The sequence below is a fragment of the Quercus suber genome, unplaced genomic scaffold, assembly GCF_002906115.3.
Source record: "Quercus suber isolate HL8 unplaced genomic scaffold, Cork oak 2.0 scaffold_594, whole genome shotgun sequence".
NCBI lineage: Eukaryota > Viridiplantae > Streptophyta > Magnoliopsida > Fagales > Fagaceae > Quercus > Quercus suber.
In genome coordinates, this window is record NW_027070039.1 from 234,191 (window position 1) to 304,855 (window position 70,665).

At 33.8% G+C, this 70,665-nt stretch overlaps 6 protein-coding genes across 8 annotated transcripts in view; 3 read left to right on the plus strand and 3 right to left on the minus strand.

The window, feature by feature from the left end:
• LOC112017935 (nudix hydrolase 26, chloroplastic) overlaps positions 1–11,786 on the plus strand; it is a 19,056-nt gene extending 7,270 nt beyond the window's left edge. Inside the window, exons 4-6 of the mRNA XM_065764943.1 lie at positions 9,937–10,004; positions 11,074–11,188; positions 11,302–11,786. Coding sequence (XP_065621015.1) covers positions 9,937–10,004; positions 11,074–11,188; positions 11,302–11,367 — 249 coding nt within the window. The 3' untranslated portion in view covers positions 11,368–11,786. The remainder of the gene's footprint in view (positions 1–9,936; positions 10,005–11,073; positions 11,189–11,301) is intronic.
• Positions 11,787–12,555: 769 nt separating this feature from the next.
• LOC112017932 (uncharacterized) lies at positions 12,556–14,933 on the minus strand. Its single transcript, XM_024050389.2, has one exon. The coding sequence runs from the start codon at positions 14,740–14,742 to the stop codon at positions 13,231–13,233; it is 1,512 nt and encodes a 503-aa protein (XP_023906157.1). The 5' UTR covers positions 14,743–14,933; the 3' UTR covers positions 12,556–13,230.
• Positions 14,934–29,255: 14,322 nt separating this feature from the next.
• Positions 29,256–34,513, plus strand: LOC112017942 (nudix hydrolase 26, chloroplastic). 3 transcript variants are annotated; one of them, XM_065764954.1, is made up of 7 exons: positions 29,256–29,304; positions 29,663–29,761; positions 29,890–29,940; positions 31,984–32,076; positions 32,634–32,701; positions 33,871–33,985; positions 34,145–34,513. In XM_065764954.1, the coding sequence occupies exons 2-7, from the start codon at positions 29,696–29,698 to the stop codon at positions 34,214–34,216; spliced, it is 465 nt and encodes a 154-aa protein (XP_065621026.1). In that variant the 5' UTR covers positions 29,256–29,304; positions 29,663–29,695; the 3' UTR covers positions 34,217–34,513. The 3 variants fall into 3 exon arrangements, with proteins under 3 accessions (XP_065621026.1, XP_065621025.1, XP_023906166.1); XM_065764953.1 differs by having other exon boundaries at positions 29,267–29,304; positions 29,653–29,761; XM_024050398.2 differs by lacking the exon at positions 29,256–29,304 and having other exon boundaries at positions 29,341–29,761.
• A 3,485-nt stretch (positions 34,514–37,998) lies between these two features.
• LOC136063911 (uncharacterized) lies at positions 37,999–39,421 on the plus strand. The gene is made up of 3 exons (XM_065764940.1): positions 37,999–38,216; positions 38,328–38,511; positions 38,804–39,421. Exons 1-3 carry the CDS (start codon positions 37,999–38,001, stop codon positions 39,419–39,421), a joined length of 1,020 nt encoding a protein of 339 aa, XP_065621012.1.
• Positions 39,422–46,127: 6,706 nt separating this feature from the next.
• LOC112039796 (protein NUCLEAR FUSION DEFECTIVE 4) lies at positions 46,128–51,159 on the minus strand. The gene is made up of 2 exons (XM_024072704.2): positions 50,210–51,159; positions 46,128–47,571 (listed from the first exon to the last, which is right to left on the minus strand). Exons 1-2 carry the CDS (start codon positions 50,696–50,698, stop codon positions 46,423–46,425), a joined length of 1,638 nt encoding a protein of 545 aa, XP_023928472.1. The 5' UTR covers positions 50,699–51,159; the 3' UTR covers positions 46,128–46,422.
• A 5,400-nt stretch (positions 51,160–56,559) lies between these two features.
• LOC112039737 (protein NUCLEAR FUSION DEFECTIVE 4) lies at positions 56,560–60,607 on the minus strand. The gene is made up of 2 exons (XM_024072642.2): positions 60,044–60,607; positions 56,560–57,830 (listed from the first exon to the last, which is right to left on the minus strand). Exons 1-2 carry the CDS (start codon positions 60,497–60,499, stop codon positions 56,646–56,648), a joined length of 1,641 nt encoding a protein of 546 aa, XP_023928410.1. The 5' UTR covers positions 60,500–60,607; the 3' UTR covers positions 56,560–56,645.
• Positions 60,608–70,665: the final 10,058 nt, after the last annotated feature.

The window sequence follows — 70,665 nt, forward strand, 5'->3', positions numbered from 1 at the left end:
TTAATATGGAAGATAAAAAGTTAGTGAAATGTTTAATTCCACATTGAAAATGAGAATAACTATTTTATTCTTTTTAATTGTTATAATTAATGAACTAATATATTTTGGAGTAGATATTAGACTAGATACATGCTCAAGGGAAAGGTGAAAGGAGGAGGTCTCCCCAAAGCCTTATTTAGCTAGTTATATTAGGGTTAAAAATTAATGAGCTCTTTGCTTTTAGATTTAGTAAGAAAAAAGTAATTAAGGCTAGTTGTTATACTCTTTTGTACTTTAGATTTAGATTGATTTTATAGGATTAATATCTTAGCTTCTACTATTCTCTTTTTATTATTAGGGTTAAAAATTAATGAGCTCTTTAGCCTTGCTTATGCGTACTCTCATGTACTTTAGATTTAGTAAAAAAAAGTAAGGCTAGTTGTTAATTATACTCTCATGTATTTTAGATTTAGATTGGTTTTATAGGATTAATATCTTAGCTTCTACTATTATATTTTACATGGCAGCACATGATTGATTTTAGGATTAATATCTTAGATTTTGCTGATCTCTTTCTACATATTTTTACGTGGCAGAACATGATTGATTTTAGGATTAATATTTGATTGATTTTAGGATTAATATCCAATTAAGCTTCTACTATTATATATAATAATGGACATTGATTACAAGTCTCTTTCTACGTATTAAAATCTCAAGCAGAGTACATTCTCAGCCACACAGAAACAAAATGAATAATAAAACCACGAAGGTTTTGCTGTAACAAATCCAACTCCAAGTATGGTCTTCACTCTTCATTATAGCAATTGTATCTTAGTAATGTTTCAGTAGATTATTGTGCTTGAGTATATCACTTTTTTTTTCTTTTTTTTCTTTTTTTGAGTATATCACTAAGTTAACGCTAATTACTTTGGCAACTTATAGAACTCGCTAAGTTCAATGTTAAAAACTAATTAATCAGTAATCTAAATTGACAATATATTGGAGTATTATAATTTTAGGTATATAACGGTCTTTAGGATTTTTCTAATTTCTCTAAATTTTGAGTGGCCAAATATTTACGGCTTCCAATTTTGATAGTCTAATGATATTTCCATTTAGTGATTTATTATGGAATTAATTTACAGTAATAGGCAATTAATTGTGATTAATTTTCTTTAGTGGTAATTTTTTTCCCATAGATTTACTATCCATTTTCTACAACAGAACTTTGCATCTATCTCTATCCTAAAAGGTTAAAAGTTTTTGTTACATGTTCGGGGGGTTTGCTTGAAATGACGAGAGTTTGACATGAAAATTCAATGACAAATTGACAATATGGAGAATACAAAGGAACCTGTACAAAACCAGCTGAGCATATAAATTTTAAATTGGCTATATTTGTTATTTAATGGAAAGCTATTTAATATAAAATAAATAAAATAAAAATTTGTGAAGATCATGCTATACGACTGTTTTTAGTATTTTATCTGGACAATGTTGTGCTTACTATATTGAGAGACAATGTGAATATTAAAGTTTGTGTACTCCCTACGTTTGCTTAATATGGAAACAATAAATATTTTAGCATAATAGCAAACCCTTGAATACGTAATTCTGATAATATGAATGTAAATATTTGAAAGTTGGTGAGTTATAAATATTCTCATTTTGCTAAAGCCTATATAAATCGACCTAAGCAACCCATTTCCTGCATGTTTAAAAAGTAGAGGAGGAAAAAAAAATGGTGTAGAACGTTTCATTCTTAGATCACGTAATCAAGATGGTGGGTGGTCGTCTATACTGGCAAATATTTGTGCACAAGGATTTTTGCACCGAAGGCTAGCAGTGGAGTGTTGTTGTTCTTGGTATATATCACCAGGTTTATGGTGATTACTACAATAAATTTTATCTTGCAATAATAAATTTCGATGAGCTCTAGCTCAAATGGTATCTACTCAAATCCTCCCCTTACATGAGTATGGTGGTGTAATGAGTTTATAATAAAGTAATAGTACGTGTTCAATACTCATTTCCCTTGTTTTAAATTTTTGGCACTGAATAGTCTAAACCTTTCCTAATGTTTGATTGCAGTTCTACTGTTTCTTCCTTGTTTTTGGTTTTACACCTCCAAAACAAATTGTCTTGTTGCGGGGAAAGCTTGCCAAAATATATACTTCATTTTCATTTGACTTTGTTTGATTGATCTCTTTGTTCTTTAGTCATCTTTTAACAGATTCTTTGGTAAAAACAACAATCAAGTTTTAGTCCCGAATTTTTAGGTTGGTTACTGATCATCATATAAATTTTTTTTCTTTTATAATGATCATCATATAATTCAATGATATAAATGATAAAAATAGATAAATCATCTAATTACTTCTCTGCATTACATGAAAATCATACAAAAGCAGTAGATTAATTTCTGGAATTATAGTTCAGCATGGATTAGGGTATTAAAAGCAGTCCTTGTTTAATATATACTACATAGTACCACGCACATATGCTAATTCGATTCTGTTCCACTTCCACACATTCCAGATAATTTTATACAGGAATCTTGAACCCAAAACCTCACTAATCACGCACAAGGCATGAAAAGTGAAAACCACAGGACCAATACTTGAATTAATTACAACGTAGAATCACCTGGCAAACAATTATCAATTTCTGAGTTTCAAGGAACAAACTGCCAAATTTGGCAAAACACGCGGGTCTTAGGCCGCCAAAGTGCGCCACTATTGTACATAGCACTAGCCAAAGGTTGAGATAACACGGTCTCATTCCCCAGTAGTGCCTAAATAGTTCAATTTCATTAGGCTGGTGATTGAGATTGAGCAATTCTTTTAGCATTTTAAGAGATGATTCGAATGATAAAATTAAATGAATAAATCATACAATTAAGTCTCCATATCTGAACCATGCAAAGGCTGTAAATTTGTGATATTTGCTCAACATGGAATAGGGTGACAGCAACAATGTCAATATCTCAGATCATTAGCCAGCATTAATCATATATGATATGACAATTTCCATGCCTGCAGAATTGTAAATTTTAGAAATAATAAATAATAAAATGGAAAAGAAAAATGGTTCGACAAATACTTCTTGAATTTTATGCGTAGTATAAACAAACATACCAAATCCCGTTTTAGAAAAGGTTTTTCTTTAAACCAATTTGAAAAAATCTCCCCCAATCCACTACATGGCGATTTATAAAATCATCCACATGCATTATTTAAACAAGTCATATAACTTATTAAAAAATTCATGTAACTAATATTACACATAAATGATCCTTTCAATCAACGTATAGTGAGTTAAAGGAAAATCCCCCCAAACCAGATTGGAGAATTCAGCCTCGTTAAGTAGATTTTGTTTGATTGTTATACATGAGGTATATATTGGCTTCAAACCCTCCAGTGTACATGGTTAAAGATTAGCAGCAAGCCAAATCTGAACCTCAAAAAAAAGAAAAGATATTTTAAATCTCTTGTTTACTGATACATATGAGAAACAATTTTATTTGATTTATATTTCCCTACTTCCAAAATTAAAGATCAGGTGACGTGGGCGTGAAAAGACTAAGTAAAGCCCGTTTTTGATGTAAGCACGACCTGGAGTACATGTGCAGAATAATGCTTTTTGTATTGGTTGACAGACCAAATACTACGAGTCCTTTTGTACACATTAAAATCTCAAACCAACATAAATTATCAGCAAACTAAAAACAACTACCATGGGTTAAAAAATAAATTAAATCAATAATACCATCAAGGTTTTGCTGCAATAAATTTGACTCCATATATGGTCCTCTGGAGCAATTGCATATTTTAGTAAAGTATTAGGGCCAATGTGAAGGCAAAGATTTCATGCTTGACCATCCAAATCTGGGAGTTCTGTCCTTGATTTTGTTGAATTTTGAAAAATTACTAATTTACGACACAACATAACACCCTCGATTTTGATGATGCTTTGAAAAATTATGAAATTCAGAGATCTACGCCACTTCAAGGCTCAAAACTATTGCCTTGATATCTTTGGGGCTTTGGAAAGTTGTAAAATTGAGAGATCTACGCCACTTCAATACTAAAAACCATTGCCTTGATAATATTTGGCTGCCCCAAAGTAAACCAGCACCTCTCCCAAACCAACATCTTGTAACAGAAGATTGTCAGTCTCATTATCAGATCAGCCCTTGTGGCTGCAATCTTTTATCCAGCTTCATCACAAGCATGATGTGGGCTTAAATCCATGTCAACTCCAAATTTTGTTTTGCTTCCAGTAACCAAACTAAGCTACCTCACGTAAGATGCATGAAAGCAGCTCCTGGACTTGTTGAGCAGTCAGGGATGGAACCATGATTCGTACCCGCGGGGAGGGGGGGGCGCCGCCGCCAAAGCTTAAAACCAAAAAAAAACAATTATGAAAATAAAAACTAACATCTATTTCATATTCAACAAAATACGACATACAAAATAAGTATTTCTTAAACATTTCATATTATAAAACACATCAACAAAGTAAAACATACAAAATAAGTGTTTCTTATTTTTTGAGCGATTTTTGTTTAGTCCATATTTATTTTTTTATTTTGTTTTTTTAGTTAAAGGGGCATGAATTTTATTTATTTATTTCTTTTCTTGTAGGTCAATATCTAAATATTTTAGAAGAGGAGAGACAAATATATATATATATATATATTTAAGTGCAAATCTTTATTTTTTTGTATACTGGGGGGAGGGGGGTGGGGCATGGCCCCCCTCTGCCCTAGCGTAGGTCCGTCCCTGTTGAACAGACCGACTTCTTTAAAAGGGGGGGGCATGGCTCCCCTCTGCGCTAGTGTAGGTCTGTCCCTGTGTGCGGAGGTGATTTGAGTTGAGAATTGTTTTAGATTGAAACAACTGGAGCTGATATTTAAAATTTTTCTTGTGTTTGGAGTTGGTGACTTGAGGGTTGAGTGAGACAATAATAATGACCCACAACAAAGGAGGGATGATAAAGACAATGTGTGTGTTGATATTGTGTTAATAAAAGGAATCCCAAGTTTTGGTTCCAACCATAATTTTTGGAACTCAATACAAAATTTATTTTAGTATGTGCTTGAAGTAGAGACTGTGATGGTTGTTGTATGTAGAAAGTTAATGTTTAATCTCATCATGTAACTTGTTGATGAAAAGAAAAGTGTAAATCCAGCATTTTCAATTTGAATGCTAATACAGCATATGGGGTCTACATCTGGATTCATATACACTAATATTTATGGAGTTAATGTAGAGCTTGTGAATGACAATTGAGGGAAGTCATATGACAGCTTTGTACACATGCTTAGTGATTTCTTTGTCTGGTACTATGTGGGTGCCTCCTACCATATTATCTGACATTAAAATAAGAAATTTGGGAAATTGAAATGAAGGGTTTTCTGATGACAGAAGCTTTGAAGTCATAAAAGGGGAATGTAAAACTTAGCAAAAGTTTACCATATTCAAAAATGTTTATGAATTCCCTGTCTTACATTAACTTATATATAAGGGCTGAGATATTTAATAGAAAATGTTAAGATTTGCAACTATCAGATCCAGAAAACAATTTTGCATGCTTTATAAAATATTGCCAAACTTGATGTATATTCTTTACCAAATTGCAATTTAATAAGACATCATCATCGTGTCATGGACAGGTCTAGCATATAATTATTACCGCAGTCTTTCCAAAGGGTTAATTGAATGTACAATGTTTTATCTGTATACTGATTGAGATAATAGAGAAAGTGAATGAGTTCGTCTTTTTTTAAAGGTACAATTACTGGTTTATTCAATTTTGTGGAGCTGCATTTATGTCAAGGCCATACCTGCTTTTACAATGTATTTTCTCCGTGACAAAAAAGTCTGAACATCGTCCACATGCATGATTCCTCACCTCTATGTTGCTTATTCAGAACTGTTCAAATGACTGCAATAATATATAACTTTATGCATAAGAAAGAAATTTTAGACACGATTCTTAGAATTCTACTTTACAAGTTTCTAATGCTTTCATATGCAATTTAGATTGTTATTTTACATTCTCTAATTGCAATTTTATAAAACCTTTTTATGTCTTATTATGTATTTGTTTATCTTTTTCTTTTCAGAATTCATTATGAACTTTTTTAGTGACTGTGTTGGGGGTAGCTGTTCTTTTGGTTTCATGAAATTTTAGTGCTAGGTTGGTATTAGAATTTTAGAACTGTGCAACTATTGGAAATTTGGGGCCATACAATTTACAAGTACTGTGATAATCTCTTGAGTCTATCTCCAATTCTTGTTTCTTGATGTAAGCAACCATTTTATGGCATCAGCCACTGGGTCTATTTACAATCTGGGTATATATTAAGTGTTTTCTGGATTGGTGTGAGCCTGTCTTCAGTTATTCATAGCTAAAATTTGGAGAATTGAAACCAAAACTGAGACTTCTTTTCTATTCTTTAATTTTTTTTCTGCTTCTCTTTCCATCTTCTGTTAAATATGTGATGTTAAAAAAACATCATAGTTTTTAAATGAATGTGTCAATGTTCTGTGGCCGTGGTTAATGAACTAGAACTTATAGTAATTAAAAGTTGAAGTTGAAGTAGTCTTTACTAAACTTGTTTTTCCTCTTTTCACGATTTGGTTCTTTTAAATGAGATTGTAATTGGTATTTGGTACATTTTATTTTAATAGGGCGGTATCGATGAGGGTGAAGATCCTAGAAGTGCGGCCATCAGGGAATTAAAAGAAGAGACAGGAATCAGTTCAGCTGAAGTTATTGCAGAGGTAAGAATTTTGGACTTCTCTTCCGTAATTACAAATTTTTGGTATGCTTGTGTAATTCTTTCAGATATTTAATATGCATCTCGCTTGAGGAATGTGTGAAATTGCAATAGAAATTGCTTTATAAACCTGATTATACTTTTCTTTGGACATCTGAATTGATGGTCCCTCATTCTTATTTTTCTTTTTTGATAGGTAATAAGAGTAATATTAATCATGATGAAAAAAAATACATGATGTTCATGATAGTGAACACAAGCAAAAACAACAAACAACATCGAAGAAAAATAACTCAAGGGAAAATTCTAAGAGAAGAAAGAAACTCTATGATAGAAGAACAATTTGAAGAACCCTAGTACCTAAACCAATCAAAAAGAGTTCTTTGGCATAAAGCTTGTAACTGAACCAGCGATTTCTCAGTAGCCTCAGTAGTTCTCTGGCATAAAGCTTGTAATTTACAGTCTCTTATACATAGGTTTTAAGAAATTGATCAGCTTTGATGGAGAAATTAAAATAGGAAGACTTAACAAATCCTGAACCAATCTTCATTGTCTGGTAAGGAATCCGATTTGTCAACCTCCCTTTTTTTTTCTTTTAAACACTCCTCCATCTGGTATTATGACAGCTTTGGCATGACTGTTCCTTCAATTTAGAACCTTCAATATTTTACTCACCTGTCTTCCAAACCCCACAGAAAGAGAGGGTGGGGGGTACGAAATCCTCTCCTTTTTTCCACAATTCCACTCAACCAAGCATGTGAAAGGAAATAGTTGTTGGAAACACATTGAACTTGATTTCTTTTTATTAAAAAGGAAAGTAAATAGTTCTGTTTAGCATCTCTACTACTTGGCACTATGGTGTTTGTGCACCTAGATAGAGTTGAATGGCAAAGAGGACTCATGTAGCCATCTCCAATTAGAAGGGCTTAAGGCTTTAGTTAGTTATGCATGTGGTGTTTGAGATTGAGAGCGAGTGATCCAGGATCTATGATGCAGACAGCAAGAAGCTCATGAAAGAGCAATATAAAAATATGAACCAAGGGGGCACACTCCTCTAGGCTGCCTTAGCTATTATTATTATTATTATTATTCGGGCTTGTTTCTTTACATTAGAAAGTTGCTGGTTTAGTATAATTTAGTTTTATTTAATTTTAAAAGTCTAGAGTATTTTGTAATTCTCAGGTTTTGGGTTGTGGGCTGAAGTTTTTGTCCCTTGCATCTTATTATGGGTTTTCATATGTTATTAGGTTTTATTTTTGGGTTTTAATTACCTAGAATTAGTAGTCAGTGCCAATGGAGCCGGATAGGGTTAGGTTTAGTTGGCTACATATATTGACATAAACAATATTTTATTCATTGGAGAGAACTAGTTTTATGAGAATATTGCAGCAATTATGCTATGAAGGTTGTGTGATGCAATCCTTCTCCAAGGAGTGATGCCAGTGAAACCTAAGTGTGATGCTGAGGAGAACTAGTTTTGATGCCTAGAAACTTTTCTCTTTAATTTCCAGAAACTTGAAAGTTGAAACCTCGCAACCAGACCTTGATTCCTCACTCATAGAACCCAAAACTATCTAGGGTAAAAACCTAGTACAACCCACCTTTTATTAGCCTTGAAGTTGGGATTGATTTTATTGTCTACCATTTGTAGTTTCCACTATTCTTATCGGCTGATTTTCTTAATTTAGAGAGAGAGAGAGAGAGAGAACAAGCTTAGCCCTTGTATAAAGTATTTTTACTCTTCGGCATGTGAGCCCTTATACTCCTTTTAGAACTGTTAGAATTTTGGTTAAGTGATTGAATTTATTATTTCCTAATAGCTTAAACTTTTGGGACAATCGATAATTTAATATGGTATCAGAGTAGGAGATCCTGAGTTTGATCCCTATCTTCACTCTACCTCCCATTTAAAATGTTAAATTCCCACTTGTTGGGCCCCTACTTATTAAGGGGAAGTTTAGGCCCACAAGTGAGGGGAAGTGTTAGAATTATGATTAAGTAATTAAATTCATCATCTCCTATTAGTTTAAGCTTTTGGGACAATTGATAATTTAACAAAAACAATATGTAGCCATTAGATAATTAAAACTTAATATCCCCTTGGTTCAGGTAGAACTTACCAAGCAAGTTTTAGCTTCTAGCACTTGTGGAGTTCAATGGGAGTAGATTTTGTTCCTGCCTTGCTGATGCCACTGATAATTAGCAATGATCACCTCTCTATATTTGCTTGCTTTAACAAATTTTATCATTCAAAAATGGCAATGCCTTGAAGAGCTGATATTTTCTAGGTATAATGTCTGATAGCAGGCATGATTCCAAATTCAAGTTATCTTTTTCTTGCATTTTTTCTCTTTGTTGGTAATTATCTTTCTATACATCCATAGCCACACACAAACTTTGCAAACTTGCATGCAGAAGCACCCATCCAGAGAACAAACCACCCCCCCACCCCCCCCCACCCCCCCCCCCCCCCCCCCCCCCCAAAAAAAAACAACCCAAACAAACACACACTGCCTGAGTAGAATGACTTTTATGTGGGGATTCTAGGATCAAATCCTAGGTCATATTATTTGGCCCTTTTTCTTTTACTTATTTTCATTTATCAGGAATGTAACTTAATACACACACACACACATATATATTTCTTCTTTTTCTTTTTGATAAGCTTAAAATATCTCTATCATTCCTATATCCTAGTTTTATAATACTCTCTCTAATGAGCTTGCATCGTGGTCCTTATTACTTTGGACTTAATCAACCACCCTACTCAACTGGTTGACCTACTCTCTTAGGACTACATCAATGTTCTAAGGCCTCTCTAAATTCAATTTTTCTTGGCTTTGCAGACTTCAAAATTTCCCAAATATGAAACAAAAATAGTGGATTTCTATGCTAAAGTTTAGTGTTGTAGTTTTGAATGAATGCCAATGTCTTATATCCAATCTTCTCTGTGTATGTGAGCAGACATGCCATAGTGTCTAGGTTTATTGGGGATTCTGACTTTTTTTCTTTACCTGGGCTACATTTTAACTGGCTAATTCTTCCTGTCAGTCTATCAGAATTTTTAATACTAATACTCTGCTGCTGTCCAACTCATGCATGATATTTTAATCTTACAGTTCCTTTGTTAGCAATAAGTTCAGGCCTGAGTTGGGTTTCAAATGCAGGTACCTTATTGGTTGACATATGACTGGCCTAAAGTCAAGGAAAATCTTAAGGGTCAAGCACAGAAGTGGTGAGCATATGAATACAGCAATACATTGTTAGATGCAGTGTATATAGTGAAGGGCTGCAACTGAGTCCAGATTAGGCAGAGTCAGTTGAGTTAAGGCCATTGGATGCATTCAACCTAACATATTCTTTTCTAGGGAAAAAGTTTCGTATTTTTTTTTGGCTGGGAGCATGTAGAATATAATTTAGATACACAAGTAATCTATATATATATATATATCTAAAAGTTAAAGCGTAGTATTTATTATTGCTACGCTCTTGTTGAGCTACATCAGTGGCAAGACAAGCACATCATTTTCTCTTTCTTATATTTTAACTCTTCTTCTCCCCATTTTCATTTCTCTCTCTCTCTACTTTCTTTTGGTGGATTTTTGTTCTTTTTTATAACTTTCATTAAGGTTGATGATTTTTTTTTAATATGTGTTTTGAATTTCCCACCACAAAGTCTTTTCTCTTCTTTCTATTGCTTTGGTTGAAATTTTGGTAATAGTTTTTTTGGAAATAGGAATTTAAGTTTATATCAAAACACAATATACATGACTATGAATTTGAATATGCCTACCAATTATTTGAGTAATAAATTATTATAAAGTCTATCTTTTATCCCTTTGATTTCATTTTAATTTTGGTTAAGATAACATTGTAATTTTGTGATGAGTTTCTATTATTATGATAATCTCCTTATTCCTGAAAATTTTGAATAATAAGTTTGAAACTTTTAAAGTTTAGTTGTGTGTTAGGAAAATATAACACACTACAATAGAAGTTAGAAGAATATGATTCATTTAAAAAAAATATTAATCAAACATACAAAAAATAATAATATGATATATTTGTAGAGATTAAAAAAAAATAAAAAATACTTATAAAAATATTTAAATATATATATATATATATAATACTTGAAGTAATTGTTACTTTTTATATACTACATCTCATTACATAATATTTATATATTCCCATGCATTGTGTGGGTTTGTGGCTAGTTTTAGATTTAAATTTATCTCCATAGATGTATATGCCTGTGTGTGTAAATTTCTGTTTAACTTCATCAAACTTGAAAACCATCTTAGGTTTCTTCTTAAATTTACTGGGAAGGAGGAAGAAATCAATCTTTTGGGTGATGGGACTGTGAAAGCTGAATTTGGTGAATGGTCATGGATGTCTCCAGAACAAGTAGTTGAGCTTGTGGGTAGACCTTACAATCTTAGTAGAATTCTTTACTGGTTCAGAAACGGTTGGAATTGGTATTTTGGGCTTGTTGGTTTACTTAAATGGTCTTTTTTTTCCATTCTGTGCAGGTAGTGGATTCTAAGAAGCCTGTTTACAAAGAAGTTATGACAGTTTTTGCTCCATATTTTCAGTAAACTTAGGTTGATGATTGATGTATTGACTATTTGGTTGCTTCCAGATAGGCAGTCCAATAATTAACCGAATGAGCTAGTTCAAAACAGGAAAGTCATTGAATGAGCCATGGTTGACTGAGATATATATACTGGATATCAGCTTGCAGGTCCAAGTCGTTGTAAATGAATGATGTTTTACTGGTTTCAAATACCGTTATTCAACGGCTTAGGCTATTCTGATGAGTGTTTTTTTTTTTTTTAATTTTATTTTAATTTCAACTTTCAATGCGAATACTCGCAAAGCTCATAAGCTCATTGAGATGACTCTATCTGTGGGTTTTATCTATGTTTTTATGGTCAGATTGAATCAAAGGTAATAAGAGAAACAGTACTGTAACTAGAACCTGCCTAGGTCAAATCAACATTCCGTTTTTCCTCAATTGATACATTTTGTTATGTCTTATGTACAATGAGTTCTCTTCAATAGACTCATGATAAAGTTGAAGGAGAATGTGATAACCTGCTGTGGAATTTAGATTTCGATGCATCTCACAAACAATTGTTATAAGAGCAACACTACTGCATTAGCATCCTGACACTACAAACCCCCAAAGAAGTAGAGATGGCAAAAATTATCCGTCCCTCTCAACCTGCCTATCCCGTCCCTTCCCGCGTGGGTTTTTCCCACCTCAAAGAAGGAACGAGATGGAGATGGGTTTTGTTTGCTTCGCCCTAGCTCACCTTATCCTGCTTTGAGTATATAAATGTATTTTTATATTTTATATAATATGTATTTATATTATTTGTATATATAATTTAATGTGTTTTTATACATATCTTATTTATAATTTAATTTTCTATAAATATTCTAGTACCATCACTATCAAATACAAACTCCATTTACCTATTTATCACCCAAATAATTCACAAAATACCTTGTACAAAGCTATATCAGAATTCAGAAGTGTCACACTCACTGAAAAAACAATGGACTTGAAATTGTTTCATATAAATTATACACACACACACACATACTTATCAGACACAAACACAGCAGTGGCAAATGAAAATCACCTTCCTCCATCTAAAAGCCAAATGAATTCAACAGAGAACGTTAACAGTACACACACGAGACAAAGACAGGGAGAGGTTCTTGAGCTAAGGATAATATTATGGGATTTGGGTATCAAAATATGTCCCATGAGAAACTTCCACGTATGGCAACTGCATTGATGACAAAACTACTTCGAAAATGCCATACCACTAAAAGAAAATTGTACAATCTACTTTTGAATGGCTTGGTATCTGCCTCAACTTCACTGTAATGGGTCCAAGTGAACATTGCAAGTGTAACTCTAAGTGAACAAGATTGCGAGAAGTTCACAAGGTTAGTTGCAAGATTGCAAGAAGTGGAGCTAAGTTAATTGGGCAAACCTTGGGTCCAGTGCTCAAGCAAGTACAAGTTAATTACAATAGAAAGAAGTGTTTAAGAAATTGAGCCAAATTGCTTGCAAGTTGTTCGTTGCTTATTTTAGCCAGTAAGACTCGCAAGTAGCTCTTGTATAAATACTTGTAATCCATAGCATTTCACCATTAAAGGAATAATTCATAACATTTCTCACTTTTCTCCCCCAAATTCTCTCTTTCTCAAGTCTCCATTTCTTCTTTTTCTTCTTCTTCTTCTTGAAGGGTGACTACCTCCAAGTCAAATTCCATCCATTCAGTTTTATTTTTTGAGAAACCAGATTAAACCATTCCATTACCAACTCCTTCAACAGTCCACACAAACCATTGTGATTACAAGCTCAGTTGCTAGACAGGCCAAGTTCAAGAAAGCAATTATAAAGAGCATACAACCTCCAACATAAAGAGCCAAAACTATTTTCAACTAACCTTCTGAAGTATGTCTTGTATATGATTAGAAACAATTTCTGCAACAATCTCGGGAGAGAACCTTCTTATCATGTCCTCCCTTGCTCGCTTACCTTTGGCCTTAGCTTCATCGACATTATTCATCACACGCCTCATTAGAACTTGAAGCTTATCAACTGAAGGTTCTGCCCAAAGATGCCCTATGAATGGCCCTTCCACAACCTCACTCATTCTATCCACTGGCAATGGATAGCTGTTCTCCTCTGTCAAATACTCTGTCGGACCAGACCAATTCGTGGCAATGACTGGCAATGACATTGCCATGGCTTCCACAAGAGGCCTCCCCCACCCTTCCCCTCTTGATGGAAGAACAAATGCATTAACTGCCTTGTATAGTCGCGGTAAATCAGTTTGAGCAATGTGAGCATCAATCACATAAACTGGAGCCCAACCAGCTACTGGTTTTTCCATACCAGATTCCTCCACAAACTCCACTATCTTGTTCCCAAAATCTCCATCAGAATGGTACGGATTTGTTAGTAAATACAAAGCAACCCCATCAACACTAGAGAATTCCTTCAAGTATGATCTTAACAATACATCCCAACCTTTCCTATACTCCCACTTGAAGATACTCAAAAACATAAACTCCTTTTTTGAATTCAAGTTCCGGGTTGCTGTACCTAACACCAATTTCCCTATAGAAGAAAGGTCTAAAGGCTTATACTTGAGGGGATCAAAGAACTTCACATCAATAGGCTGAATGATTTTGACCACCTTAGAAGGATCAACCCCACTCTGAATAAATGTAGATACATGAAAATCAGTAGGAACCCAAACATAATCCATTTGATTACATCGCTTAACGTGCTCTGAATTCACCCTATCGCTCTCAAACATGGTCCTGCCAATCACGGACTTGAAATTTTGGTAAGCACCTGGTGGGCATGGTAAGGTTTCAAACAAAGGTGGGTTCCAAGCACCAGGCTCACTATGACAAACCACAATGGTCTCATTCATTCTACATTCTGTTTGGTAAAGCTCAAATGCCAACTTCTGGATATATTTTGGCAAGCCTTCCCAGAATTCAAGTGATTCAAGATCACCATGTTGCTCAATGGCCAATTTGAAAATTGGGTTTTTCATGTGTTCATGGAGGGCCAAGATATATGACCAACTTTCTGAGCTGTACCCACCACCTGAAAGAAAAGGAGCCATCCATAGCACACAAAAGGGTGAAATGGAAATGGGTTTTGGTACTGGGGCTTGTTTGGGTTTTGGGGTTGGGTTAAGAAAGCCAAAAAGGGTTTGAAGAAAAGTGGGGAGTGCGTGAGAATGTGATGAAAGAGTGTATCTTAGGTGTTGGGTTTTGAAATAGTTTGTTTTGGTGAAAGTGAATGAGATTGCTAGAAAGAGAACAAGAACGGATGATAAATATAACAGAATTGGTTTCCGTTTTAATGTTGGGGGGAGAGTTTGATTTGGTTGTGGTTGATTAGTGGAACGGGTTTCATTGGATTCCATGGCAATGTATTGAGAGAAATGACACTTCTAAATGTGAGCCAAAAATAGAGTCAACGACTAAGTTTGGAATGATTGAGAATTTGAGAGAGAGAGTTAACTCTTGGCCGGAGGAAAGGGAAAACGATGAGAAACAGAGAGAGGCCTTAATATTTTACTCCATGTTTGTTGACTACTTGTTACTACTTCTTAGTTGTATGAGCTATTTTTAAATCCTTTTTTTTTTTTTTTTTGAGAAACGAGCTATTTTTAAATCAGTTTTGAAGTATTTCTCATGTGCAATTCCCTCTTCTTCTGGGCATTGGGCTGATGTCCTCTTTGCAGGCTTGGGACTCATCTACACTGGTGTTCGTGGACCATTTGTTTGGGCTGGTGTTAAGTTTCAGGTTAAAAACTGAGAAACACGCATATGCTTGTTCAAGAAACTACCCTCAACTAACCCACAATCTTCCACCGACAGAGGACATCGAAGTATTATGTGAAATTGATGAAAGCCCAAGTCCTATTTCTTCGCCATTACTGTAGCAAGAAGAATAACATAATGTCATCGACCAAATGGATGAATTAGATAAGCATGCGAAAAATATTGTGAACCTTTGTTAATAGTAAAAGGAAAACTATACACCAATGTACATAATTGTTGTATGTATCTATGAGAAAATTTAAGATCACAATCTTTTTGTTATAATTTTGCCACAACTATAATGTGACAGATTGTGAGTGATGGATCTATGTGAAAGTGATAGTATTGATAAGTAGTCAGTCCCAATCTGCCACATAAGATAGTTATGTGAAAGAGTGTGGTAAAGATTGTAGTCCTAGAATAATTCTATATCCAAAACATTTAGTTAGAAAGTTGTGGAACCATCCAGATTTGCTATGGAAGAAAATTAATAAATGATAATAATAATTTAAAAAAATTAAAAAAGAATAGGGGGTTCTAAGATCTTGAACTGCTGAATTTCATGCAATCTGACTCTAAACATCTAGATTCCACACATTTATAATTTGTCCCCTTTAAACTCATGACCAATTTGGATAGAGGGGGAGGGAGGGGTTGGAAAGGAGCTAATTTGTCGACTTTACTTTACTCTCCCTCCGCCCAAACTAGCCACAAAAGTTTAATTTATTTTGCTATCACCAATTATTTGCCGGTTGCCTCTAAAATCATTTTCTACTGGTTGTAATTTGAAGTATATAAAGCTGATGTAAAGCTGGGACTGTAGATAAGAAAAAATAATATCAGAAAATCCCCCCATACTACTTTCCTTTGTTTGTTTGTTTGTTTGTTTGTTTTTTTTTTAAAAACTGATTTTCCTTGTTTTGTACATTTTAAGCTGACTTAAGTGAGTTTTCTCACTAGGCAAAAGACTGAAATAACAGTCGGAACAGATTTGGTATCAGAATCACGTCCAGAGAAACAAGTGTTAAAAGGCAGAAAGCTAAAGAAAAGGATTTAAGGGAGCAACTCCACGTCTACCATAAGCAACTCGAACATTGGTGTCCAACAAGTCTATGAAATAGTAAACACTCCATGGTTGCTGCAGCCACTAATGTAACTTTCTCATTGGATATTTCCCCATGAATAACATCTTGGGACTGAGAGGATCTGTAAAAAATCTGATGAGTTCTAGAGAAGAAAGATCAGTCATAGCATCCACGTGGAAACCAATGCCAAAACCAAGCAATTTATTTTCAATAGAAGACATCTTTTGGAATTCTTCCTCTTGATCACAAAAGGAAGCACTCAGAATATTGGGCCTCTTGGACATGACCTTGCAAATCTGTCTTTGACAAGCAAGGCCTCCGACAGCTATTTCCCAAATGAACACTGTAAGGCTTCTGTGCAGCCCAGACTTCCACAACTTTCTCCAAGAATCTACCACATTAGCAATAAACCTTTGTCCTTGATGATCCAAAGTGGTGATTGAAATGAAAAAATAAAAGCCCTTCTTATCCCTAACCCAAACCAATCCATCAACCCTTGACAGCAGAGGTATAGGGATTTTCACTATAGATTCCAGTCACGGTGTAAATGTCAAATTACAGGATACACTAAGGTCATGCCAACCCTCTACACGCAATAATTATCTTCATACATCATATGTATGCTTCATTCCTCTCAGTGTGTAGATCCCTTAGCATGCACTAATTATCTGATGTATGGGATTCAATCAAGCTCCGCACTACTAGAGGTTGAGAGGGGATAAGTCCTATTGGATCCATTGGTGCTCCAATAAGTCTATATTTCTGCCATCTCCTACAAACTTGCCTTCCCGATGACCTCTAGGACTCTCAACACTCACTCCATTACCCAAGAAGCAGCCCCATTCTTCTTTCCCCTAGGCTGATGGCTGTTCATTGCATATTTGCCTCTTGAGTATGTGAACCCACAAATTTTCTTGATTGAACTTATTATACTGTACATTCGGAAAACTTATCCTACAATGAAATTGCACAATTGGAACTGCACCAAACCAAACTGTGCAGCATCACGTACATCTACAAATTTGTTATCATGTCAATAAGTTACTAACAATGAAAACTTCAAACCAAAAAGGAGAGATATAATCTAGCATTAGCTGAATCATGCATGACTGAAAGTACGACCATTTATTTATCAAACAAAAGTCAAGAACTGAATAATGTACACCTTTTTTTTTTACAAGCAAAGATAATATGCAACACTGGAAGTTCGCTGATTGTTTGACTCAAAACATCTGAGCCTGAAGTTATGTATCTAGTAGTTCAAAGAGGCATAACTTTTTATTATCATACAAACATCTCATGTCTCCAATGTTAGGAAAGAGGATTCCATTCATTCATTTGAAAATGAAAAGCTGAAAGGACCAGCAACTTCTTCATCTTTGACCAGAAGCGACTCAAGCTAGCTTGAATTGATCCATGTGGTTCGTCAGTTCGTAAATATACATCATCAGCAAATTGTTTAAAATCATAAGTCAGTTTCATTTTACAGCTAATACATTAACCTCAGCAGAAAAATCAACTTTGGAAGACGCTAAAAGGAGATTACTCTATTTTAAGGCTTTGAGGGCAGTGGCTCTGAATACACTAAGGCATGCAAACATTTTTGTTATAATGCCATTAAAATTTTGAATACTCACCCATGAGTGTCTCAAATTTTCATTCTCTAATTACAAAATGCCTCCACCCCTCCCCCTTGTCAAGGAATTTGGATTGATTGATTGATTGAATTGTTGTTATGGTTATCTTCCCTTCTTGCCAATGAGCTCTAACTCAAATGGCACTTCTTTCTCTCACATATGTGGGCATAGGAAAAAATAGCGCGTGTGAAGCTTACCCATACAAAAAAGGGGGCTAGTTCCATTCCTTTATTTGCGTGATTAGAACAAGAACAAAATAGAAAGAAAAACACATGATTTAACTCTCATATCCGTCCTTAATTTTTTTTTTTTTTTTTTTTTTATAAGTATCTCATATCCGTCCTTAATTATTTACCTTTCATTAGTGGAAGGGTAAAAAAAAAACATTGTACTTATTTAATGAGCTTGATTCCATCCAATTTGGATGCAATGCAAATAAGGGAATTCCACCCCCTTTTCTTATAAAAAAAAAAAAAAAAAAAAAATCATCATTCCCATCCTTTGCATTTCTCCCAAAATCATGCCACCGACCCAGACAAACTGATACACACGTACTTCCAAATATGTTATTTGTGATGTGCTACATCAATGCTTATATATACTTCAAAAATTTGACACAACTTCTGCCAGGCATCACTTGTAAAGAAAGGTCTTACCTCCACAATAGTTTGATTATCTTTGTTTTTTAGATTAACAGGAAGGAAATGGATATTTGGCATCTTGAATTTGATGGATGATATGTAGGGAAACCTGGAAGCGTGGAAAAATCAAGAATCAATCTCAAAACATTGCTTCATACAAAAATCAACATGTGGTTGATACATGAGTTAACAAGAGACAGTCTATTGGGATACATGAGTTAACAAGAGACAATCTATTGGGATACATGAGTTAACAAGAGACCCTCAAAGCCTAATCTACCCGATGTACCTAAGCCCTCCAAGCTTCTACTCCAACAAGGCTTTTTGAAACCGTGTCTTATCTCGTTTTCTGGATCCTGCAATACGTCCGATTGCATCCACCAAAGTTTGGCTTCTTCCAATGCTTCCCAGCAGCACCAAAACCTCACTTGACACTCTGAAAGGATGTGGTAAGTGTTTGGGTTATCAACTTCTCACTGATATGAAAATTGAGAGGTAGGAGTTGAGAAAAATCCACAAGCAATTGTGTGAGAAATGTGGGTATAACAATCTCTAACTCTTAAGATTTGTAGCTAGGGTTTTCTCTCAGAAGCACTCCTCAACATATGTGGGTAATGATGGTATATATAGTGCGGGTACAGAAAGTGTGTATTAGATAGGACAATTTGGCAAAACAGAATGTTTCGCGGGTGTCTTGCAGGAAGGCCTTACCCGCGAGGTACTTGCGAAACATAGCTGTCTCCATCCTGTCCTGACTCTTTGCATTCCAGTTATGTGTATCGCACATGTTTCACTTCGCGAGATGCTTAATTGCGAGCTACTCGTGAAAACAGCTTTAGGCTTCATGCCTTGAGTCTTCACACACACTCTCTCTCTTTCACACAACCCTTACAATGAAATCCCACAAAAAATACAGGGTATAATAATTGAACATAATTACAATCAAATTGGCACGGAATAAAAGCCAACAAAACATATAGTTGTAAATTACAACTTTACAATCTCCTCCTTTGGATATTCTGTGACAAAACCCCTAAAACAGACTCTAGACTTAAACGTGACTTTGGGAACAGTGGTAAAACTCACTCACACCTAATCTAGAAGCTATGAAGCACTTGCACGTATATACTTGTAACCTGAAACACTCGTACACAAACAAAACTTTCATTAAACTTATGACAAGTTGAATACATAGTACGTATATGAGCAAGTAAAATGTGATCAAGTTTGCAAATACTATAAAACATGTAAGCATATCTTGATCATACAAGAACAGTCATTAAAGAATGACTACAATGAACATTTATCTAGTAAATGCTCATCCGAACACGCAATACAATTAAGATCAATCACAAGGATCAATTGTATGTCCAACACTTAACCAATGCAAAATACATGAAGTATTTGCATCTAGGAAATAATATCCTACTAGGGTACAAGAATGAGGTACTTAAGATATATAATCAACATCTAAAAGTACTAAAAAAATGCTACAAAGCATTGAGATAAACATAAATACTGAATATTAAACTGAAAGATAAATTCAATGTACTTAAACTTTAAAAGAAAGCAATAAAAACTATAAACAGAAGGTATAATCTTATGTGTCTGCTTTATCTTTTTCTTTTGAGGTCACAAAAACTCCCCCTTTTAATATGCACACTTCCCTTCTTGTGATGCTCTCCCCCTTACTGTGTGATATCGTCCAATCTATACAAGGAGTTTGCTCTCCCCCTTTTTGGCATGAACAGCTAAAGGCTCTCCTCTAACTTACGTTGAATCTCATCTAGCTGTGTCTCAATGGCAGTAAGCTGCATTTAAACTTGATTGTTGGTAGAGTGGATGACATTTGCAAGTCCTGAAGCACGCTTATGCAAACCTTTAACCAAAATAGTGAACTAGTTGGTGTGAGAGCTAGATTGTCCTAGCTGAGTGCTAACATTCGGAGACTCAGGAATGTGAGAAGATTTAGACTCGATATGTCTAGGGGTAGTGTAAGCAGCTGATCCATGACTTGAGTGAGTGACATGTTGAACAGATTCACTATTTGGTGTTGTGGATAGATTTTGCTTTTTGTGCTCAATAGAAGAGCGACTTTTGCTCTTTTGAAGAGAGGATAGATATTGGGCAATGACAAACTAAGATCTTTCCATCTCTTGGTGGACGAACACCATTATGTAACATGATTTTCATGAGAAGACTATAGAAAGGAAGATACAATCATGCTGCTGATCGTGTTGCCGTTTTCCCTATAGTATGGAAGATATGGGCACAAATATCAATCGGAGTTCCTGTGATGAGATTACACAAGAACTGTGCCTGTTCAAGATTGATGAATCCCGTGTTGGACAATGGGTATAGATTGAAGAACATGATAAAGGTGAGAGTCTTTAGTTCAGGTTTGAACTTTATTGTTCCAATAAATGTGCCTTTGGCTGAGACTTCATGTTTAGCTCCAAGAATATGAAGAATATCGGACACTGGAGGAAGTTTGTCATCATATGGAAAGATGTTCACATTTGCAGGTCGAGTGATACAAAAAGGCTTTGCAAGGTAGTCCGGAGTCATGATGAACTCTTTTCCTCGAACCTAGCACTTTAGTTCAACTCCATTGAATCTTGCATTTGAGTAAAACTCTTTAACTAGTTCAGCACTCGGATCCTCGAAGTTTCCAAATAGATCAGCCCAATCCTTGTCTGTAAAAATCCTAGGGATAAAGGTGGATCCCAAGGTGTCAAATTGGATAATATGCTCCACCATAGTGGGGGCATCCTGAAAAATGCTAGAGAAGATCTGAGAGTCTAGGGGAGTCTTGAATCTCTCGTTGTTTGAGACTTCAGATGAATGTCGTGTCCTTTTTGACACTGGTGATGATATAAGGTCAACCACAGGTTCTTTACCGCAAGAGGAATGGCGATACATCCACACAAAAACACAGAAGACAAAGAAAGGAAAAAAAAAAAAAAAAAAACAGGTGTAAACACAAAATAAACCACAAAACTTGATTAGATTCAAGTTAGTAAAAAAAAAAATGCTTAAAACAAAACATAACAAAGTTAAAACAGCATGCTATCAGTGATAAACAATGTAAACATGAGCAAAATGCAAGAATATTATCAACTAAGCATGTGTGTGCATCAACTGTGTATGTGTGTGCATGAGATGATGCATGATGTGTGCCTAGCGGGTGCCTAGCGTGTGCCTAAGTGATGCATAGCATGGCGTTGAAGCACAAATTGGGCAAAGTGTGTAAAACACACACCCATTGACCAAAACATGTCGAACATGTTTAATCAGGAGTAAACCCAAGCAATGAAACTCATTTGAGTCCACTACAACATAAAGATGTCACATGGACATTCTGTCAAACACATAGCATGCAACAATGCACAACACCAATGAACAATGCACGAACACAACAAAATCTGCCTCAATACATGTTTAGATTGCCATAAGGGGCCAACATAGATACACATAAACCAAATGGGACTCAGCCCAATCAAAGATTTGAAGAAATTTTGCTTAAAATTAAAAATCCCAACCGTTTTTCGAAAATCCCCAAATTTTGAAAACCTAAGTTAATTTCTGCATAATCTAAGACAAATTGAAAAGAATGTTTTAGAAAACATACCTTGATGTTGATTTTGCAGAAAACACTCTTGAAAATGATGGGGTTTTAGTGAAAATTAGTTTTGGGTTGAGAGTGGTTCAAGGGAGATATGGCGAGGGAAAATAGAGAGTGTTTGAAAAATTGTCACATTTGCCTTATAAAACTAAAAACACGAGTTTTTCACGGGTTTGGCAGTCGCGATATTAGTCTCAAAAAACACCACTAAAGCACAAAAGTTTTCGTGAGAAACTTTTAGTCGTGAAACAGTTGCGATAGCCTTTGTATGAAACTTGTGTTTTTCCAGTTTTTGCCTAAAACTCATTTTGTGAGAAAGGTCTAGTCATGAAATACTCGCGAGACAATCGCGAGACTCTTTGTATGAAACTGAAAAAATTTTATTTCCCTTAAGCTGGTTTCGCGGAAGCTCTAAGTCGCGAGCTTCTCGCGAAACTACCTCTGGTCCATTTATTGAAAAAAAAACACACAAAATGCATTNTATCATCTTGAGTATTTATCATAGTTCAATCAATTGATTTTAGTCTTTCATCAATTTCTTCTTTAAAACTATTACTCTTTTTGGAACTATCTTCTTTGTTGACTACTTTTATCAAGTCATCATTTTCTTTTTCTTTCTCCTTGCTTATCATGTTTCTTTCTTTGTCTTTGTCTATGTCTCTTTCTATGCTAAACTCTTTACTTAAAGTTTCTTTTGGATTGTTAGCCTTTTGTCTTTCAAAGTCTCTTACATTTTCTATGTCTTTTCCTATATCTAACTTTCCTATATCTAACTTGTTATGTAGTGTTTCTTTTGAGTTGATTAGAGTACTATGACCTTGTTGTCTTTCTATTCTTTCTAACATTTCTTTTACAATACCTTTCCATATTATTCCTTTTTCTTTGTCTCCATCAATTATATCATCTTTCCTATTATTATTTTCTTGTCTTTCTATAGAACTTCTTATGTAACTATAGTCTTTCTTTTTTGTCTAAGTGGTCTCTAGAGTTTTCAAATTATTTCTCCCATCATTTTTTTCTAGTATTTATGAGTCTATCGGTGCTTACTAAGCTACTATTTTTTCTATCATGCCAATTGTCTGTCACTAAAGATGATATTTGATGGGGTTCAAAGTTTCTTTCTTGTTCTGAATTTAAAGCTTTAATTTTTTTTATTTTTTATTTTATAAAGGTCTAAAAAACTATCTACTCTATTATCTCTATCATTTTTTCTTTCTACAGTGGTAGATCTTTCAATAGCTTCTAAAGATTCCAATTTTTTATTAATTCTATCTAAAAAACTATTGTGGGGGCATTTTTTGCTTCAAGGAAACTCATGTGTACTCCTAGGCAATTTTTTGCTCTTTGTCCCACATTGGAAGGGTTTCCTTCCTCTTTCTACCTTATAAGGCATGAACCAACGAGAAAGAGTACCACTAGTTTTTTATTAATTCTATCTAAAAAACTATTGTGGGGGCATTTTTTGCTTCAAGGAAACTCATGTGTACTCCTAGGCAATTTTTTGCTCTTTGTCCCACATTGGAAGGGTTTCCTTCCTCTTTCTACCTTATAAGGCATGAACCAACGAGAAAGAGTACCACTAGCAAACTAGTGGTACTCTTTCTCGTTGGTTCATGCCTTATAAGGTAGAAAGAGGAAGGAAACCCTTCCAATGTGGGACAAAGAGCAAAAAATTGCCTAGGAGTACACATGAGTTTCCTTGAAGCAAAAAATGCCCCCACAACTATTATTGTGTCTATCAGTTTGTCTATTGATTTTATCTTCTATTAATGTATTCCAATTATTTGTGTCATTATTATAATTATAATTATAATCATCAGTATCACTGTTAGAATCAGAATCTGTTTCATAATCCATATTATCATCTAACCAATTATTGTCTATATCTCTCATGCTATAACCAATTAATTTATCTTTTAATTTTCTTGATGTGTCAAGTTTATTTATCTTTCTTTGAAAGTTACAGTATCTACTAGTGTGTCCCTTTTTCCCACATTTGAAGCAAATAATGTCTCTTTCTTTATATTTATCACGTTTCTTTCTTTTGGACTCTTCTTTCTTTTCTTTAGTCCTACCTTTATGATATCTTCTGTCATTATTCTTGTATCTATCTGCATTTTTCTTTTGTTGTGTCCTTTTCCTAGAGGGAGCAATCAATGGTTTGAAGCCATATTGCTCACAAAATGTTCCTAGCTCCTTTTTAGCATATCTTTTTTCTTTCTCTATCTGATTTTTCAATCTTAAATCATTACATAACCATAAATCTGTCTTATTGTTTGAAGATATTATGTCACCATATGTTAATTTAGGATAGTTTATAGTTCCATCATCATTACTGGCTAGATCAAGTCTAACTTTTTGAGCAAAGAAGTAAGGTAAACCAGCAATAAATTTTTCTTTCCAGTATGATTGTTGACAATCATTCCTACTTAAAACTTTTGAAATAAAAACATCTTTATACCATCTAAAGTCTGAAAGTTGTGGACATCTTAAATTAATTAAAACATCTGAAGCTCTTTCTTTATATTGATTGGGATCTCCAACAAAATGTTTAGTTATGGTAAAAATTAAAGTATCAATTGCATCTTGTGAAGGCTGTCTGTCTATCATGATCACACTTCCATCTGTTTCTCTTTAAACAGTTATTAATATTTCATTTCTGTCATCATTATTTAAATAATGATCCCACCAACCTTTCAACTAGCCAGTGAAACCAGTGACAATTAGATGCGCTATCTGGTGGTCTTGTTTTCCATTATTCTTATAAACATTAGTGAGCAAGGTCATTTCATGTAAAAGATTTATTATTTCATATTCTGACATTCCATCAATATTCCATTCATAAATTAAATCTGGTGAATAAGATGAATTAACAAAAGTATGTCTTTCTTCAAACTGTAATTCAGGAGGAGTAGGTATAGGATACCAATTCTTTTTAGGATATGGTTCCTCAATTCTTCCTTTTTTACGATCTTGTGATGAAGATGATAAAGTTAATTTATTAATTTGTAATTTATCTGTAAATTGTGATTCTAGATTATCTATATCTAAAGAGTCTATCAAGTTTGTCAATTGATTATCTGTCAAGTTTGTCAATTGATTCTCTTCTGAATCTTCATCCTCTGAAGACTCAGTTCTTCCTATTGTATTTAACGTTCTATTCTTGTTTTTTAATGGGTCCATTTCTTTTTGTGACTCTAGTTTCATTAAGTCTAATTTTTTATTTATTTCATTAAGTAGATCATCAGTTTTCTCTGTCGCAGTTTTCTTTAAAGGTGTTCTAAGGTGAGGAGGTATTTCATGAGGGATAAACAAAGGAGTATTAGACTTATTTTCCTTTTTTATAGAGGTGGAAGGAGGCGTCATTCTGTCTTCTATATCTTGTAGCTTTTGATCAATTGATTTTAGATATATATTGGTATAATTATTCTGCTGGATTATACTATCAAGGTTCTTATTGTCATCACTTAAACTAGGTCTTTTAATAGCAGTAGCCAGCACTTGGACTCCACTACTTTGATTCAATATAACTAATTCAAAGGGTGGATAAATTTGGTACACCTTTTCATGATTTTCTGTTTTCGTCCATGACAATGTTTTTTCTATCACACTTATCTTTTTGTTATGATAATCCAAAAAGTCAAAGAAACTAAAATCTGTTTGTAAATCTGTCACCATTTCATAATATTTAGTTCTTAAACTATTCCTTTCTTGTTCATTATATTGTTCAAAAAACTGGTTTTTTCTATCAGTATTTTTAGGTTTTAAATAATCATGTTTTAATAATTCTTTATCTAAAACAAGTTCTTTTGATAAAACATTAAAGATAAATTAATGAGTATATTAGAACAGACAAATAGTGATGAAACAAACAATGAAATCCACAAGATAGATAATTATGATAACACCTCATCTTCGACAGATATTTCTTCAGATAATGGAAAAGTTAAATTATGTAATTGCAATAATCCTGATAATTGTTATTGTAGAAGAAAACTAAAAATAAGTGTTTTAACAAAACAAGAAGATATACTAATGGACTTGATAGACAGACTTCTGAATTTACAATCCAAAAAAGATTATTTATCCAAATTAAAAGAATCTTTAACTCAAATTGACAGATTCGAAATAGATTTGAAAGATTATAAGTCAACTTATAATTTTGCAAAAATTACTAATAGATTTAAACCCAGTAAACCTGTAACAATAATAGATTTATAGATAGATATCAATAATCAAATAAAAGAATTAAAATAATTAAAATCAGAAAATTTCATTTTAAAGGACATGATTGATTAGATAGCCGCACAAGTAATTAGTGTAAAGGATAGAATAAGATATGGTAATGATGGTAATGAATCCTTGACAGACTTTTCTCTTCCTGACAGAAATAATTATACGGATAAAAGTTTTCATAAAGATGAATATAAAGACGAATTTTTAAATATAATTGACAGAATGGTATTCCATAAATGGTATACTGAAATAACTTTGGTTGTTCATAAAGAATTCTCGATAACAGTTATTGCAATTGCTGATTTTAGTGCTGATATGAATTGTATTCAAGAAGGATTAATACCTTCCAAATATTATGAATCAACAACAGACAGATTAACCTAGGCCAATGGTGATAGACTTAAAATAAGTAATAAATTAACTAAGGCATATATACATAACAATGGAATCAATTTCAAAACACCTTTCTTTTTAACAGAAAAGTTGTCCTCAAAAGTTATTCTAGGAAATCATTTTTTGGCTTTACTTTATCCTTTTTCCACGACAGATAATGGAATATGTACTAATATTTTGAAAATAGAAGTAAATTTTAAGTTCATTCTACCCCAAATCCCTAAGGATATACATTTGCTGAAAGAAATTTCCATATTTAAAGACATGGGTATTGATGAGCTAATAACAGATAATAATGAGATTACTACAAATCCAAAGGTAGGTGATACTACTCTACCCAGTAGCAGTAGCACTTAAGTATTATTTGCAAAAAGAATTATCTATTTCCAAAAGGAGCTTCTAGGCGTAATGCATATTCAAGATAAATTGATATGTAGTGCTTTGATGGGATAAGGAAATGGTAACTGTATTCGCTAATCCTCATTTCAAATTTGAATCCAACTTGTACGTGGGTGATCCCCATTTTGAATTCAAGTGCAGGTGGGTGGTTTAATGGTATTGGCAATGAAGGTGGGTTTGAAAGATTGAATAGAGGCAGTGTTTTTTTTTTTTTGGAATTTGATTCTTGTACTACTGTATGTGCCTATGTGGGTTTATAATGTTTTCACTTTTCTTTGTTCACAATTTTATTTATTTATTTATTAATTTTATTTTTTTTTTTGTCAAGGGAAACCGGGTAGTAAAAAAAAAAGTTCAAGTCTTTTTTTTTTTTTTAATGCAAAAAAAATAAAAAGAGAGTTAAGTTTTGAAAAGAATAAAAGAAAAAAAAAGAAAAGAAAGAAGATAGAAAAGTGAATAGTAATGCTTAGTTTGAAAATCAACTGGACTTTTTTTATTTATTTATTTATTTTTTTTTTCTAAGCAACAAATCAAAACGTGGGGCTTAAACATTGCCCATTTTGTAGGCACGGATACATGTAAGAGTTAAAGATGTATTTTTACTATATTATTTTCAAGCTTTATTTGTACTTGAACGCATGGTGTAAGGGTATTTTGGAATTAAAAAAAATTCGGTCCAAAGAGAAAAAACTCATTAAATAGTAGTATAGATATGTGTGTATATATATATATATATATATATTAAATACTTTTTGGTCTCATCTTATTATTTAGGATTCGTTTGAATACAACTTATTTTTGTTGAAATTGAAAGCCGAAAACACTATAGCAAAATAATTTTTAAATGTGTAAATAGTACCGTGAGACCCATAAACGGTGTGTGAACAATATATTTTGTCTCCTATACAGTAAATCCATGTGATATTACTGTTTACATATTAAAAAATAAAAAACACAAAAAATACCAACGTGAAAATGTGCCGTGAATTCAAATGAATACTCTTTTAAAAAAAAAATAAAAAATGAATACTTAGTCCACAACGTTAGGGTCACTTCTGTTTATGTTGTTATGTAGGTGTAGGTACCTATTACACTTTTTATGACACATTTTTTTGGTTTCAACCATTGTTATTAATACTGTTTCGGACTCCGTTTCGGTTTGTCTAGTGGAATGGAATATTTCGGTACCGGCCGATTTCGGCGTACTGTTTTAGGGTTCTTAAAAAATAATTTATATATATTCTTGTTGAACATAAAATTGTCAATTCTAATAAATAAATAACTAAATATCAAATAATACAAATCATTTAGTCTTAACTCTTAAGTCTTAAGCATCAATATAACATCACACAATAAGAAGATTTACAAGACAATAACTAAATATCAAAAAATACAAGATTTACTCCTCCTCCTCATCATCATCCATGAGAGAATGATCAAATTCATCATCAAAAGAACTCCCAAGAACTACTAGCACTCATTGGACCTTTACTCTTTTTTTTTTTAAAATTTTTTTAATAATAGGCCAAATCTGGTACTGGCCGAAATTTGCATCTCGGCCGAAATTGGCCAGAATTGACCGGAATGCCCGAATGGCCCGGAACGGCCCGAAATTTGACCCAAGGTGGAACGTGGGGTATTCTGGTACTGGTTTGCATACTGGTACGAAAAATTCTGGCCATTCCGGCCGGAACGGAACGGAATCTATAACAATGGTTTCAACACTCTCCACGAGAGACTTTTGCTTCTCTGCTACTGTCGGCACAAAATGCCAAATTACCAAAGTCTGACACCCTGGTAAAGCTCCAGATTTTGCTCTGCTTATGAATAGTGAAAAAATTACTATTTACTTTTAAGAGATACTATGTTCACAATATTTATAAATAATATTTTTACAACAAATCATATGTAGTTAGTTGTTATTGATTCAAATTTAAACCTAACACTAAAATTACTTTTTTGTCTCAATAATAACAACATGCTGTTTAAAATTTATTATAAAAATATTGTAAATATATCAATTCTCATTCACCGTTACTATTCACTATTTTTCTACCAATATAAGGGGGTTGTCCCTTATGCAAAACAGGTAACCAGTTTCAAGACTTGCTGCTAAATTTTGTAATTCTGTAACTGATAAAGTACTGTAAGTGCTCTATTTTTAACATTATCAACTACTTTCTGTTTAAAATTACTTTGAATTAATATTCTGCATGGCTGGTTCTACCGCCTTAATTACTTTGAATTAATATTCTGCTTGGCTGGTTCTACGCCTTAATTACTTTGCAATATATTACTGTGCTTCCGCATCCTGCACTTCTGTATATTGTGCTCTCGCTCCCTTTATGTTATAATATATATATATATATATATATCTTATTTTTCTTACAAGAAAAGAATTGAGTCAATGACCCGTAATTAAGTCAATACTAGTATTAATTGACTTGATTAATACTAGTAGATGTAAATGCTCAAAAACAAAAGTCAATACTAGTATCTCGCAGGAAAAGGATTTCTTTTCTTCATAATCATCACCCATGGATTCCCCTCCCCAAGGTTATAGGAAAAGCGTTGGTATTTGCCTCATCAATTCTTCTAAAAAGGTACACTATATCCTATCTCTCTATCTCTGTGTTCTCTATATGTGTATTTATATGTATCTGTGGTGTGGGATATACATATAATATAAGGATGTTTTATTTTATTTTATTTTATTTTATTTGAGCTGCAGATTTTTGCAGGTTCAAGGACAGATAAACCCAATGTTTGGCAAATGCCTCAGGTAATTTTTTTTTTTTTTGGGTTTTATATTGAGGTATTTATTTTGATTGCTTTTGAAACTAAAGTGCTTTGTTTGCTTACTGCGTTAATTTAAGAAATAAAAATAACATGAGAAATAGACAAGACCCCACTTGTATTTGATGGACCTGAGTTCTTTCCAAGTTATTTTTTGTGCGGGGAGTTGGTGATTTGAGTTGAGAATTGTTTTAGTTTGATATGTTTTAGATTGAAACAAATGGAGCTGATATTTAAAATTTTTCTTGTGCGTGGAGTTGGTGACTCGAGAGTTGAGTGATACAATAATGATGATCCACAACAAAAGAGGGACGATAAAGACAATGTGTGTGTTGATATTGTGTTAACAAAAGGAATTCCAAGTTTAGGTTCCAACCATAATTTTTGGAACTCAATACAAAATTTATTTTAGTATGTGCTAGAAGTAGAGACTGTGATGGTTGTTGTATGTAGAAAGTTAATGTTTAATCTCATCATGTAACTTGTTGATGAAAAGAAAAGTGTGATCTGAGCATGCAAATCCAGCATTTTCAACTTGAATGCTAATACAGCATATGGGGCCTACATCTGGATTCATATACATTAATATTTATGGAGTTAATGTAGAGCTTGTGAATGACAATTGAGGGAAGTCATATGACAGCTTTGTACACATGCTTAGTGATTTCTTTGTCCGGTACTATGTGGGTGCCTCCTATCATATTATCTGACATTAAAATAGGCAATTTGAGAAATTGAAATGAAGGGTGTTCTGATGACAGAAGCTTGAAAGTCATAAAAGGGGAATGTAAAACTTAGCAAAAGTTTACCATATTCAAAAATGTTTATGAATTCCCTGTCTTATATTAACTTATATATAAGGGCTGAGATATTTAATAGAAAATGTTAAGATTTGCTACTATCAGATACAGAAAACAATTTTGCATGCTTCATAAAATATTGCCAAATTGATGTATATTCTTTACCAAATTGCAATTTAATAAGACATCATCATCATGTCACGGACAAGTCTAGCATATAATTATTACCGCAGTCTTTCCAAAGGGTTAATGAAATTTACAATGTTTTATCTGTATACTGATCGAGATAATAGAGAAACTGGTTGAGTTCATCTTTTTTTAAAGGTACAATTACTGGTTTATTCAATTTTGTGGAGCTGCATTTATGTCAAGGCCATACCTGCTTTTACAATGTATTTTCTCTGTGACAAAAAAGTCTGAACATCATCCACATGCATGAGTCCTCACCTCTATGTTGCTTATTCAGAACTGTTCAAATGACAACAATAATATATAACTTTATGCATGAGAAAGAAATTTTAGACACGATTCTTAGGATTCTACTTTCCAAGTTTCTAAAGCTTTCATATGCAATTTAGATTGTTATTTTACATTCTCTAACTGCAATTTTATAAAACCTTTGTATGTCTTATTATGTATTTGTCTATCTTTTCTTTTCAGAATTCATTATGAACTTTTTTAGTGATTGTGTTGGGGGTAGCTGCTCTTTTGGTTTCATGAAATTTTAGTGCTAGGTTGGTATTAGAATTTTAGAATGGTACAACTCTTGGAAATTTGGGGCCATGCAATTTACAAGTACTGTGATAATCTCTTGAGTCTATCTCCAATTCTTGTTTCTTGATGTAAGCAACCATTTTATGGCATCAGCTACTGGGTCTATTTACAATCTGGGTATATATTAAGTGTTTTCTGGTTTGGTGTGAGCCTGTTTTCAGTTATTCATAGCTAAAATTTGAAGAGTTGAAACCAAAACTAAGACTTCTTTTCTATTCTTTAATTTTTTTTTCTGCTTCTCTTTCCGTCTTTTGTTAAATATGTGATGTTAAAAAAACATCATAGTTTTTAAATGAATGTGTCAATGTTCTGTGGCTGTGGTTAATGAACTCGAACTTATAGTAATTAAAATTTGAAGTTGAAGTAGTCTTTACTAAACTTGATTTTCCTCTTTTCACAATTTGGTTCTTTTAAATGAGATTGTAATTGGTATTTTGTACATTTTATTTTAAAAGGGTGGTATCAATGAGGGTGAAGATCCTAGAAGTGCGGCCATAAGGGAATTAAAAGAAGAGACAGGAATCAGTTCAGCTGAAGTTATTGCAGAGGTAAGAATTTTGGACTTCTCTTCCTTAATTACAAATTTGTGGTATGCTTGTGTAATTCTTTCAGATATGTAATATGCATCTTGCTTGAGGAATGTGTGAGATTGCAATAGAAATTGCTTTATAAACCTGTTTATACTTTTCTTTGGATATCTGAATTGATGGTCCCTCTTTTTTCTTTTTCTTTCTTGATAGGTAATAAGCGTACTATTAATCATGATGAAAAAAAAAAGAAAAAAAATACATGATGTTCACAAATATGAAACAAAAATAGTGGATATTATACTAAAGTTTAGTGTTGTGGTTTTGAATGAATGCCAATGTCTAATATCCAATCTTCTCTGTGTAAGTGAGCAGACATGCCATAGCCTCTAGGTTTATTGGGGATTCTGACTTTTTTTCTTTACCTGGGCTACATTTTAACTGGCTAATTCTTCCTGTCAGTCTATCAGAATTTTTAATAGTAATACTCTGCTGCTGTCCAACTTATGCATGATATTTTAATCTTACATTTCCTTTGTTAGCAATAAGTTCAGGCCTGAGTTGGGTTTCAAATGCAGGTACCTTATTGGTTGACATATGACTGGGATAAAGTCCATGAAAATATTAAGGGTCAAACAATGAAGTGGTGAGCATTTGAATGCGGCAATACATTGTTAGATGCAGTATATATAGTGAAGGGCTGCAACTGAGTCCAGATTAGGCCAGAGTCAGTTGAGTTAAGGCCACTGGATGCATTCAACCTAACATATTCTTTTCTAGGGAAAAAAGTTTCGTATTTTTTTTGGCTGGGAGTGTGTAGAATATAATTTAGATACACAAGTAATCTATATATATATATATATATATAGATTTTTTTTTTTGATAAGTTAAAAAAAAAAAAAAAAAAACGTAGTATTTATTGTTGTTACGCTCATATTAAGCCATATCAGCCGCAAGACAGGCACATCCTTTTTTCTTTCTTATATTTTAACTCTTCTTCTCCCCATTTTCTTTTGTATATAATTGATATCATTTCTTCCATTCAATCCATATTTTTCCCAAGAAAAACTAAGTACTCTCTCTCTCTACTTTATTTTGGTGGATTTTTGTTCTTTTTTATAACTGTCATTAAGGTTGATGATTTTTTTTAATGTGTTTTGGTATTGTGTTTTTTAAATTTCCCAGCACAAAGTCTTTTCTCTTCTTTCTATTGCTTTGGTTGAAATTTTGGTAATACTTAGTTTTTTTGGAAATAGGAATTTAAGTTTGTATCAAAACACAATCTACATGACTATGAATTTGAATATGCCTACCAATTGTTTGAGTAATAAATAATTATAAAGTCTATCTTTTATTCCTTTGATTTCATTTTAATTTTGGTTAAGATAACATTATAATTTTGTGATGAGTTTCTATTGTTATGATAATCTCCTTCTTCCTAAAAATTTTGAATAATAAATTTGAAAATTAAAAAGTTTAGTTGTGTGTTAGGCAAATATAACATACTATAACAGAAGTTAGAAGAATATGCTTCACCTTAAAAAAATATTAATCAAACATACAAAAAACAATAACATGATATATCTTTAGAGATTAAAAAAAAAAAAAACTTATAAAAATCTTTAAAAAAAAAAAAAAAAAAACTTGAAGTAATTGTTACTTTTTGTATACTACACCTCATTACATAATATTTATATATTTTCATGCATTGTGTGAGTTTGCGGCTAGTTTTAGATTTAAATTTATCTCCATAGATGTACATGCCTGTGTGTGTAAATTTCTGTTTAACTTCATCAAACTTGAAAACCCTCTCAGGTTTCTTCTTAAATTTACTGGGAAGGAGGAAGAAATCAATCTTTTGGGTGATGGGACTGTGAAAGCTGAATTTGGTGAATGGTCATGGATGTCTCCAAAACAAGTAGTTGAGCTTGTGGGTAGACCTTACAATCTAAGTAGTGTTCTTTACTGATTCAGAAACGGTTGGAATTGGTATTTTGGTCTTGCTGGTTTACTTAAATTGTCTTTTCTTTTCTTTTCTTTTTTTTTTTTTTTTTTTTTTTCTTTTTTTTTTTTTTTTCATTCTGTGCAGGTAGGTGATTCTAAGAAGTCTATTTACAAAAAAGTTATGGAAGTTTTTGCTCCCTATTTTAAGGAAACTTAGGTTGATGATGTTATGTCTGAAGAAAGGAGTGCACGTGGATAGCTATTGATGTGGGTGGATAGTTATTGCATTTCAAATTCGTATTTGGATAGCTATGGAGTTGCTGCTGCATTCTTATTTGGATTATGGTTATCTAGATAAAGTTAAATTTGAATTGGTATTTGTATTTGAGATGAGTCCCTTTAGGATTATTTGTTAGTATTTGAATTATCCATTGTTATTGGTTTGTCATTTGAATCCTTAGGACTTGTATTTAATGTAGAAGGCAATGAATAAAGCAACAGAGAATTATTATCCAAATTTCCTTCTCTATTCTCTTAATTAGAAGACTGGTCATCTCAAATACGACCAAACTACTACCCATTCAGTCAAAAATTAAAACCCAGTCCTAATATTTAGTATCAAAGCCAACCATCACCCCAATTAATCGGGTGTAACTCATTGAGTATGGGATCAAATGAGTTGCAGCTTTGTGGTTGGATCCCAGAAGAGGCGACCTAGAGACTGGATTAAAATTACTGATAGTTAAGTAGAGCCACCAAAAAGAGAAAGGGCTACCAACATGTTAGTGTTGCTAGAGTGAGCCGTCGTGAACATCAGCTGCAGAGCATAGTGGTATGTTATGATCCTAGTCTCCCATATTGATTAAGTGTAAACTTAACCATGTGTTTGTAAGCTCTTGAGCACCCTCCCTTTGTAAGCCAATTTTCAAAAGTGAGTTTTACTCATAGGAATACGCAACAGCATATATGCACTGGCTGATTCCATTGCTCAGATGGGGAAGGAGCGTGTAGATGATGTGGAGGGTAATTCAGTAAGCCAGCCTGGAGGGTCGGGTGCAAGAGGACATGTACAAACCCATTTTTCGCGGATTGATTTTCCGCATTTCAGTGGTGAAGATCCAACAGGGTGGATGTATAAGGCTGAGAAATTCTTTCGGTATCAACGCACAGCTGCAAATGAAAGAGTTGTACTAGCATCATTCCACTTACAAGATGATGCTTTGCAATGGCATCGATGGTTTGAGAAGGCTCAGCCAAATGTCACATGGGAAGAATTTACACAAGCCTTATGTGTACGTTTTGGTCCCACGGATTATGAAGATTTTGATGAAGCATTAGCAAAGCTCCAGCAAACTGGTACAGTCCGCGAGTACCAAACTCAGTTTGAACGATTAGCAACCCGAGTGCAAGATTGGCAGGAGAAGGCCTTGGTTGGGAGCTATATTGGTGGTCTAGAGGAGGAAATTTGATCGGAGGTGAAGCTGTTTAGACCCACGAGCTTATTGCATGCCGTAAGCCTCGCCAAGTTACANTAATTTACACAAACCACAGTTTGAACGATTTGCAACCCGAGTGCAAGATTGCCGAGAAAGCCTTGGTGGAGCGTATATATCGGTGGACTAAAGGAGGAAATTCGATCGGAGGTGAAGCTGTTTAGGCCCACAAGCTTATTACATGCCGCAAGTCTCGCCAAGTTACATGAGGAGAAATTACAAAGACAACGGCGCGGGGTACAAAAACTGGGTTTATTGCCAATGCCTTCCCCAAGGCCAACCACAACTCCAATCACAACCCCTAAGCCTACTCCAGGAACAGGATTCAAAAGGCTAACATGGGCAGAGATGCAAGCTAGGCGAGAGAAGGGACTATGTTTCAATTGCGATGAAAAATTTGCGCCAGGCCACAAATGCAAGCTGCAGCAAGCGTTCTTGATTGAAGTGGTGGAAGAATCTGAGGATGGCTGTGAGTTAATTTCGGATGACAAAGAAGAAGAACGTGTGGCCCCTGAAATCTCTTTACATGCTTTATCCGGCATATCGACTCCGCAAACAATGCGAGTTGTTGGCACTGTTCGTGGGCGACGGTTACATGTTCTCATTGATAGTGGGAGCACTCATAACTTCGTCAATGTGAAGTTTGCAAAGAAGATGGGATGTGACAAAGCTGCAGCTCCAGCATTCCAAGTCATGGTGGCCAATGGAGACCGTTACAGTGTGACGAGATTTACAAATCTGTTCCCATGGAAATTCAAGGCTATAAGTTTCACACTAGTATGTACCCCTTGGAATTACAAGGGTCTGATGTGGTTTTGGAGTACAATGGCTGCAAAGCTTAGGAAGAGTCATTCATGATTGGAAAAATCTCACTATGGAATTCACTATGGATGGCAAGGAGCATGTTATTCGTGGGGATGCTATCAAAACCATTCTCCATGGTACGGTGCACTCACTACAAAAATCAATGGCTAATGGGTTGACAATGTTTATGATGCAGATGGTGAAAGTCACAGATTCATTGCCCCTTAATGCAATTGTTGGAGAGCAAACCCAAGAGTTAGAGACTTGTTGATGGAGTATCAACAAATTTTCCAAGTTCCTACCACCTTACCACCGCCTCGGAGCCACGACCATCGAATCAACTTGGAACCCGGCGCCAAACCTGTCAATGTGCGTCCCTACCGATATCCCCACATTCAAAAAAATGAGATCGAAAGGGCAGTGAAAGAAATGCTTGCAACTGGAATCATTCAACCAAGTACCAGCCCTTTTTTCCCCGGTGCTGTTGGTGAAGAAGAAAGATGGTTCATGGAGGTTTTGTGTGGACTACCGTGCTTTGAATCAAGTCACCATTAAAGATCGTTACCCAATTCCCGTCATTGATGAGTTGCTAGACGAATTGCATGGAGCTTCTTACTTCACCAAATTGGATTTAAAATCCGGGTACCACCAAATCCGAGTACAACCTGGAGATGTGCACAAGACGGCTTTCCGCACTCATGATGGTCATTATGAATTTTTGGCAATGCCATTTGGACTCACCAATGCACCTTCCACATTTCAATCATTGATGAACGATATTTTCCGCTTTGCACTGCGAAGGTATGTCCTAGTATTTTTTGATGACATTTTGATCTTTAGTAAAACATGGGCTGAACATATGGAACATCTCAAGATAGTATTCCACACTCTACTGACTAATCAGTTATATGTGAATCGTTCTAAGTGTTTAATTGGGCAGCAACAAGTAGAGTACTTAGGCCATATAATCAGCCACTTGGGCGTCTCAGCAGATCCAAAGATTAAATGTATGCAAACTTGGCCTACACCAACCACGGTCACTGCATTACGTGGATTCTTGGCTTGACCGGGTATTATCGGAAATTTATTCGGCATTATGGTTCCATTGCAGCACCATTAACTCGTCTTCTTCAAAAAGACGCGTTTGTTTGGACCAAGGATGCTGAGGAGGCCTTTCAAGAATTGAAGCAAGCCATGTTACAGCCACCAGTTTTGGCACTACCTGATTTCTCCAAGTTGTTCATCGTCGAAGCTGATGCTTCTGGCCGCGGAATGGGGGCAGTTCTTATGCAAGAGTCACAACCTGTGGCTTTCTACAGTCAAGCATTCTCTAAGTGGGCACTGGGACGATCCACTTATGAGAAAGAGTTAATGGCCATTGTCCATGCTGTCAACAAATGGCGTAATTATTTGCTGGGAAGGAAGTTTCGGATCCGAACCGATCATCGCAGCCTCAAATACATATTAGAGCAACGAATCACCACCATGGACCAACAACGGTGGATGGTTAAGCTCATGGGGTTTCACTATGAAATTGAATACCGCCCGGCAGAGAAAACAAGGCAGCTGATGCCCCTCACGGCTGCAAGGAGAAGTGTCTGCCATTTCTTGTCCAACACCGACCTGGTTGGAAGTGGTTCGCATCGAGGCTAGAACTCATCCCACCTTAGAATTCATTAAGAAGGCACTTGTTCAAGGAGACATGGGCTACAAGGATTACAAGATCAAGGATGAGCTGCTTTGGCACAAGGGTCGTTTGGTGCTTCCCTCTAGTTCACAGTACAAAGAAACTATTATTCGGGAGTTCCATGACACACCCGTAGGTGGCCACTCGGGGATACTCCGCACCTTCAAACGCCTTGCTGCCAATTCTCTTTTGGTTGGGGATGAAGAAGGATGTGCAGAATTTTGTTCAACGATGTGATATATGTCAACGAAATAAATCTAACTCCATGACTCCAGCGGGTTTGCTACAACCACTGCCACTTCCAGAGCGTGTATGGGAAGACATTTCAATGGATTTCATTGAAGGACTACCGACTTCTTGCGTTTCAGTGATCATGGTGGTCGTAGATCGCCTTTCCAAATATGGCCACTTGTTGCTGTCAAGCATCCGTATTCTGCCAAAACCATTGCCGAATTATTTGTCAAAGAAATCGCACGACTTCACGGCATGCCGCGTTCCATTGTCTCAGACCGCGATCCATATTTACCAGTCAGTTTTGGGCCGAGTACTTTCGCCTTCAAGGGTCTGACCTACGAATGAGCTCTTCGTATCACCCTCAAACGGATGGACAAACCGAAGTCCTTAACCGTTGTTTGGAGACGTATTTACGCTGCTTTACGAGTTTTCGGCAGAAACAGTGGAGTCGCTGGCTTCCTTGGGCTGAATATTGGTACAACACCTCTCATCAATCTGCCATCAAAATGACGCCATTCGAAGTAGTTTATGGCCGGCCACCCCCACGGTACACAGTTATGAAGTTGGCTCCACATCGGTTGCCCAGGTTGAGACTACTTTATGCGAGAGAGATGACTTGTTGCGGCTTTTGAAGGAGAATTTGCAGACAGCCCAGAATAGAATGAAGATTAATGCTGATCGTCACCGTCGTGAGGTGATATTTGAACCAGGTGATTTCGTCTTCCTTCGGCTTCAGCCATTTCGGCAACTATCTATTCGAACCAGAGGCAATATGAAGCTTTCTCCACGCTTCTATGGTCCCTACAAAGTGTTGGAACGAGTAGGAAAGGTGGCTTATCGTCTCGACTTGCCATCTCATTCGCGTTTGCACCCAGTTGTTCATGTGTCTCAGTTGAAGAAACAGCTTGGCCAAGCGGATCGTGCAATCAGTGACTTACCCAATGTGGATGATGAGGGTTTGATCACTTTGGAGCCAGATCGGATTGTTGATTTTCGTTGGACTCGCCGTGGTCGACAAGTCTTACAAGAGGCCTTAGTTCACTGGACTGGTGTTAGCGAAGATGACGCTACTTGGGAACCATACAAGGAATTACAGCAAAGATTCTCTCAGTTGAATCTTGAGGACAAGATTCGTCTGCAAGGGGAAGGGAATGTTATGTCTGAAGAAAAGGGTGCACTGTTAGCTCTTGCCGTGGATGGATAGAATTGCATTTGAATTCGTATTTGGATGACTATGGAGTTGCTGCTGCATTCATATCTGAATTATGGTTATTTAGATAAAGTTATATTTGAATTGGTTTGGTATTTGAGTTTCTAAGAAGTTGAGTCCCTTTAGGATTATCTGTTAGTATTTGGATAGTCATAGGATTATCTATGGTTATCTATTTGTCATTTGAATTCCTAGGACTTGTATTTAACGTGAAAGACAATGAATAAAAGGGCAGAGAATTATTATCCAAATTCCCTCTCTATTTTCTTATTTGGGAGACCGGTCATCTCGAATACGACCAAACAACTACCTATTCCTTTAAAGATTAAACCCAGTCATAACAGAGTTGACAAGGATTATGAACCTAGACCTCATTTTAGCTTGGGGAAAATCTGGTGCATTAAATGGAGAGATTGGTGGGAGTGGGGAGCAAGCCAAAATTCGGTTTTCCCGTAGCTGCTGTAACAGCTTGTAGAGCTAACTTCGAAAAATCATATCTGACCCAATTCTGATCGGAATTGTCTCGTTCTTGTGCTCAAATTGAAGCCCCGGATGTCTAGTTTCTGGAAAAATTAACCTCATTCACAGATTCAAAATATTCTGAGAGATATTGATGAAATAGTGAGCAGAGGTCATTTGTTAGAAAATGGTTTCAGCACAATTAACATTAATAGGTTCCAAATTAGCTCCCAATTAATATTAAATGGCTCCAATCACTCCCATTTCAGAATTAATTGGTTCCCAATTTACTCAAATTAAAAGATAATTACACAAATTACTTATTGAATAATTAATGTTTAACTATCTAATTAATTAGGTGTATGCAACCTCACCATAAAATGTAGTCCTAACCAATTAAATTATGACACATCATTGATCTCAAATTGATTACACCTATAACCAATTGAAATCAATTGTTCATAATCACATATAGTCGAACTCAATTTGTGATAGTACATCTTAGCCATTAAAACTTGATTTGATGATAACTTTCAATCTAATGGTCCGATTAGGGCTTATGACTAGTCGATTTGATCGTTACAATATCAAGATCATTTTGGTGAAATCAGTCCAATGATCTAATGGCTAGAATCAAGATGCATATTTTTAAAGTGAAAGTACCATTTTGCCCTCCATGTGAGGTTAAATGCGGGTTGCAAAATGGGGTATCAACAACCCAAAATAGTTCAAATACTCAAACATTTTCAAAATCACATATGTAGTTTTAAGTACTCAAAATAGTTTAAATGTTTAAACATACTTCATATTCTTAACAATCTTATGACTATGGTCACACTATATCCCCGTGACTGGGCATCAGAGTAACAATGAATAACCCTCATTGGTTGGGTATCAGAGTACCAATGAAAAACCCCATTGGTTTGGATATCAGAGTATCAATGAAGAACCCTCATTGGTTTGGGTATCAAAATCAATTCATAGTCAGATTGTCCATAATTATATATATGAAATCATAGTTTCTAACAAAAATATATCTTATCAAATACATATATATATATATATATATAATCATATATTCAATATTCAAATATATTTGCAATATTTCTATATTCTTTACTTTAAATCAATATAGCTAAAAAAACAATTAAATAAAATAAATCTTATATTCAATGCTCATATATATTTGTGAAAATTCTTTATTCTTTACTTTGAATCAGTATAGCTAAAAACAATTAAATAAAATATATCATATATTCAGTAATTAGATATATTTGGAATAATTCTTTACTTGAAATCAGTAATACAATAGAAATAAATACACAAAATAAAACAAATTAGGATAAGATTACTTACCTCAATCCAAAGCCTATTCAAAAAATTCTTGCAGTTTCCCAAGACCAATCCAATGTAAACCTTTTAGCAAACTAAATAAAGAATTTACTCCAAACATGTTTGTCACTTAGATCCTTGGACCTCAAATCTCATTGCCATCCAACACCACAAAGACAACAAAGCAAAGATGCTTTACACGTGAAAAGACTAAGTCCTTGAAAACCTTCAAGTAATTGGTATTGACTTCATCTTTTATCTATCAATAAGGAACCTTAATGACAAGTTAGTACTGCCCATAGTGGCCAACACACATCTAGTTATATTGCCCTCAATAAGAATCATGGAATAAAAGTGATGTGCTTTTAGTGGTGAAATTTTGCTTAACTAGACATATACTGGTTGGCTTCTTAGATAGGAGAAAAGATGAGGAGGGGGTTGGGGGGGGGGGGGGGTAACTCCTCTTAGAAAATCTTTAGTCGTAAAAAAGCAAAATCCTTAGGGTGGCTAGGTTTACATGATACAATTAGGGGGTAAATATTGCTAACTTCAATATGGAAAATTACTAAATTACCCCTTAAAATAAATCTCCTTTTTATTTATTTATTTTTTTGGAACCGGGTATTATAGTATGTAATGACTTTTGAGTTGGCATTCTATGGTCTTGACAGTTGGGCAATGATTCTACTACATGCCAGCTCTTACTATACGGAATAATTATTCTTACACCTGGTTTTATAATTTTTTGACTCTTATTATTGTGAGTTAACGAAAAATAATAGGTACATATGGGCCAAAAGTGTCAAAAAAAAAAAAAAACACATTGTTATAGGAGTTAACAAGTTATAAAATTAGGTGTATAATTGTGTGTATCTTTAAAATTATTCATTAAGTTCTTGACATTTGAGATCAAGTTCACAAGGAGTTTTAAAGTGAGAGACTGTATTGCTTGAAGTATAATTTGTTTCGTCTTCTTTAAAAAGTTATAATGACTTTTGAGCAGTGTTTGTAGTATATCTTTATGTTAGAACTTCATTCTTTTTCTCTTGTGTATGTGCGTTTGTATCTCAAAAATGAAAATAAATTGCATCAATTAAAATTGATTTTTTTTTTAATTGTAACTTGTTAGCTTTTAAAAAAATAAATTTATTATGATTTTTTTTTTTTGAAATTGCACAATATTCAGTTAAAAAAATATTTATTTATTTACTTTTGCTCATTTCCAATATAGTGAAATACGTTTGATTTTTCCTTAACGAAGGCATTCAAGCCTCATCAACATAATCCTTACTAGTTATGATGAATGTGATGAAGGTTGACTAGTAACCATGAAGACAATACAACTACAACATAAGCAACATAGCAACATGGTGGAATTTTGATACCAATTATGAAATCATTTGGCAAATGAGGAGCTTGACCAAGAAAATGATGAATGTGATAATGGTTGACCGGTTAGAATTCACATTTTCCAAGAAAAGAAAGGCATCAAAGAAAATTTTAAACTAAAGATTCTATTTGGTTAGGAGAATAAAATATAGATCATATTTACTAGGATTGTTAGAAATTGACTAGAGCTGACCTAACCAACCAGTGTTGACCCAACTGACCCGACTCTGGCACCGACTGACTGAGCCGACCTCGGCAATCGGATGGAGAATCCTTCTCCGACACCGATGCGGTGCTACCATCGGATTTGTAAATTCGAAACCGATATTTTTACCGAACCGACTGATACATGGGTTACACACACACACACACACATTGTTAGGTTCTAAAAGTTTAGAACAATTGGCAAACTGTGAGCACAAACTTGTATAAAAATAGATCTTAGAGTCTATAGGGTTTATTAGACAATGCTCAAGGTGCTGCAAGTTAGAATACAAGAAAAAAGAAACTATAGGTTCAAGAATTTGAAACATACTAGTTTCAACCGATCTAAAGACAGGTTCTACAGAATTTAATTAAAGCCCATTAGCCTATTAAGCCCATGAAGTGATTAGGGTTTCAGATTTATTTCACATAGTATTTAAAAGAAACCCTAAGACACGTTTTGTTATAACTTTGGAGGTACTCTTGTGAGATTTAAAAGGTGCTATGCCTTCTCCGTTCAAAGTCACTACTGAAAATCATTTTTATACTATTAGAACTGGTAGATCTAAAATTGTTGTATCAAGATCATACATAGCTAATGATTTAAACCTTCAAGGGTGTTCTTGGAGTCACAAATTGGAGAGTTTGTGTTGCTAAACCTTTGAGTGGGATCTCAAAATCACAAGTGTGGGAGTTTGTATTCAATAAATTCAGGATAGAAGAGTCTGTGGAGTCTGAACTGCATGTGGTCGTGTTAGTAAGTTCTACATGAGGTAGCTTTAGATTTAAGGTTTAAATCTATTGTAATCTTTCATTCTATCATAGTGGATTTGTTTATCTTGAGGATAGTTAGGTTAATTCGTCCTTAGGCTTTTACCTTAAAACGGTTGGTTTCATTGGTTTTCTTGAGTCATTATATTATTGTCTTCTTTACTTTTCCACACTAAGTAATATGTTTTCATGTGTTTAATCTAGATCTCATAATTAACCTAAGTAAATACTTGGCTAATTCATTAGGTTAAACGAATATGTTTTTAAGGGGTCTAAACAAACAAACCTATATTAAGTAATAAACCTTAATACGGTGTCGTTTGAACTAGTTTTTTTTTAATTTTTTTTTTTGACAAAACGATTCGTTTCACTTAGTAATTAAAAAAATCAAAATCAAAATGGCATCGTTTTGAGCTAGGTTTTCTTATTTCTACCCTAGTATAAATAGCTTATGTCTCTCACAGTCGCTCAACTCTCTTAGACCTTAGTTGCTCTATCTCTTGCTCTCGCCTCTTGTAGCTTGGCGGGCTCGCCATTCACCACCAGCTACTGCCTATCTCCGGTAACTCACTCACACACACATACACACATACTCTCTCTCTCTCTCTCTCTGAAAACGAAAAGTCTACTAACATTTTTTTTTCAGCATTTTGATTGTGAGGGAGATTGAGACTGAGAGAGTTCTCTCACTCTTCCATCCTTCACAGACAGGTAATCACTTTCAGCATTTTTATTTTAATCTTCAATAAGTTGCTTTGTGGGTACACAATAACCATTTTAATCTTTAGTAAGCTTTTTTTTCTTAATCTTCTTGGGCACACAGTAACCACTTCGTGGGTCATGGGTGAGACAATTTCAAAACTTTCTTACATGGTGAATGAAATTATGAAATTTAGAAAGATTTTTATGTGTGAACAGGTTGGATAAGTTTATGATGAAATTTGGACATATTTTTTATGATGAAATTTGGATAGATTTTATTGGACAAGTTTTTTATTTTTATTTTTTTATTGGTGGGAGGGCAGAAATTGCACCTGGACAGTTTTTTTTTTTTTAATTTTTTTTTAATTTTATGTGTGAACAGGTTGATGTGTTAAATATGAATAGGTATTTGTGAAAAATCTAAGTGGACATTTTCTTGATGTGTGAACCGGTTTGTGTGAATAGTTTGTATCAAGTGAACGTTTTGAATGAAATCTTGAATATGTTGTGTATTGGGCTTGAAAGCCCAATTTCTTTTTAAAAAGAAAACAAACATTTTTTTTAATATTTCAAACCGACCAAATCTATTAAATTGATTGCAAAAAACAGCACTGTTATAGGTCAGAAAACCGATCTTAAGTAGTATGCATCGGTTCTAATTATGAGAAAACCAATTTATATTGGTTCAGTGATAAATTTAGAGAAAAAAAAAAAGAAAGAGCTGACCGAACCACGCACAAGCCATTATTTACAGAGGATTTTACTAACTTAGAAAATATTTAATGTGATATTTAACGAAGAATACAAATAAATTATTTATTTTCTTCCTATTTCATTGCTCATTTGTTCTGTTGAAAAGAGATATATAGCATTTAGCAATAAGTTTAAACAAAAAATAAAAATAAAAACAAGGAAAAAACCTGTTAGTGTTAACCATATTACAACCTATAATGTATTCTAATGAAGACCAAAAAAAAAAAAAAAAAAACTCTCTCTCTCTCTCTCTCTGAAAACGAAAAGTCTACTAACATTTTTTTTTCAGCATTTTGATTGTGAGGGAGATTGAGACTGAGAGAGTTCTCTCACTCTTCCATCCTTCACAGACAGGTAATCACTTTCAGCATTTTTATTTTAATCTTCAATAAGTTGCTTTGTGGGTACACAATAACCATTTTAATCTTTAGTAAGCTTTTTTTTCTTAATCTTCTTGGGCACACAGTAACCACTTCGTGGGTCATGGGTGAGACAATTTCAAAACTTTCTTACATGGTGAATGAAATTATGAAATTTAGAAAGATTTTTATGTGTGAACAGGTTGGATAAGTTTATGATGAAATTTGGACATATTTTTTATGATGAAATTTGGATAGATTTTATTGGACAAGTTTTTTATTTTTATTTTTTTATTGGTGGGAGGGCAGAAATTGCACCTGGACAGTTTTTTTTTTTTTAATTTTTTTTTAATTTTATGTGTGAACAGGTTGATGTGTTAAATATGAATAGGTATTTGTGAAAAATCTAAGTGGACATTTTCTTGATGTGTGAACCGGTTTGTGTGAATAGTTTGTATCAAGTGAACGTTTTGAATGAAATCTTGAATATGTTGTGTATTGGGCTTGAAAGCCCAATTTCTTTTTAAAAAGAAAACAAACATTTTTTTTAATATTTCAAACCGACCAAATCTATTAAATTGATTGCAAAAAACAGCACTGTTATAGGTCAGAAAACCGATCTTAAGTAGTATGCATCGGTTCTAATTATGAGAAAACCAATTTATATTGGTTCAGTGATAAATTTAGAGAAAAAAAAAAAGAAAGAGCTGACCGAACCACGCACAAGCCATTATTTACAGAGGATTTTACTAACTTAGAAAATATTTAATGTGATATTTAACGAAGAATACAAATAAATTATTTATTTTCTTCCTATTTCATTGCTCATTTGTTCTGTTGAAAAGAGATATATAGCATTTAGCAATAAGTTTAAACAAAAAATAAAAATAAAAACAAGGAAAAAACCTGTTAGTGTTAACCATATTACAACCTATAATGTATTCTAATGAAGACCAAAAAAAAAAAAAAAAAAATCCCCTCACCTAATCTTTCCCTGTAAATGAAAATTTTCACATTGACTTCTCTTCAGCTTAAAGAAAGCTTAATTCTTTTGAGCACGACAAGCTGATAGAACCTTTTTGTACGAAAGAGCAATGTAAGAGCAACAAGAGACCCCAAAAATGCTACGGATGCCATGATCATAAAAGACAACCTAAAGCAATGGGTACCATAGCATGAGTCATCTTCACCCTTCGCTTCCTCGTCATAAATGTACCCAATTACTCTTACAGAGAAGATATAAGATCCCACAGGACTTGCTATGCCAATAGTGTTGAAAATAGTACCCACGTGCCTAACACCAAATAGTTCTGAAGAAATAGTTGGCATTAGTGACCATTGTGAACCATAACAAATGCCTACTAGGATTGAACCTACATATAGAGTTCCAGGTAAACCAGAAGCAACAACAAGGTGGCCAACACCCATTGTTGCCAGAGTAATAGCCATCAACAATGGCCTTGCCCAACCTCTTGTGTGAAGCAAATAATCTGATAAATAGCCAGCTCCAATACGACCAAGAAAATTCCATATGCTCCATAAAGAGACCAAATTTTTCGTCTCCATAGTAGTGTAATTGAGAGATTGACCAATTTGGCTCAAGTTATTTACCACAGCCACCCCAGAGCCCATTCCACAGACCATAGCAACAAACAATAACCAGAAGTTTATAGTGCACATTGATTGCCAAAGATTCGTGCCCTCTTCATCAGACAGAATTTTGTCATCTAAATCAGCATCAACTTGACCCTCTCCACCAGGCAATTCATCATATGCTAGAGGATTCTCCATTGAAGGATCATTCTCAAGGGACAATGTTTCTAGAAATTTCTTGTTGTCCTTTTGGGCTTTGATTGCTATTCCAAGAGGTGATGCAAGTAGAAGCAAAAGAAGTACAAAGTTGAAAATGCGTGCCCCCAATGGTAAACTAAAGATGTTTTCCAAAATGATTAGAATCATGAGATAACCAGCAATGATCAAAGCAACTATAGTGAAACCATTCAAGTGTTTCTGATCATTAGCAGTGTTAGATTTATGGATTCTCACAAAAAACATAAGAACAAGAGTGACGAACGTAGGCAACAGAGCAAGCGTCAGGAGGAAAATGCTTGGCTTGCCCTCCCAGAATGTGTCATACACTTGGATCACTATTGCTCCACTAATACCAAGAAAGCCCTGGCAAGAAAAGAAGTCAGAATGGCAGTGCAAAATACCTCATGCAAGAGCAGGGCAGAGCTAGAATTTTAAGATTGGGGAGCCAAATTATAATAACAAGAAAAAATGTTAACAAATTTAAGGTCATATAGGAAACATAAAAAGTTTGGAGTCATGCATATATTTCTTGCAAGATTAAACTAAAATATAAAGTTTTAACTTCAAAACTTTTTAACAATATTTTCACCCTTTGGGTAATTCCAAATTCAAGTTAAAATTGGAATTCCCAGTTTTAGCCTTAAGGGCATATTAGTGCACTGCCTTAACTTTTAACATAAATAGTAAATTCAAATTAAAGTCCATTCTTATTTTTCAAAATGATACCTAATAATGAACACTCATTTTGAGAGAGAAAAAGAAAAACAACAACAAAAAATAATAATAAACATTTGCCACTAATCCAAATATAACTAGTTTCAACTATGAATATACAAATCACTTTTGTTATGCCCTCTTTATTATTTCTCATATCTAATAGGTTTTTATCCATTAGGCTACCAAACATGTGTATCAACTTCAAAAACATTTTATTATTGTAATTTTGCAAACAGTTCCAAACGTTAAAAATCTTTTTAATCAAACCCCATTACAGCTAAAGTTTTGCTTCAACTACAATGCAAAGGAACCCTATAACTGGCACAAGAACTCGTGAGAAACACACCTTTCAAATATCTGGCTAACTGTTGTACAGATATACTAAACTATCATTTGGAGTCTTGGAGAGGACAATAAGTTTTGTTAAAAACAATATATGTTTGGTGGACTGTGGAATGGACAGAGGGGCCACTTCTGGTTTTTTAAGCTTTACCACCTGTGCATGCCTATAATTTAGATGTATAATTATTTTTGTTACCTCTTATATGTTATTATTATTATAATTATTATTATTATTTTTCCATATTTTTACATTTTAGATTCCTTCAAAATTAAATATAACATGTCTTATGACATTATATAAATTTCTTTGTAATCAATAGAAGGGAATCAATGTGACTTACTCATCTATAAACTTAAAATCACTATTTCTAATTCAAATAAATTTCACACTTGAAAATTAGTAGGTTAATTATTAACCATAAGCCCATAAAGTCGTTAATAATTTCATATCACTAAAACACCTTGACTCTTTTTGCAAAAAATTTATAGTTCCTCTAATTAGTTTGGATTATTGCGAAGGGAAATTCTTAGGTGACCTTTTAGTTTTACTGAATAGTAAGATATTAATACTTTAAAGTTACTAAAAATTACATACAATTTTACTGAAAGGTCACAGTTTTGACATCTTACTTATGTGTGATGAATAGGAAAGCTTACAGAATTTTCAGTTTTACAATTTACTGGAGAAAATGATTTTCACGGATCAAATTATGATTTGGTAAATAAAACCGAAGCCAGCCACCATAAAAAGTCGCTCCATATAAGACAAAATGACCCGTGACCCCAACAGAAGTATATTGGGTTAGCCAGGATTGATTCGGATTTATACTCTAGTCTCTTCTTCTTCTTCTTCTTCCTTTTTTATTTTTTTTATTTTTTTATTTTATTTATTTATTTATTATTTTTTTTGGAGAAAGTACTCTAGTCTTTTCAATGAAGAAAATATGGATTCCAATATCCTCTCCCACTTGTAAAAAAGAGTTTTTAAAGAAAATTATAATTTAATAATACTGCCTGATTTTTCTCTCTCTCTCTATATTTATCTGCTCGTTGTTTAAAAGCAGTAACACAAAAAACAACAAAAGATTTATTTATTTTAATTTACTTTAATATATATATACACACACAAGCTGGAAAGAGAAACTCTCATAAACACGTTATTGATAAATACGTTTTCATTTATTTATTAAAATAAAAAATTACTGGCTGGAAAGACTCAAATTCTAAACATGAAAGACAAATTCTAGTACCGGGCCTTTGTCTCAATTTTGATTAGTCAAATTATAAGCAGCGGATAAAAAGTAGCAAGCTTATATGAAAGTGACCGAAAATTAATTAAGCATTTTTTGAGTATAATAGCATAGTTTTCTCTCTTACGTTCATAATGAATTTCACTAATTAATGTGAAAAGAGTAATTATCATGTTATCATAATTTGATAATTTTTAATAATTATCATCGCGCACTTTTAATGCTGTGGTCACTTTACAAGTATGTGTGGTGGTCGTTTTACAAGTACAAGTACTTGTAGGAGTATGGAACAAGAGCCAAGATTCAAGACTCTATAAGCGAACTTCACGCCTATATACACTTAGATTATGTTAAAAAGAAAAAACTTTATATTATATAAGAAAAGAAAAGAAAAAGATAATCCCTAATAATTACTCATGTATGTTCCCAGAATTACTTCTGGAATCCACTCCATGTATAATGGATTGCTCAAAGAAAATCAAATCAATAATAATATCTAGTTTTACGGTCAATTTCACATCACAATGTGATTCACTGTGAGTGAAGGGTCCACATGTAAAAACCAAAAACGTCCACCACAAACAATCCGCTCACAATTGAAGTTTGAAAACGTAGCCTTGTCACGTGTGGTGGAATTAGGTTTGTAAGCTGGGTCCTAGAATTAATGAATACTACCAAAGAACAGAGGGTACCTTCATGATCCCCACAATGGTCCCCCCAGAATGAGGGAAGTTCTGCACACCGGACACCATATTGGCCGTCGTAAAGAAAGTCATCGAATGAGAAGACAACAGCATGAACAAACACATCACCGCCACCGGTGGCCGTCGGACCAACCCGACCACACAAGCCCACATCATGAAATACCCAACAAAGTTCTGGATCGCCCCCGCCAGGTGGACCACCCATGGCCCACCCCTGTGGGAGTTATTACCGTTACTATTACGGTTATTGCCCACTGCCACGGCGGAGTAGAGCATCCCAGCCAGTACCCCGGCGTTGCTGCCAATATCCTTGAACACGGCCACGGTGTCGAGCGTTGATTGGTCGTAGCCTTGGCTCGATTTCAGAGCTGAGGAGTAGATGCTGAAGGTGTATGCACCGACGCTACACTGGATCCATATGCCTGCCACCGTGGCTATCCATTTGCTACTACTCATCAGACTCAGCCTCTCCTCCATGGGATCTCCTTCTTCATGCAATTCTTTCTTTGCTATCTTTCTTTATTTATTGCATTTGCCTTTACTCAATACGTTTGTTTTACGCTTCAAAATAAAGGAGTGGCTTTTATGGGTGGCTGTGAGTCAGTGTACGAGGGTACGACCCAGTAACCCACCACAGTTTCCTGTGAAATTATTTACAGAAAGTAGCCAATTAGGCCCACCAGACCATAAAAATATGCTCAAACATTTGCTGTAAAATTAAGAGACTGTTTGGCCACTTTTTTTTATCACTCAATTTTCGTCACTCATCACTCATAACTCAATACTCATCACTCATTATCCATCACTCTAAAATTAATACCCGTTTGACACATCACTCATTTTCCATCACTCAATATTTTTTACACTATTTGTAGGCCCCATTTCTGTCACCACTGCAACTTTTTTTTTTTTAGAGTACCCACAAACCCGAACCCAAAAAAAAAAAAAAGAAGAGGAAGAACAGGGGAGACGTGAACCCAGGTGAAGAAGGAAAAAAAAAAGAAAAAAAAAAAAGGAAACTTTTTTTTTATAATCACATGTGAGCTTGAATTTTATCTCACAACAATGTTGACCTATGATCTAGACAATTGGTATTTAACTATTTCTAGCAATATACGCTTGAGCCTAGCTAGATATCTAAATTTGTTGATTAGTTTCATATATATTGCTTGTCATTCCCTCTTTGGGAAATTTCCCATTCACAAGCAAATTTGTGTGTCAACTGTCAACTGAATTCGAACAGTGACCTGCATAACTTAACTTGTAAGAAATATTGAATCATATGACAAAGAATGCTAACTGTATTTAGAAAGGATGAAAAAATTCATGATAATGTATTTGGCTTTTATTTATTTATTTATTGAAATATTATATCTACAACATTTTCACAACAAATCCTAAATGATAAGTTGTTATTAAATAGTAAAAAAATTATGTCAATAATAGACCTAGTTACAAGTCAATTACAAACCGCTACCTATGAATTGTTATGAAAATGTTGTGAACGTAACTTTAATTTTATTTTTTATGAGACAAAAGTGACTTTAAAGTTTAAACAAATAAGTTGGCTTCAAACAATCAAACTAAACACACGCAAGAGATAATGAATGAGATTCTAACACATAAACACCACAACCTCTAATTAAAAGTTATCGTAACTGTTAAAAAAATGTGGGACAAGTTATACTACACACTTAAGACTTTTTCGTTATTTTTAGGCTTGAATATCTGATTTGTATGCTTGCCTAGGCTTCGTAGCATAATAGCATAATATTTGAAGTTTGAAATTTCATAGGTGGCCAGGCTTCATAGAATATATAGGTCCTATATATTTATAATGGCAAAATGCTACTTGCAAGTCATGATAAGTAGGTTTTCTAATTAGAGGAAGATTTCATCAAATTTGGGACTCTTAGTGTGTGTTTGGCAAATATTATTTTTTCCAACTTATTTTACTATTCAACTTATTTTTGCTATTATTTATGGGCCCCACTGGATTTTTTGGTACTATTCATAAGTCTCACTGTACTATTTCAGCTAATTATAGTACTTTCAACAAAAAAATTTCAGTTTCAGTAAAATAAGCGGATCCCAAACATACCCTAATCAATCTTGAGATATGTACGGATTATATATTTTAATCTAGTAGTCCTAAACAATATACGAAATGTGTGTTTGGATACCACTAATTTTGCTGAAACTGAAAAATTATTGATAAAAGTAAGATAGATAAAGGTAAAAATTAGTTGAAATAGTACAGAGGAACCTATGAATAATGCTAAAAAGTACAATGGAGCTCATGAATAGTAGTAAAAATATGTTAAATAGTGAAATAATTTTAATTTTTGGGGTGTATTAGGATACCGTTTATTTTGCTGAAATTGAAAATACTGTAAATAAAAGTAAAAGTTAATTGAAATAGTATAGTGAGATCCATAAATAGTGCCAAAAAGTATAATAGAGCTATAAATAATAATAAAAATAAGTTATATAGTAAAATAATTTTCATTTTTTATCTTAATCCAAACACACATATAATCTCTATCCAAACGCAAACGAATGGTTTGTCTTTTACGTTTATTTGCTCCAACTGCGTTGGAAATTTATTGCTTTTGGGCACCTTGAAAGTCGAAAGAGGGACAATATTAAAATCAAATATAATATTATAATCTAGTGTGCATCACATGTATGCATCACGTGCATATTTGAATTTGATGCAGACTTTAGAGTAATACTAATCTTTTGCTCCGATAAAAAATAATAATAATAATAATAAAATAAGGCTTTTACACTTTTTATAATTCTCGGGCTTGAAGCCTTGAATCCCCATTGTCCAGAAGCATTTCAAATTGGATGTAGATTGCAGAGTTTAGAGTAAACTCTTACACATTATATACGTGTTAAGATTCTCGGGCTTGGATTCCCATTATCTATAAACATTTTAAAATTCAAACAAATATATTTTACATCTACGTATTTATGCTGTTGTTTCATTGTACAAGGTGAATTTTTTTTGGTAATAATCAATTCAAATTATAAGAATTTTACTGCTTATAGACAAAAGTGGGAGGATCCTCTATCGAATCCTCAAATTTTCTTCAATTTTTATTTAGATGTAAGACATATATAGTATTTAAAAATCAATAAAAATAAACAAACTAAAAGTGAGAGAATTAAAAGATTCAATATCGGAGGGGTTCCTTTCCCAACAAAAGCCTCCCTCTGCTTCATTTTCTTAACAATTCTAATAAGACATGTTAGAGCATTCGCATCAGCTCAGGTATAGTCTTCTAAAATACATACACAGTGTAAATTTTACACATTTTGAGCAAAAAAACACCCACATCAGTGGATGTAAAAATTTGTAAATTCGGCCATATTTTTCCAAGAGCTACAGTACCCGTGTATATTTACACGGGTACTGTAGCTCGTGTATATATTAAAATAATATATACCGTTCGCACCAATTTTTCTCTCTCTTCCCTGTGCTCAACAACCTCAGCTCCTCCTCATCTTCTTTTCCTCAGATGCACACAAACAAACTCACACACAAACACATCCATACAGACAACTCAACTCAGATACACTTGCTAAAAAAAAAAAACAGAGATACATGAGCTAGGGAGATCGGAGCTGTGGATCGGTGCAGCTGTGGATCGGTGCTTGTGATCGGAGCTTGTGATCAGAGCTAGGAAGACCGGTGCTTGTGGATCGGAGTTAGGGAGATCGGAGCGTGATCGGAGCTAGGGAGACCGGCTTGTGGATCGGAGCTAGGGAGACCGGCTTGTGGATCGGAGTTAGAAAAAATGGGAGCTGTGGAGAGATAGACCGAGAGGGAGACGAGATGGGTATGGAGAGGTGATCGAGAGGGAGACGAGATGGGTATGGAGAGATAACCGAGAGGGAGACGAGATGGCTATAGATTGCTATAGAGAGATGACCGAGAGGGAGAGAGATAACCGGAGCGGAGCGGTGTTTGTGATCTGGAAAGGAAGGCCAGAGAGATGGAGAGAGTGAGAGAGTGAGAAATCAGAAAATGGGTATTGAGAAAGAGAGAGGCGCGTATTTAAGAGAGTTGGTAGGAGTTGGTTGGTGAGAAATAATAAAAAAATAGAGTATAATGTATATTTTATTGGAATAACTTGTAAAATAAATGAATTGATGTAGGTGTTTTGTAAAAGTGGATGTGTAAAATAGAAAAAGTAGGTTTTTAGTGTAAAAATAGATGTGTAAAATACACATATTGATGTGAATGCTCTTATAAACATTGTGCAGCACGGTATCCACTTGGAAAATCGTTTAAAAAGGAGAGTTTTCTGAGAAGTTTCCGAGAGTAAACTTTTTCCCTTTTTTTTTTTACTATAGAGAGATGACCGAGAGGGAGAGAGATAACCGGAGCGGAGCGGAGTGGTGTTTGTGATCTGGAAAGGAAGGCCACAGAGAGATGGAGAGAGTGAGAGAGTGAGAAATCAGAAAATGGGAAGTGAGAAAGAGAGAGGCGCGTATTTAAGAGAGTTGGTAGGAGTTGGTGAGAAATAATAAAAAAATAGAGTATAATGTATATTTTATTGAAATAACTTGTAAAATAAATGAATTGATGTAGGTGTTTTGTAAAAGTGGATGTGTAAAATAGAAAAAGTAGGTTTTTAGTGTAAAAATAGATGTGTAAAATACACATACTGATGTGAATGCTCTTATAGGTTACTTGGGCAGTTGGGTATTATAGTTGTACCACTGATTGCTTAGTTTTAGTTATGCTTGCATTGCACTCTTTCTTCCATAACGTAATTTCCAACAACAAGTGCAGAAGGATGAATGGGGTTAATTTCAAATTTTGGCCCCTCTTTCTGATGGCAATTCCACTCACGTAGCGTGTAATTCCCACTACTTTCATAAGAGCATTTATATAAAAAACGTGAAAAATGTTAAATCCTAATTTTAGCTCTTATTCTCTTAAAATATCATTCACATCAAGCATGTTATTCTTAAAATTTTTGACATCTTTGCTACTGTGGAATGTCATCTTTGACATCCTATTGTAGCAAGTTGATAGATTTTTTTATTATTATTTTTTCTTTTTCTTTCTCTCACTCTCTTTTGTGCTGTGTGCCTGTGCCTCTCTCCGCTACTTTCTTTCTCTCACTGGATTAAAATAAATAATATTTTAATAAAGTGGTAAAAAAATAAAACTTTTGATGTTGGGTATATTATAAAGTGGAGTGTTAAAATATATAAAATAGTATTTTGAGATGCTAAATGTTGTATTTTTTTGACATGTTTGATGAGAATCTTGTGGATATATATATATATATATATTTTAAAGTGAATTTAAACTCTTACATTTCTATCATAAAAAATTAGAATATCATTGAACCTTAAAATTATTAGAAAATTACATGATAATTACAATCTAAAAAATAGATAATTAAATAGTTTAGAATTCAAAATTGAAGTCCAAAGTTTAGGTTACAAAATGGGAAGGTTTTACGCACTAATTTTAATCTGACTCGAAAGTCAGTCTGCTAGAATTTAATGGTCATACCATTTTATGCAAAATCATGCAGTCAATATATATCATGCTATCATAATATGAATGAACAATGAACATATATTATCAAAGATAACCTTAACGTGCATCATGTTCATCACGTTATGTTTATCTCTAATATCAGGTTCACAGTTCATATTAGAATCACAGATAATCATTTTATAATCTGATTGGTCATGCATGCTCATCACACACACACATATATATTACATCCTATTTCATCATATGGTAATCATATATATTTTAAACACATGCTCATTCATAATTCAGCCCATATTATTTAAAAAATAAAAAAAGAGAGAGAACATGTCAAAATTAGCATATTAATCCCTAAACACCATTAAGAAGAGAAATGAGAAAAGTTGAGATGAGAGAAGACAAACAAGAGAGAAGAGAGAATTAGGGAGAGGAGAGAGAGAATAGAGGCCTAAATGACTAATAGATGGGGATAGACCTTACTGTGTTTAAAGAACAAGTTGGGATTAGGAACTAAGTTAGTCGATTTTAAAATATCTTAGACCTAGTTGATATCAGCTTAAACCTCAAGGCAGGGAACTAAAATTTATCCTTATTTTTATTTTTTCAATTTCAACTGTTTAAGATGCGCATTCCGTATGTTTCAAGGATTCCAACCCTTTAAGGTATCTACTTTTAATGTGATGTTTTTTTAAGTACTCCAACAACTTAATGTATCCATTCTTAATGATACTTGTCCCTTCTTATACCAGGGAACCTACGATATGAGGGCCCATCTTACAAAAAGAGTAGCGCACTTGAAAGCAAATATAAATGGAGCGAAAAAAGGGCACTTCAACGCAAGAAACAGTATGGCCTTAGCTATGGCCTTGTAGACAAAGTTTACATATTTACTTCTCATCATTTTAAAGAATGCTTTAATCTTCTGAGCATATAGAACCTCTTAGTGCGTTGGAACAATGCAATGGCAAAAAGAAATCCTAGGAATGCCAAGGATGCCATGATAAAAAAAGATAACATAAAGCAACGTCTCCCAAAGCAGGAGTGATCTTCACCACCTGCTTCCTTATCGTAAATATAGCCAATAACCCTAACAGAGAAAATATATGATCCAACAGGACATGCTATGGCTATAGTGTTGAAAATAGTACCCATATGCCTAACACCAAATATGTCCGAAGTGATTGTAGGCATTAATGACCACTGCGAACCATCACAAATACCCATTAGAATTGAACCCACATATAACATTCCAGGAAATCCAGAAGCAATAACTAGGTGGCCAATAACTATTGTTGCTAGAGTAATAGCTATGAACAACGGCCTAGGCCAGCCTCTTGTGTGTAGTAAATAATCCGATAAATACCCAACTCCAACACGACCAAGACAATTACATATACTCCATAAGGAGATCAAATTATTCGCCTCCACGGTATTGTAATTGAGAGATTGTCCGATTTGGCTCAAGTTGTTCATCACAGCCTGCGTAGAGCCCATTCCACATACCATTGCAATAAACAACAACCAGAAGTTTACAGAGCACATTGCTTGCAAAAGATTCATACCACCCTCTTCATCAAACAGAATTGTGTGATCTAAAGCAACATTAACTTGAGCCTCACCACTAGGTAGTTCATGATATGCTAGATCCTTTGCTAAAAAAGTCTTAGACGAGGAGCCCATTGACTCGGGGTTATCCATTGAAGGATTACTCTCAAAGGAAAACATCTCTAGAAGTCTCTTCGAATCATCCTTCTGGGCTTGGATTGCAATTCCAAGAGTTGATGCAAGTAGAAGCAAAAGAAGTATAAACTTGAAAATGTGTGCCCATAATGGTAAACTGAAGATGTTTTCCAAAACTGTTATAATCATGAGATAGCCAGCAATGATCAGAACAACTGCAGAGAAACAATTCAAGTACTTTTCATCGCCTCTGTTTGTTTTATAAATTTTCACCAAAAGCATAAGCACAAGGGAGATGAATGTAGGAAACAGAGCAAGCATTAGAAGGAATGTGTTTGGCTCGCCCTTGTAGAATGTGTCATATACTTGAATTAGTATTGCTCCACTAATACCAGCACATCCCTGACAAAGAGAGAAGGTAATACTACAGGCATAGCATAGCATAGCTCAAGCAAGAAGGATTACAAAAAAAGCCACCCTTTTTTTTTATTCGTAAAAGAAGTAATTTTTATGTCTAGTTTAAGCAATCATTTAACTAGAATTAATTAGAAGTTTCATGAAGACCATGACTTTCCACATAAAAAATACAATTCTTAATTAGCTTGATCATTACAACAGGAAAAACATAGTGATATTGTCAAGAATTTGGTCATAATACGTATGATTAATAAAGTCTAATAGTATAGTAAAACCGCCGCACGCATTTGGTGCGATGATCACTTTACAAGTATAAGTGTTTATAAAGTGTAGGGTGTAGGGGTAAGGGTCGGGGTTCAAGTCTCTAAAAGAGAGCTTCACATAAATATATACTTAGATTAAGTTAGAGTAAAATTTCTATCTTGAATAATATATATATATATATATATATATATAGTAAATTGTTGCCATTTCTATCTTGAATAATATATATATATATATATATAGTAAATTGTTGCCAAAAATCATTTTTAACTTTTGCTTCAATCAATAAGGAGGTTATGATCTAAAATTTCAGACAGTTTTGGGTAGAGAGTGGAATGATTATGAATTATGGGCCGGTCACAAGTCAAAAACGAATTTTATTTCCAAATAACATTAAATATTAAAAAATTTAGTTAGTTGACACGTTTCAAAACAATGTTGAAAACTAGCATCTTGAGTGTATCTCGAGTGTCTAAAACTCGAGTTCCAAGATAAAAATTGAGTTTTTAATTCTCGACTTGTGAAAATCGAGTTTTTAAGACTTGAGTTTTACTTCTTCTTCCTCGCGTTCTTCGGAGTGTTAGATCGTTCTTCGTTCTTCTTCTTTGTTCTTCGACGACAGATCTGAAGACCAGGTTGTGCCTCTTCAAATCGTCTCTTTGTTCTTCCTCTTCAAATCATCTCTTCGTTCTCCAGATCAGATCGTGCTTTCTCTTCAGATCGTGCCTCTTCAAATCATTCTTCCTCTGTTTTTTCTTCAGATCTCCAAGTTGGAACTCGGGTCTCTAAGACTCGAGATCTATAGATTGAAATCGAGTCTATAAAACTCAAGATGCTAGTTTCCAACATTCTTTCTAGCGCATCTTAACTTATGATATATTCCCTCCTCACTATGTTATTTTGCACATTCCCTCAGTCAAAAACTTTTTTAACTCTTCACTAGGATGTATTGCATATATATTGTTTGTGGACAAGTTTTGTTTTGTTTTTGTTTTTTTATAACCAGTAAAGCTGTGATTTACTTTATGGTGAGCATCACGATTAAAGCGAAGAGCTTTCTAAATAAGAAAAGTGATCTCTTGTATTGAATGCTCATAATACATGGGCCACATGTACATAGGTGTAAGAATCCCACAAATTGTGAGATATCTATATATTCTATATAGGAAATATCTTCTTTTATTTAAGACTTTAGTCATGACAACATTCAAAAGATGGTTAATCTCAGAAATTGATTATGATAATTCTAAGGTTAAAAAAAAAAATACACACATAATAAAGAGGAAAGGGGGTTTTAACACAAAAACATACCACAAATTCTTCCCAAAATGATAATTCTAAGTTCATTAGCTTAATACTAGCTAAAGGCCTTGTAGCTGAATTAGCACTTTTCCATGCACAAAGTGTTTGAGGGTCTAAGGCGGAAAGGGTTCGAGTTGCGGGGTTAGCAGCATATTATAATTATATCTCAAAAAACAAAAAGAAGCTTAATACTAAATAATTGGAAAATTTGGATAGTGATTTGAATGAAGATTTAAGTCATCCCTTAATGATTCTAAGTAATAAAAAAAAAATTCTCCTCCTATTTTTTTTTTTTTGAAAAACAAACTAACTATTAAACACACATATATACACTTAATTACACTCTTTTATAAAGTTCAAACACGTTACTTAATCCAAATTACCACTACAAAAGGCGTAACTCTAATCATTATTATATATAATAATTAAGAAAAGTATACATACCCAATTGAGGTGCGATATGATTGCATCACAACACACACACACACACACACACACACACACACACACACATATATATATATATATATTAGTTAGATATACCAACTTGTAAAGAAAAATGCTTACTCAATTTATTAACTTCATATGGGCAATCATAGAAAAGTTTAAAGATATATGTATGATGTATGTACCTTCATGATGCCCACAATGGTCCCACTAAATTGAGGGAAGTTTTGCACACCAGTGACAACGTTGGCCGTGTTAAAGAAAGTCATAGAATGACTGGACAACAACATGAACAGACACATCACCGGCAACCTAGGCCGTTCGATTAATCCAACGACAGCAGCCCACATAAGGAAATACCCAAAGAAGCCCTGGATCGCTCCTGCCAGGTGGACCAACCATGGCCCACAAAAACCAGAGTAATTATTGCGTGTTACGGCGGTGTATAGTACCCCAGATAGTACCCCAGCGGTTGAGCCCATGTCTCTGAAAACAGCCACGGTTTCGAGCGTTGATTGGTCGTAGCCTTGGCTTGATTTAAGAACTGAGGAGTAGACACCGAAGGTGTATGAACCGCTGCTACACTGGATCCATATGCTTGCCACCGTGGCCACCCATTTGTTGCTCAGCCTCTCCGCCATTTTTTTTTTCTTTTCTCTTTGCTCTTAGATTTTTTCTTTCTTGCCTTAACAATCTAGACAAGTTATATAATCCTAAAGTAGTGTTAGCTTAAAAGGATAACCCAGTCAATGTGTGTATGTCTATGTCCTGCGAAATATTTTTTTATTATAGTGTTGAATTATTAGCTGGAGTCCTCTAAGAATATTCTTCCACACCTATATCATTTGTCTTATATATAAATATATAAAATTTTTTTTTTCTTCTAATTAGCCCATTATTACGGCAACAATCAAAATCTAATTAGCCCATTATTACGGCAACAATCAAAACTCTTTAGTTTGGCTTTGGATAGCAATTATTCAGCGTCTTTCTTTTCTTTTCTTTTCTTTTTTTTTTTTTTTTTCGCACACGTTTGGGGGACAAACGGCTACTGTTTATAAACAGTAGCCGTATTTTGTTGACTTTTCAGCATTGCCTAAATTGGAGTTTTCTGACTTGATATTTTACATGATGATGAGCTAGTATATTTAGGAACACGGCAACTTGCTCATCTACTAACATGTTCTTTGTATATTTTAAATTTTCTATTGTTGCAAGCATATTACACAACTTGGTGAACGGATTTCTATTGATGCTAAGTTGGTTAACGCAAGTTATATCACTTTAATAGATTAAACGATGAAGTTCTTCTCTCTTTAAATGAAAATTGCGGCCATATATTGCTCATATATTGCTTTCAATGAACTTTATCGAACAACGTAGTCTACAATAAAGTATAATGATTGGCAAAACATACTAGCAATGTGCAACATATCCAACCAAAACCAACTTCCTCCTAATTATCATGTTCCTTGTGGCCAAACTTAAATGGGTCATAACTGCAAACAACAGCATTGAACAATTTCACAAAACCATTAAAAAAATTTGTACACATTGTTAATAATTGACTATAATTGAGATAATTTATTTTCACTGAAGCAAAAGTAAACGTATATGTGAATTATTTAAAGGTATTTTGTTGTGTTAAAGCAAAAATACCACTTGGAGTTTACAAAGGTAATTTTCACAAAGCTTCTTTTATCAAAACTAGTAGATGTCCCGTGCGATGCACTTGTTCGTTATTAGTTATTTTATAATACTCATCTTTGTTATAATGTTTGGAAAATTAATTTATTATGTATTATGTCACTAAAATAACAAAGAAAAAAAATTGTAATAAAATGTATCCATAAGTAACTATAATTAATTAGACCCTAAAAATGCCACTACATGCCTATTGTTTATTTATTTATTTATTTATTTTTTTATCATGTGTGGATGTATATTTGGTTCTTAGTTCTTATAGTTGACATTTTCAATATAAAAATTCTTATTATTTCTTTTTCCTTTTTTTAAGAGTATTTTTTTAATAAAGAAAACACGTGAACTTTTAAAGGCTGAACATTTAAGATTTAAGATTTTAATTTGCAAAACTAAATATACATATAAAACGATTAAAAATATAACAACAATTGAACAAAGAAATATAAAATTATACTATTTCATATCTTAAATTTAATTTTACATACATCTAAGTACCCCAATAATCACTTATAAAGATTAAACACTTCCCAAAAATATAAATAACAACAAATAACACATAAAGACTTTGTCTTCCTAAACATACCATTTAGAAATCCCAAACCTTGCTGATGCACTGTGTTAAGCTTTGATAGTGTTGTTGAGAGATTTAGATCATATTTACTTGAAACCAAAGCCAATTTCATACTCTTCTTGACACTAATTTTCTCATTCTTTGTCTCTCTCTTTCTCTCTCTCTCTCTCTCTCGATCTTTCAATATTTTGTGAAATTGGAATCTATAAAATAATAGGTATTATAACATGAAAAACTAACATTGAATGGAAAAATTCAGAAAACCTTTTATTTTTGAAATTAATGAAATTAAAAGTGGAAGAGTTCAAGAAGTTGGAAAAAGGGGTGGGACCAAATCTCTTAATATTCTACATTTATGGCTTAAACTGGTAATTGATAAGAAGATGTGGTGAGATGAAAGGCTAAATGAAATACTACTCATACAAAGGGCCACATGACAGAACCACATTAGGTCTTTGCTTATATACAGATATATATATATATATATATATATATAAGAGAGAGAGAGAGAGAGAGAGAGAGAGAGAGAGAGAGAGAGATTTTGAGATTTATACCTCATAGCATAAAGCAACAAACAAATTCATAAAACTTGATATTATAATACCAATATCTGTATAACTCCTCATTGATTCATAAGGTTTGATTCCTTACCATATGTAATGCAACACATAAAGCAATAAGCTATAGAAATCACAAATATGGCAAATTTGAAACCCTTATTTCCTGGGTAGCTGAAAGAATAATGTTAGGGAGATAATATATTGGGGAGCCTCAAATTGAGTAGTTAATATAACATATAAGGATACCATTTGACCCAAAAGGTTTCAAACGATAAGTTTAAGTCCAACTATGTTATATTAAAAACACATTATTTTCATTATTATTCAATGTAATACTTTACTCACATGTGTATACCCAACAATCTCCCCTTTACATGTGAATATTTACCTTTCGTACACCATTCATGAAAACCACGTGTGAACCTAGCACACTCATCCATGGGAATCAGCTCGCATATCCATGTCCATGGAAACCTCACGCTACATTGTGAACTAGCACCACTTTGAACACCTACCGCCTCGCCGCACACCACCATAAGCTTTAAAGCCACTTGTTGGGGAGATAAAACCTTGAGAAGTCTCTAATAGAGTGGTTAATATAATATATATAAGGACACCATTTAACTCAAAAGTGAAGTGCCAGATTAAATAAAAATGACACAAAGGGAGTGATTAATATAACATAGTTCAACTGAAACTCATAAGCTTAAACTTTTGGGTCAAGTTGTGTTCCTATATATTATATTGACTACTCCATTGAAGTCTCCCCAAGGTTTTATCTCTCCAACAAGAGGTATCCCATAGTTGTGTGTGGCAAAGGTGGTAAGGCATTTAGGGTTTCTTTTGCAGTTGAAGTGGGGACACAACAAACTTAAGGAGCCCAGATAAAAGATCATGAAAAAAGGCCCGTTAAAGGCATATAGCCAATGGGTGCTAAATCATGGTGTGGCACAAGACATGGAAATAAAGGCTAGGTTCCCATGGATGATCATGTAGGATTGACACATGGTGCCTATGGATAGCGTATGAGTGGACCAAGATGACGTGTTGGCGATAGTATAAGCTCATAAGCAAGGGGGGAGTGAGTATGATTTGTTTGTGGCTCAAATAGAGGTTTGTCAGCCACAAATAGGCAAAGACTCACACATGATAGATATACACATTTGAGTGAAGTCCCACATTAAATAAGAATGACAAGAGGGAGTGGTTAATGTAACATAGTTTGGCCTAAATTCATAATCTTAAAATTTTGTATTAAGTGGTGTTCTTATATGTTATATTAATTACTTTAATGGAAGCTCCCCAAGTTGCTATCTCCCTAACAAGTTGGGTATATAAGTGTGGATGAAGTTCTATATTGAATAATAATGAGAAAAATGAGTGGTTAATATAACATAGATGAGGCCAAACTCATAGGCTTTAAGCCTTTTAGGAAATGTTGTCTCTTATATTATATTAACTATTCAATTTAAGGCTCCCCAATATGCTATCTCCCAAAAAAATACAAACAACAACAATCTATAGTGCATAAAATAGAAGAAATAGATGGAGAGAGAGGCAGTACTTATAGAAATCGCAGAGCTTTAGTAGGATGAGAAAAAATTTTAGAGAGGATTGGAAACTAAGAGGGGAGAGAGAGAGAGAGAGAGAGAGAGAGAGAGAGAGAGAGAGAGAGAGAGAGAGAGAGAGAGAGAGCAATACTTGTAGAAATATAGCAATGGGAGAAGAAAATTTTTGAGGAGCAGGAAATTTTATTAAAGAATAGGGATTACAATGTTTTTTCATAAAGAATCTCTATTCCTCATTTTAAAGAAGGAAAAAGCTTGACTTCAAACTTGTTTGGAGTTATTTTGTTCCAATCCATGATGTATTTAAGAAGTGATCATTCATCTGTAGATTTAGTAACATGACATTTTTAATGAGTTATGTAACTTGTTTAAATAATACACATGAATTGTCTTATAAATTGTCACGTAATGAATTGGAAAAGATAAAAACAAACAAGTTTGTAACAAATTTTGTCTAAGAAGAATAGTTATTCATAAGGAATAATTATTTCTTACAATAAAAATATAACCAAACAACAGAATAGCTATATCATAGAAATATAGCCATTATATGTTTACATTATAATGTCTTTTTTTTGGTATGGAAAAAAGAAAAAGTGTAGGAGGGGAGGGTGGCAACCTCTTTGCGCTAGGGAAATAAGGAGGGAGATAAATACCAATGCGCTCACTAGCATTAGAGGACTTAAACCCAAAACCAAAGCCTAGTTGACGGTGTATATTATAATCTACAAAACATGCCTTAATTTATAATGCCAAGCTCCGGTTTTTGTACATATTCCTAGGGAAGCAAAATCATGGTACATGGTTTACCAAAAAAAAAAAAAATCATGGCACATAACTTGACCCGGTGGGCTTTTGATTTTAATACTGATGGGCCAATAACGGTGTTAACTGTCCAAATTGATGGATGTGATGATCTTGGCCAACCAATATTTTGCATTCTTAATTTTGTTCTCCTTTACTCATAAAATAAGAAAATTAAAAAGAAACAAAATTCAAATTTTTGTGTTACAAGATTTATTCACTATAGCAGGAAAACTTTAAATATGAGAGTGTTAAATTATCGATTATACTAAAAATTTAAGCTATTAAATATAATAAAATTAATTATTTAATCACATAATTCTAACAGATAGATTTATTTGTGAGAATGTGTTAAACTGCTTAATTAGCTGCATTGGTTTATATAATCGAGTTAGGATTGATAAATTTGTTCGTGCTTATAATCAACTAGCCATGAGTTATTTCATGGCTTTTTGGTTTTAGTTATATGGAATTCTTTCAAGATTTGAAATATCCCTTTTGCTGGCAGGATTGGATTGGATCTGTCTTGTGTGAGTTTGTGGACTTATAACTTAGAAGGCCCCAATGTACTTGCTGGGGAGCCCAACGCCATGTGATGAAGCGCGTAATGTCTTGTAGGCAGTCCACTTATCATTTTGAGTTCAGATCTAGTCAGACAAAACACACACACAATGCATTCCTACAGCTAAGAACATTATAACTTAACTGATTGACACATATTTGTATTTTTAATAGAAATATTTAATATTCGAATCATCTCTCCCTCAATATAATTATCAAATTATCAAAAAAGAAGTGCATCCCCCATGGAGTTATACAAAATTTATTAAAAATTATTATTAGGGTTTGGCTCAAAGCATGTCTACATCATGTTTTGTCTAGTGCACATCGTGTCTTGTCTAGTGCATTAGAATATTGAACGGAAGCTTTTTCCAAATTATTAAATAGAAGACAAGAAAAAATTTCCATGAGCAAAACTACTAGTGAAGGTTAGATTTGCAGGCCTTATCGTGTCCTGCCATCTCATACGCCTAGAGCTCAGCTTCGTAAAAGTCTGTTCATTTGCTTATAATTAACAAAGATCGATACCAACAAATAATTCAGCAGAAGAAATTCGATATAAATAGATATGAAATGTTTACCTTAGCAAAAAAAAAAAAAAAAAAAAAAAAAAAAGAAGAAGAAGGAAGATATAGAATGTTTGCTTAATCAGTTGTCTGTTTTGTTTTTTTGTTTTTTATTTTTTTTTTATTTTTAATTTATAATTACAATCATTATTATTATTGTTATTATTATTTAGAAGAAAAAGTTTTGCTTTCTATATCAAGATTCCCCATATAGTAAGTTAAGCAAAGCCGCAAAGGTGCTTGGAGTGCTAATACTTAACACCTCATGGTAATTGGCAACACTGGTTTGTAAAACATAAAAACAAAAGGATATTTTTTACGTATATAATTGTGAATCAGACAGTTTTCCTATTATACTGGTTTCAAAGCCCATGGACTATTTGGGCTTGAGCTGATAATTAATGGATCTAAACCGAAAACATTATTTATATCGCAGTAAAAATAGTGGCATATTTGGAATTCTACTGCCTTCCACAGAACTTATTTCCAATTCCCTCTTCCAATGAATCCTTTCAAAATTTATCTTCTCACTAAAATGTGTGTATATATATATATATATATATATATTTTAAAGCCCTAAAGAAGACCAGCCAAGTGCAGGACTAGTTATTTGGGCTGGTGTAATTTAACATAAGACATAATCAAACCAGCCCACGGTTTATTAACTTATATGTAACCAATACAAGAAACGTAAATTCCAAAGTTAATATTACCATAAAAGAAGGAAAATACTAAAAGTACTACAAGTTTTACCATTTATGATTAATAAGTTTTAATCACCTCATAATTGAATATTATAATTATCTCTCTTTAATTGATGAAACATCCTTCTCAAAAAAAAAAAAAAAAAAAAANAGCATTTTTATAAGTTTTGTGATCCGTAAACAGTGAATGAGACTCACAAATTTCACTTTTCAACAATTTTTTCATTAAAAATGAGTCCCACAGCATTATTCACATATTTAAAAAATTATTTTGTTACAGTGTTTTCAGTTTTTAGATTTTTAATTTTTACTTTCAGTAAAATAAATTCTATCAAAACATACCCTTAGTCTTTATTAAGAAATTTTATCGTGCGTATTTAAGTTGGCGAATATAACGTGTTCTGTTCATTACGTAAATTGTAGTTTTATATTCAAATAAACGCAATTATTTCCGCAAACTTTGGAAACCAAATGGGAAACTCCTGTTTCTCTCAACCTTACGAACATACGTGTTTTTTTTTACGTGTATTTTATGTGTAATTACTAACTGAGTTAAGAAGACCATGACTTTCCACACAAAATATATGCCGCTTAAACTTAGTTTGATCATTCCTTCTCAAAAAAAAAAAAAAAAAAAAAAAAAAAAAAGAAACTTATGTGCTTGATCATTACACCAAAAAAATGTAGCGATCTATATTTGCTTGAAGAAAAATATACTGATATTGTCAAGAATCAGACCATAATAAGTATGACTAATAAAGTCTAATCAATTCTTCTATACCACAACTTATTTGCCATAATTTTTGTCACTGTTATTTTGATGTGGTCAATTTGTGATGGATAGACAATCACCTTAAAAAAAAAAAAAAAAAAAAATTGATGAAACATCAATTTGTAAATTCGATGTAGTAAAATTTATAGTACTTATAACACTACTTAGAAATCAGAATAGAAACATGTAGGCCATCTATCAAAATTTGTCCATGATTTTTGTGAATAATCCCGTCTCAACCGTACAAGCATATATATATTATACATCAACATGACATGAATAAACCTTTAGTCCTTGTTCTCCATTTTATAAGCTTTGTGGTACACTGCGTCACTGCCCTCAGGAGAGAGCACAATAATAATATGGAAGCATAAACAATGATAAAATAGATGATAAAGAAGATAATAGCAAAATAGATATATCCAAAATAAGTTAAAACAGAGTATGGAATATGAAAATAGAAACTAGTAAAATCTTACTTGAATAAAAACATTTGTCTTTGATAAAACTTGAAAACAAACTGCTGTCTTTGTTACAAGCTTTGAAAATAAACTATCTGAAGAGTTACAAGATTACAAAGTAAAAACTGTCTTTGAAACTGAAAGGTTACAAGATTTTGTCTGAATGGAAGGGTTACAGGATTACAAGAGGGAAATGATTACAAGAGTCTTTTTGGAGGGAGAGGGAAAGCTATCTTCTTTCTAGAGTTGCAATTTTAGAGAATTGAACCTTAGAGAATTTGGAACCTGTCTTTTGTCTTCAGAGTCTATCTATTTATAGATGAAGTGAATCATGGTAAGTCTTTAAAGGTAACCTGAGTTAGTAAAGTTAACTTAAGTTAATTTGTTGGTGGAAACTTGTGGAATATTACTATTGATGAGCAGTAGTCTGTCCAGGAATCTATCAGGTCTCTTTTTACATATGCTAATAAACAATAGACGCATGCTAGTAAACAGTAGTGTAGTGTCTTATAATCATCTGTTTGGAATGTCCTGGATATGTCTTGAAGCTATTCACGTGTGCTGGTGAATAGTGATCTGTCATGGATGAATAGTGATCTGTTGTCGTAGTTTTCTGTCCTTTCTGGATCTGTCTGTTAGTAGCTATAGTAGCTATTCTTGTATTCTGAAGGGATGTTGCCTCAATTGAGATGCCTTCATGCTCTGTCTAAATCTTTAATAAAGATTCTTGTTTTGGCAAAATTCGTTCTAAGATTTTAGCCTTAGGATGGCTATCTTGCTTGCCAGGTAATTGACCATTAATTTTAAAATTAACTATTAATATAGTGCAACTACGCCTTAGCTAAAGGCCTTCTTGCAGCTGATGATCAAATGTGGGCATTGTAGTTTCAAATACTTTTGAAGGGGTATATCTAAAGAGTTCAATTAGAAGGCTGTCTATTTTTGAGAGGGATTCAAATATTTATGAGAAGGACTTTGTTAAATTGAGTAAAATCTTAGCAACAAACTTTAAATAAACTTTTTGAAAACAAAATTTAAATAATCTTTCTGAAAACAAGTTTTAAATAAACTATATATATATATATATATTTCAAATAACATGCTTAAGTGCTACTGGGTAGAACTTATAGTATCATCTACCTTTGGATTTGTAGTAATCTCATCATTGTCTGTTATTGGCTCATCAGTATTTATGTCCTTAAATATTGAGATTTCTTTCAGCAAATGTATATCCTTAGGGATTGGAGGTAGGATGAACTTAAAAAATACTTTCGTTTCCAAAATATTAGTACATATTCCATTGTTTGTTGTAGAAAAAGAATAAAGTAAAGCCAAAAAAGGATTCCCTAAAATAACTTTAGAGGACAACTTTTCTGCTAAGAAGAAAGGTGTTGTAAAATTGATTCCATTATTATATATGTATGTCTTTGTCAATTTATTACTTATTTTAAGTCTATCACCATTAGCCTGAGTTAATCTGTCTGTTGTTGATTCAAAATATTTGGAAGGTATTAATCCTTCTTGTATGCAATTCATATTAGCACTAGAATCAACAAGTGCAACAACTATTAACGAGAATTCTTTATGAACAACTAGAGTTATTTCAGTATACCATTTCTGGAATATCATTCTGTCAATTATATTTAAAAATTTATCTTTATATTCATCTTTATGAAAACCTTTATCCATATAATTATTTTTGTCAGTAAGAGAGGAATCTGTTAAGGGTTCATTACCCAATCTAATTCTATCCTTTACACTAATTACTTGTGCGGCTATTTGCTCAATCATGTCTTTTAAAATGAAATTTTCTGATTTTAATTCTTTTAATTCTTTTCTTAGATTATTAATATCTATAGGGACTCAATTTGGATTGACCCTGAGTGATGGGTTTTCAGCCCAATAAGCCCAAACAATAAATTTATAGAGAGTGGGTTGAAGGTTTAGGCACTGGCCGTCGATCACCATGCATGAACTTTCCTTATAAAAAACTAAGTTTCTTTACAAATGGGGGGGATGCTCCTCGGCCTGTGGCCGAGGAGACCTTTTTGTTCTCTCCTTTTTTCTCCCCCCTCTCTTTTACTTTACTAGCTTTTCTTTTATAGTTTTCATCTTCCTATCTCCTTCTTCCATCTGTTGATCATCTATTTGCCTTTCTTCTGGCCGTCCGTCCCATCAGAGGCCTTATCGGTACTCAAGTGGTTCACTCTGATCAACGTTATCCTGCCAAGGGGTTACCTCCCCATTAATGCGGTCAGGGGGGTTAGTTGAGTGCATTAAATGCGAGAGTGACAGTTTACTTTAGGGTTAGTCTCTCCCCAAAATCACCTTTGTCAGGCCGAGGATAAGGTGGTCCTCGGTGTGGATTGGGAAAATAGACTTTCCCCCACTTTAGTCCAGAATAGCTTGTGCTCCTCGGCATGGGCCTTGGGTCTGCTACATGATGGGCCGAGGCTATCAGGCCCATGGGCCCCACAATAGCCCCTCAAAACCCTGCTGCACGTTCCCTCGGACGGGGAGGAGGGTTTTGATACCT

What these genes read in the sequence shown, in the direction of transcription:
- LOC112017932 (XM_024050389.2), bottom strand. Translation starts at nt 14,742, where the DNA reads ATGGAATCCAATGAAACCCGTTCCACTAATCAACCACAACCAAATCAA.
- LOC112017942 (XM_065764954.1), top strand. Translation starts at nt 29,696, where the DNA reads ATGGATTCCCCTCCCCAAGGTTATAGGAAAAGCGTTGGTATTTGCCTC. An exon ending in TCATCAATTCTTCTAAAAAG is followed by an intron (nt 29,762 to 29,889) that starts GTACACTATATC and finishes TTTGAGCTGCAG; the next exon opens with ATTTTTGCAGGTTCAAGGAC. An exon ending in CAGCTGAAGTTATTGCAGAG is followed by an intron (nt 32,077 to 32,633) that starts GTAAGAATTTTG and finishes TTTCAAATGCAG; the next exon opens with GTACCTTATTGGTTGACATA.
- LOC136063911 (XM_065764940.1), top strand. Translation starts at nt 37,999, where the DNA reads ATGGGCTACAAGGATTACAAGATCAAGGATGAGCTGCTTTGGCACAAG. An exon ending in GCAGAATTTTGTTCAACGAT is followed by an intron (nt 38,217 to 38,327) that starts GTGATATATGTC and finishes ATTTCATTGAAG; the next exon opens with GACTACCGACTTCTTGCGTT. An exon ending in ACCGCGATCCATATTTACCA is followed by an intron (nt 38,512 to 38,803) that starts GTCAGTTTTGGG and finishes TCGGTTGCCCAG; the next exon opens with GTTGAGACTACTTTATGCGA.
- LOC112039796 (XM_024072704.2), bottom strand. Translation starts at nt 50,698, where the DNA reads ATGGAGGAGAGGCTGAGTCTGATGAGTAGTAGCAAATGGATAGCCACG. An exon ending in CCATTGTGGGGATCATGAAG is followed by an intron (nt 47,572 to 50,209) that starts GTACCCTCTGTT and finishes TTTTCTTGCCAG; the next exon opens with GGCTTTCTTGGTATTAGTGG.
- LOC112039737 (XM_024072642.2), bottom strand. Translation starts at nt 60,499, where the DNA reads ATGGCGGAGAGGCTGAGCAACAAATGGGTGGCCACGGTGGCAAGCATA. An exon ending in CCATTGTGGGCATCATGAAG is followed by an intron (nt 57,831 to 60,043) that starts GTACATACATCA and finishes TCTCTTTGTCAG; the next exon opens with GGATGTGCTGGTATTAGTGG.